This window comes from Calidris pugnax, unplaced genomic scaffold, assembly GCF_001431845.1.
Source record: "Calidris pugnax isolate Ruff unplaced genomic scaffold, ASM143184v1 scaffold219, whole genome shotgun sequence".
Lineage (NCBI taxonomy): Eukaryota > Metazoa > Chordata > Aves > Charadriiformes > Scolopacidae > Calidris > Calidris pugnax.
In genome coordinates, this window is record NW_015094507.1 from 9,084,005 (window position 1) to 9,152,627 (window position 68,623).

The 68,623-nt window shown below is 45.4% G+C and overlaps 1 protein-coding gene across 1 annotated transcript; it reads left to right on the plus strand.

Moving 5' to 3' along the window:
- The first annotated feature begins 246 nt into the window (after nt 1-246).
- SCML4 (sex comb on midleg-like 4 (Drosophila)) lies at nt 247-42,195 on the plus strand. The gene is made up of 7 exons (XM_014964508.1): nt 247-402; nt 7,074-7,203; nt 9,554-9,754; nt 13,173-13,367; nt 27,723-27,989; nt 36,795-36,940; nt 42,070-42,195. Exons 1-7 carry the CDS (start codon nt 247-249, stop codon nt 42,193-42,195), a joined length of 1,221 nt encoding a protein of 406 aa, XP_014819994.1.
- Nucleotides 42,196-68,623: the final 26,428 nt, after the last annotated feature.

A 68,623-nucleotide genomic window follows, 5' to 3' on the forward strand; every position in this document is an offset into this window, starting at 1 on the left:
TTTTCTCTCTCTCTTTTTCTCTCTCTCTTTTTCTCTCTCTCTTTTTCTCTCTCTCTTTTTCTTTTTCTCTTTCTCTTTTTCTCTTTCTCTTTTTCTTTTTTCCTTTTCCTTTTCCTTTTCCTTTCTCTTTTTTTCTTTTTTTCTTTTTTTTTCTTTTCTTTTTTTTCTCTCCCTTCTGGTTGATTGGCAGCCCCAGGAGAGATGAGCCACCAGCCGTGCCTGCCCGCCAGCCTGGCCCCCGGGGAGATGCAGACCCCCAGGATGGTGGGGAGGAAGCGAGGGCGGCCCCCGCTCCAGCCAGCACCCATCAAAGTGGCCGCTCACAACCTCTACTCTGCACCCTCCAGTGCCCTGCCGGTCATGAAGATCCCAAAGAAGAGAGGGAGAAAACCCGGGTACAAGGTAGATATGTCGGTTTTTTCATGCTCCTTCTCCACCTCCTGCTGGGTTTAATATGTTTTCTCCTAGAATTTCAGGTGAAATGCAGGAATGGAGGCAAAGTTGGGCAGAGCAATGCAAAAAATGTAAAAGAAGCCGGTTTCTCTTCTGCCTGAGCTAGTGAAAAATAGAGGGAATCTGGTTTTTTTTTGTTAAGTTTACGGTTATTTTAATTTTTGTTGTTTGAGAATAACTTGTCCCCCATAGCGTTGTGTGAGATGGCTGCGCACCTTCTGGGGAGTGTTTCTCATTTGTCACTTTTTTCTTCTCTCTCACTAACAGTCATTAGAAATGAGACAAAATGAAAGGAAAAGGAAAGGAATAGGGGGAATGAAAGCAGAAAAAACCCCCTAATTTCCAAAGGAATAAAAAAGGGATGTTTTAGAAAGTAATGCCATTTCACTTCCTGAGGGAAAGGCAGTTTTGATTATTTCTCTGCTCACTTTGTGGGAAAATCATGCCCAGCTCTCAATGTGACCCCAGTGGGGAGGCAGGACTAAAGAAAGAAAGAAACCCCGAGTACCTTAAGCCCTTCAGATGCTGCTGGAGGGCTGGGGCTCTCCCACTGGTACCCCCCAGTGGGCTCAGCTCCGGGCAGGAGCAGGGCCATTATGACTTAGTAGCAAATACTCTGGTGTTTTTTAAAATGTGGGATAGGGAAATACTTCTTATTTTTCACTTCAGTATTAGGTTAAAGCTCTAGGACAGAAACATCTGAATTGTTTTCTTTGAGGTACTTGTTATTACAAGTTTATTTTTCGTTTTTTTTTTTGCTTTATTTATTACAAGTAATACTTGAAATTATGATCAATAAAGCTGGGTCATTTGTAGGCTCCTTAGATCAAAAACATCCAAGTCTGGGATAGTAATACTTTGGAGATGTGGTGAAAATGAGTCCCTGAGATTATCAAGTAATTTGTCAAATACCACAATGACCTTTTCTGCAGAGTTTCGGCAGACCCCATCCCTTCTGCCCCTGCTTGTCTTGCTGATTTCCATTTCTTACTCCTGCATTTACAACTGATTTGTAATTTGACTTAAAAAAAAAAAAAAAAAATGCTGGGAAATGTGTTCTGTTCCACCCCAAATGCACCCATCCACCTGCGAAAAAGCCTTTCACCAACCACTGTGTATTTGTACGCAGGAAAAAGCCAAAAGGGAGACTTTAATTTCCTAAAATGCTGCAGTAGCACAGCAAACATCGAGTTTTGGAGCTAGGTGGCTGAGCAGCTCATTGCCATTGTCCCTTCCTCTCCCAAAGTGAAGCCTTTCCCCCTGGTGGGTGCCACACACCCCTCCTCTCCGTCCCCAGGGACTCTGTGGGGAAGCGATGGCATTCACAGTAAATCTGGGATGATGTGATTTCTTGGTGAATGATGGAGAGTAAAAAGCCATCCTTTTATAACCGATGGCTTAAGTTTCTGTCGCTCATGAGCTGTGGCATCCGTGGCATCTGGTCTGGCGCTGGTTATCTGCGCTCCAGGATTCGCACACCCAAGCGATGTTCTCCGTGAGGAGCCTTCGTACGCTCCAGGCTCAGCTGAAGTGAACCCCTCTCCACCAAAAACACTGCCCCAGCGTGAGTCAAAGATTACATTTTTTTTTGATGGGGAACTCTAGCTTGATTTAATTAGCTCGCTAATTGTATGACTTTCAGATACCATGAGACTTAAATGCATTTTAAAAAATGACTCCCTGCCCAAATGGCAGACGACCAAATTCTTTATAGCAACCAGATAGCTGAATTATTACAGAACAGATGGAAAAATACTTCTGAATTTTTAGCAAACTAGGAATTTACAGCTTAGATTTAAATTTATTTTGACCAAGATGTGAATAACAGACATTTTTAATCACATGCTCTTTATAGCCAGATGACCCATTGCCTGTTTTTATTGATATTAAAGCAAATATCTGTGTCTTCCTAAAACGACATTTCATCACGCTTCACCACCAAGCAAAGTCCTTTTCCTCACTACCCTGTTTATTTTTTCACAGCTTTGGTTATAAAATTTCATCAGCTGTTTTTCCAAAACCAGTTTTGTACCTGATGCGGAGCTATTTGCTGTAAAATGCTACATTTTCCCTTAAACGCAATATTCTTTCTGACTGCCTGAATCTCTAGGAAGAAGTCTGTTTCTGGCAGCTGGGGAGGAGCTGAGTAGATGGATCAGTTTTATTTCTGTGGCTGTGAGGGGCAGCCCCAGAGAGCTGCCTGGCGAGGCGGTACGAGGGAACGCTGTGTGAGCATCGGGGGGAAACTCTGGTGTTAGAGGACCAGACAAGCAGGGCAGCGCTGCAGCAAAGACCACCACATCCCTCCCAGAGGGCAACAAAGCAATGGCCCCATCTGAGCAGCCCAAGGGCAGTTTGTCCCCCCCTGTGCCACCGCAGCAGCTCCTGCTTCAGAGGTGGCCCCAGCCTGGGGTGAACAGAGTGACAATTCCCATTACGGGGCATAGGTTCCCCTGCTGCCCGAGGAGTCACTATTAATGATGACAAATAAGCAGTCAGGATTCAGACACACTGGGACTGAGATGGCACAGGCAACCTTCCAGCGTCCTGATTATTCACCTGTCCTGTGATACAGCCTTGGATTTCAAGGTTGCATGCTCTCCTCTTAAGGGCACCTGCCTCATTCACTGCGAAATGCTCCGGGGATGTAGGAGGCTGCGTGACGACTCCCCTGCATCATTTGCTGTGCGAAAGAAAGGTATTGAATAGCACAAGAAGAAAAGGTGGGAAAGACCTTGGACTGTGTTTTGCCTTTGCTAGCACAGCACCGACCCTTCTCTGCTCCAGTGACTGAGCTGAACCCTGACTTGCCTTGTGCTGAGGCCAAATGCACAAAGAGGTAATGCCAAAGTCCCCAAAATGTGTACTCCGAAGCTCCCTGGTGCAGGTTTAATGGCACCTTTCTGCCCAGCCATTGGAAACCCACACAGCAGGACCAGGCACTCTCTTTGGTGCACATCTGTGTGCACATCTGCAGGGGCTGGAGGGGGTTTTCTCTCTGACAGCAAAAGCTCTTATGGCCAGGAGGTGCCTCTGCCCCCTGGCTGAAAGAACACAGGGACAGTGTGAACCCCAGTGTTTCCTAGTAAATGTTTTGTCAGGACAAGGGACAACTGGTACAGGGGAACTAGGAGCCATAAAGACGAGGACCTGTGCTCTAAGTGGTTTAAGAAAAGTATAGGGGAAGTTTGCGTCTTTGTTCATCTTGTTTCTTCCCTGTGCATTTTATTGTACAAGCTGGCAGAGTGCTTATTCAGAAGGAAAAAAAAATTATCTGGGAAATGTTCTTCCCCCGTTTTCACCTTTTTGGTGTGGGATGACAGAAATACAAGCTAGATGATCCCTGACCGCTCCAGAGGGGTGTGCAGATTGTAACAGAAGCTCCAGGACTCAACAGAGTCCTCCGTGGCCACTGTGTGCTCACACAAGCCTGCAGCAGGCATCAGTGGCACGGAAGCCCACGTTCCCTCTGTGTCTAATGCACTGTGACTTTGGCAAAGAAGACATACTTATCTTTCCTAAACCTCTGATCAGCTTTCTCTGATCTCTTTTCCATGGTAGGAGGTCCATATGAGTGGGAGGTTGGTTGTACATCTTATTTTAAAGCAATTATTGCCCTTTATATCTCATGCTGTGCATATTAGAACTTATGCCATTTGATACTCGAAAGCTGATTTGAATGCCTTACCGTGAGGATTTCCCCAAGTGCTCTGACAGATTTGCTCCGTCTCCTTTTCTCTCTTTTCTCTTCTTCACCGCCTTTTTTTCACTTTTCTGCATATGTGCTCTCTACTGCCAAGCTCTGAGTCAGTCAGCTGGTTGGTTGGGTTGGTTTTTTGATAGAGAAGAATCAGTCCAAGAAAAGACATCCTTAAATTAAATACTTGGAGATCTATGCTTACTGATATTCAGGAGCTACTCAGGATTTCAGTGTCCAGGAGGTATTTAAGCCATGTTTGCTAGTGTATTGTCTCCTGTAATCAGGCATTGTTTTATTTTGATCTAATGAAGGCACATTTTTTGCTACCCCTAACAAAATGGCATTTATCTGTATCCAGAGGCTGGAGAGCACATACTGTTGCAATTAAGTTTGCAGTAAGCTGTTTGCTAAAACATCATATTGCCAAGAAGGGGCTTCCAAGCTAGAGAGTTTACGCAAGTCTTGCCCTCTGTTTATTTGCTCTTGAACATAAACCAGCCAGGGCCTCCAAGAGCCAGGGAGCAGGCAGAGAAAGAGGTTCTACTGGGCAGTGTCCCATCTCCACCATCTCTGTCCCTCACTGGGTGGTGCTGGTTGGGGCAGTGCACACTCAGATGGTGCAGAAGGCTCAAGGGACGGAGAGGGGAAATATGCACCTGTGTTTGGGACAACAGGGCTGTGAGCCAGTAAGGATGTTAAAGAGCCAATATGCAAGTGAAACAGAAGTTACTAGGCCTGCTGTCTCCTAAATAGTATCTATATGGGTATGTGCATATGTGAGTGCATATATGTATTTTTATATATATGTATATGTAAATATATACACAAGTATATATGTGTACATCTCTATATAATTGTACATACATTTATATCAATGTGTATATGCATTTATTATGTATGCATATGTGTGTATATTCAAAAGCAAGCCCAGAAGCCTAGCACAGGGGCTACCCAAAGTTTCACAGTGCCAGTGCACTTCACCATAGAAAAGTGAGTCATTGACATGTTGCTACAGAAAATAACAAATCACGTTCCTTCTCACCTTCTCATGTGGGATAAAGCCCAAACTGGATGGGGACCTTGATTTTTAAAACACCTTTTCCTCCCATTTATTTTAATTGCTTGGAAAACAAACCGACAGCACTTTGCTGCTTATCTTTCCTGATGCCAATCTGAAAGCAAGACAACCCTACAAAAGCAGTTCAACACAGGTAGCTGAGGACTGGCATTAGCCAGGGGCCAGCTCAAGGTCTCGAGTACCCTATGGCTGGCATACAGCAGGAGATAAATCCATAGTTTGTCTTAGATTCACTTATAGAACATTTTCTCCCTGTTCAGGGGAGGGGAGGTGGTGGCAGCATGTGGAGGTGGTGCCTGGCTCTTCTGAGACAGGTGGGATACAGCCTCTGCCCCAGGCACCAAACAGAACCCTGCAGGGGATGATGCCTGGATGAGGACCCAGCTCTTGTTTCCAGCCAGGGTTGTTGTGCCCATCTTTCCACAAAGGCTGCTCTGAGGGAAACGCTAGATTGTGTAAAAGAGCAAGTTCAGGTAGGGCTTGGTGGAGAGCTGGCAGGCAAAAATTACACCCATATCAACAAAGATGGCTTTTTTGTTTGTTTTGATGAGTACCATCTCAGCTCAGGCTACTGTGCTACCTAAAGCAATTCTCTCTTAATGAGCCCCTTGCTGGGATAAGCCAGTAACTAGGGAATGATCCAAACTCCCAGAGACTTAGTGGTTGAAAACTCACTTGGCACTAAATCCAACAGCTTTCCCTCTCCCTCCTCCAGCTTTCTGTTTCTAACTTTAACACTGAAACAGTGACCGTTATTTTAGACAGTTGTAGTCATAATCATGGACAACATGACTCTTTGTCCAAAATGACTTCTACTCTCCACCAGGACTTGCTCAAAGTTTGGTTTGTAGGTAGTGGTCTGGCTTCGTTTCTACCTGAAATATACTTTATACATTATTTTCAGCTTGGACATAAGCTCAGAGAGAAGCAATACTCTGCAAATTTAACAGGGCTAAAAATTCCTTTTTGTTTTTGTGCTTGTCACTTACAGCATTTTTACCTTTAGCCAGTGAAAAATCAGCTGCCAGAAGAACAGCTCAGTGTAGTATATGTAAATATACAAACCAGCCAGCTGTGTGCTTGGCTCTCTGCTTTCCCCTGCTTCCCTTCGTGGCAAAAGGAAAAGCAACAGTGGTACCTTCAGGTCACATCCATCACATCAACCCTTTGTAATTATGAGGACCTGATCATCACTTGACTGGTGAGAGGTTGCCAGGTACCGGTGGTGTAAAGATGTGGTGATATTGCACCGTAAATCCCCATCGTGTTTCACTGCTCCAAGCTGGGCTGCAGGTCACGAAGATCGCTGGGTGCAACAGTGCAGCAGTTGGTATTTACTGCCAGGTAATAACACACCACGGACCACAGTCTGAGCCTATTTACATGGGTGTCAGCCCAAAGTAGCCTCTAGGTGCCACTGGATTTAGACAAGATTTACACCCCTGTAACCAAGAGCAGAATTTGGCCCTAAATTACGATGTAGTTAAAGACCCCATGTTTCTGAGTTGCAGAGAATTGTTTACACCCACGCGAAATGTGTCGTAAAATGCCGTTGCGCTGATTTGTTGGAGTGTTAGGCCCAATTTGCTCAGGTGTAAATAACTACCCAGTGGGTGGCATAATATTTGCATCCCATAACTTAAGGCATTTCTGTCTGCAGCAAATCAGTCAGGCATCAGGCTCTAGTATCCCCCTGGGAGCAGAACGGATGCTTCTGGCCTGGAGAAAGTGGTGCAACAGCAGATTGCTAATGAGTGGGAGTTCATGGGGAGTGACATACATGGAAAAAAAATGGACCATCTTGTGTATACTTTCATTACCCAACCAGTTTATTTTTTGCAGCTGAAATCTCGTGTCCTGATGACTCCCTTAGCGATCTCTCCACCCAGAAGCACACCGGAGCCGGATATTAGTTCAATCCCCCAGGATGCAGCTACGATACCCAACTCGGCAACGCCACAGGCTCTCACAGGTACCCAGCCTCAGTTTAGTGGAGATGTCAGACCCATTCCTCTTGAAATGCGGACATCAGTATCCCACTAATGCTACCATTTTATATTTACCCTATCAAATGTGTTGCAATGACCAGACTAAGCCCCAGTGTGAACATGAAGCATCTGTTACAGCTGTGGGGAAAAGGACAGAGAAGCCGTGGTCTGACTGTACGCAGGGTTACCAGCACATGAACCCCTGTGCCTTATCACAGCAGCAGACCTGGTCATTTCTGACTGTCGTCAGGGAAAACACTGCCTTGTTCTTATATTTTTTTGCTTATATTACCAGAAGTAACACAGGTCAATGCTTTTAAACTGTTGCGAATGAGAAGAAAATCAACAAGACAGTTGATTTACCCAGAGGTTTCAGCAGAGAAATGGATTAGATAACATTAGAATCTAAACACAACACATAAATCCCATTATTTCTTAGCTGGGATGCACAGAGGAGAAGTTTTCCATCTGCTCTGGTAGCGGAATGATACTAAACGTAGTGATGATGGCGATAATAATATATTTTATTCTCATTTATCCCTTCACATGCGAAGACTGCAGAGCGCTGGGCAAACATCAGTTGAGTGGCATTTCGTAGTGCTGTTCTGAGACCTGTGCCTGCTGCTGGTTTCAGAGAGGGACGGGGAGGCAGAGTCCACCAGCCCCACCAGATCACTGGGGTGGCCGCGGAGGCTCCGTGGGTCATTTCGGGCTCTGTGTATGTGGCACCCCACACCTCCAGCTGCCCATCCCTGTGCTACCAACACCTGCTCTCCCAGCACCTTCCCAACGGTGTGTGGAGGCTCCCACCAGAGCAGGGTTTGCAGGAGGTGGAGGCAGGCTCAAGCCAACTTTTACCTCCCTGTTTGCACTAAAAAGGTCAGAGGGGCCCTAGCTCCCCAACAAGGGACCCAGCACGCTGCCTGAGGGCTGTGGAGTCCCTCCTGCAGCTGGGTCCCAGACAAGACCAGTGGCTTGTCACAGCAGAAGCCACCTCCTGCAGATTTGGAGGGGTTTGGCACGGTGGCACACGGGGAAAGCTGCACCCGGACAGCCCCCTGCAATTCATGCGTGCTGCTGCTGTCTTTCAGTGCCTTCTCCCTTTGTTTGTTCGGCACTTGGAAGGTGTAAAGTGCTCTGTAATGATAAGTATGATTGCTATTATCCTCCTGTTTACCCAGGATATACTGCCTGAGCCCCTTCTGCTGCTCAGTGAGAGATGGGGTAGCGGAGTGCGCTGTGACAGTCGCACTAGATTTTCATTACGGTGATGCAAACTGTAAATTATTTCCAACTTTACACAGCTGTCATCATGTCCTCCACTCCGCTTGATGGTGGTTTTTTTTTTTTGTCACATATCTGATTTCTGTCAGAGGATAATGTTATATTGTCTGAGAGATGACAGCTCGAGCACACTCAGCCAGCTATTATAATATGTCTCACTTTAGCCTGACTTTAGGCTCTGTCTTAGTCGCCTTTAGTTACCACCGCCTTATCTCCACTTCCTCCAAGACACGGTTAGTCTCAGCCAAGCTTAAAATAAATTCATGCTAGTGAGAGGAGCGCACTGATTTTTTGGCTATTGCCGGCAGGCCTGATGGCATGTGGAAAAACTGCTTTTTCAGGCAACAGCATATGAGAGGAGGAGGCATGGGGGGCCTGGCTGTGGAGGGGCTGGGTCTTCCCTCGCAGAGCCCCTGTGCAGCACAGTCACAGGGCTGTGGCACCACACGGGGATTTAGCACGGGGTGTGATATACAGTTTCCCTCAATGCGATGCAGTTTGCAGGGTGCTGGGTTGGACACACGGCAGGGTCAGGAAGCTCCCAAAGACCAGAGTCTCTGCCATGCCACTGTGCAGCCCAGTGCAGCATAACCCTCCTGGCATTAAGGGCAGAAGCAGCAAGGAGCCGAAGTCTCCCAAAACTCAGCTCAGAGCAGCGCTTCTCAAAGGGCTTCTCAATGAACCAATCTAAAACCACATAGAGAAAATAAATAAAACCACCTCAGGCTGGAGTGTACCCATTGCTGTAAGGTCACTCCTGCACTCCCTGGGCATTTCTTTTGGTCACCAGCTGCATGGACGAGGTAGTCTGCAAGAGAGCAGACCCCAGGCATACACAGAGGGGCTTCCATGAGCTTCTTCAGTTGCATGTAGCTTATCCTCACCTCTGACACTGGTGATCAGTGTTAAGAAAGCCTGGCCACGCCATGGCAAATGGCATGCAATTCACCAGTGGATGGAAGAAATAAATGGAAATGTATAAAGCTAGCGTTCACTAGGACACTCTCAGGGCCGTTTTTTAATAATCACATTGGGATTTTGTGTCTACAGTTTGCATTTATGTCAACAAACAAGCGAACCTGGGGCCATACCTCGACAGAAAAAAGGTGCAGCAGCTGCCAGAGCACTTTGGACCCGAGAGACCGTCAGCGGCCCTGCAGCAGGCTGTCCAGGCATGCATCGACTGCGCGCTCCAGCAGAAGGCCGTCTTCTCGCTCATCAAGCAGGGCTATGGAGGCGAGATGGTGTCAGGTAACACATTTTTGTTAGGGGTTTGTGGCCAACAGGGAAGTGCTTGAAATCTTCACCTGATCATATCGTCACAGGATGGTTAGAGTTGGAAGGAACCTTAAAGACCATCCAGTTCCAACCCCCCTGCCATGGGTAGGGACACCTCCCACCAGACCAGGTTGCTCAAAGCCAGCTTGGTTTTGAACACCTCCAGGGTTGGGGCATCCACAGCTTCTCTGGGCAACCTGTTCCAGTGCCTCACAACCCTCACAATAAATAATTTCTTCCTAACATCTAATCTAAATCTCCCCTCTTTCAGCTTAAAGCCGTTACACCTTGTCCTATCACTACACTCCTTGGCAAAGGGTCCCTCCCCATCTCTCCTGTAGGCCCCGTTCAGATACTGGAAGGCTGCTGTAAAGTCTCCCTGAAGCTGCCTCTTCTCCAGGCTGAACAACCCCAACTCTCTCAGCCTCTCTTCATAGGAGAGGTACTCCATCCCTCTGATCATCTTCGTGGCCCTCCTCTGGACTTGCTAATCCCCAATCCTAGGGGATCCTACCTGTCCTAGCTGTCCCCTTCACATCAGCAGGCTGGCAAACAGCTTTGAACATCACTTATGCCTTTGTACAATGAGCTGCTGCAGGAATTGCCTTGGTGTTGGATCAAAGTATATCGATTAAGGGCATTGCAGCAGGGATTCAGGGGAGGAACAGGGTTTGCTCCAGAGTCCTGCACTTACCACTCTTAGAAACAGTGCCGAGGCCAGCTCTGTCAGTGGAGTTTTTCATGCAGCCCTACAAGGATAAGCAGCCTGCTCCATGCTGCACGTTGCTGCCACACGCTGCTCTGAAGCTCTAAAGCTGCATGCTCTGCCTGCAGTTCATGAGCCAAACCTGCTCTCAGCTGTAGGAATTGCAGAAGTCCCGCGACAATTCCTCATACAGCAGGACTATGCAAATATATCAGAGAGAATCAGGGATCAGAGGGAATTTCTCAGGAGCTCCTCATCTTCCCACGGTGACACTTCTCGCTGTGTCCCCATGAGTCTCCCATGTCCCATGCTGAGCCCCCTGCCCTGGCTCTCAAGACCGAACATGAACTTTTCCTTTAAACACAGCAAGAGTTTTGTGTCACAACATGGTTTCGGCACACAGGGATGCAGTGGGAGTGAAACAAGGATGGGAGTATGGGAACAAAGCTCCCCAGTGAGCTGCTGCCGATGAGTCAGGCATGAACATGAAGCCAAAGACCGCAAGCCCAATCAGTTTTGCAGGGACCAAGCAGCTCAGCTGTGCCATTGGGACCCTCTTGTGTGGGAGCCCAGGCTCTGGCCTGAGGTACAGTGTATAAATCCTGCTTCCTCCCTTTCTCTTGTTCTCTCTAATGACAGGTGTGCCTTCCCTAAGGGACATCAGAAATACTCTAAGAATGATCCAGATTTATTCACAGAAACATGAGACTGAGGAAATTTAGTGCAAAGCTTAATTTTTGTCTGGTTCTGTGCTGCAAGTATGATTTTCATTACAAGCAGAAGAGTCACATCGTGCACCAAGCCTGCCAAACCCCTTGGTCTCAGTTCCTCTAAGCTGGCCTGGCTTCAGGTGCCTGAGGCACCTGGTCAACCTGGCCCCCAACTTGATGCCTTTTCTAGTCATCATGGAGGGGTTAATGGCCTCCTAGTCTTGGTGTGGCTCTGGGATTGCAGCTCACTCCCAGCCCAGCAGCAGTGCAGACAGATGTTTGTCAAGGGGTTTCCAGTCTTTCCATGGCTTGGCTCACCGATGCTCAACCAGCTGTGGAGCATGATCTCTTACAGCAGATCAGGCCAGCAGGATATCTCTGAAGTTATCCCAAAGATTATAAGCCTAAAATTGCAATTTATACTCGTTAGTAGTGACTGGAGGCTGTAGGACTGGAAAAAAACCTTCCAGGTGGTGGAGTTCAGGCAGCCATATCATATATTCCTTCCTGCAAGCCTGTTGACACCTGAATGTCTTCTGCTACAATAGATCCTGATGGGTCTGTTGTGACCCCTCCACCTCTCTCATGCCTGGGACCTATGCCCTTTTTGATTCTTGGCTAAATATATTCCCTGACAGCTTCTCCCAGGAATTTTAATTGCTCTGCTCTCACCCTCGAGTTCAATCTAGAGATGTATGTCTAGGGACCAGTTCTCACCCTGCGAGGCTGAAATATAGTTTCTTTCAGGTCCTCTCTGCGTTGTGAGGAAGGTCACTGGATTAGTGAATGTAGTGCAAGTATCTTCCTTCAGCCTCACACAGCAGAAATGGTGATGGCTGCAGTGCCACAGGGAAACTTTCTGTTCCCGAACATTCCTGTGGTCTGCCTGTGCAACTTGTCAAGGCTGAATGCATGCCACTTGAGCCTGGATGACCAGAATGATGCCCATCAGTCCAGCTCAGGTTTAATCGGGACTTTATATAGTAGAATTGACACTCCCTTGTCTCTCCTGGAAATGCCTTGTTCAATACCTCTTTGAAATATATCTGACTTTTTCATTGCTGTGTCACCTTGGTGGCTCATGGGCATCTGGTGAGCCTATCCCATCATTTCTCCTCCCATCAGATCATGTTGAGCCTCCTTAAAAAATTATGGATTGCCGTGTACTTTCTAGTATTTTTTTCCACCCATTTTTATTATTGCAGAGCTCAAAATCAGCCAATCCTTTCTGTCCAATCTCCCAGTTCTCTTCTTCATTGATAGTGCCTTCTAACTTACACTGTCAATAAAATCTGTTTGTGTCAGCACAAACCACTGCTGATTCCTCTCCAGTGCTTGGGGTCTCCTGCCAGCAGAGCCTGTTATCATCTCCTGACCCACCTTTCATATGCAATCATTTCCAGCTTAATGGAAGATTTCTCATACTTTACTAATTTCTGGATAGACCACAACTGCCAACCTTCTGTTGCCTATAAATGCAATGAAATCAGTAAATAAAGATCCATGGTGAAGTTGGTAACCCTCTCTTCAGTACATTCCTAGTACCTTTTATCCATTCACAACCATGTCTTTCATTCTTCTCTCCCCATTATCTTTTAAAACCTTGGGTATTGCTGAAGTCAGCCTAATAGCCCATCACTGGCAGATCACTTTCTTTCCCCTTCCTTAGACCAGGGTATCATAATTGCCTCCTTCCAATCATACAGTAGTTTTCAGTTGGATGCATAAATTACAAATCCTTGCACTGCTGGCCATGCTAGTCGGCATCTTTCAGTGCTCCAGGGAGAAGGTGATCTGGGTCACACAAACCCAGCTCCTCAAGCTCCTCCAGTTTGTTTTGCACTTCAGGTGGGGAAATTATGCAAAATATTTTAAAACATACAAAAAAATACTTGTGTGAAGTCTTTTTCCCTGCTCTTATTCTTCCTCCTGCCATGCATCCCCAGGTATTGAATTGCTCTTGCTTGCTTTCCAGTTACAGCTTCTTTTGAGGGGAAGCAGCATCTCCTGAGCCTGCTGGTAGTGAACAGCATCGGGTACGTCCTGCGCTTCCTGAAGAAACTCTGTCGCAGCCTCCTGTGTGACAATCTCTTCAGCAACCAGCCTTTCCAGCAGTACAACGCTGTGTCAGAAAGCCCAGAGGTATATGAAAACAGACAGATGGAGGCAGGTAGGCTGCTTGATTGGTTTGGGTTCCAGATTTATTAGGGTTGAAGAAATAACTGTCTTTTTTTGGTCCTGTACTGTATATGCTAGAGAACTGCAGGTCCCCATGGGACCTTTCCAAAGGCAGGGAGAGGGCTGATTTGCATTGTTTTTTCCAGCGGCTATAGAGGAGGTTTTCAGGTGAAAACCAATGTGTTGAGGAGCCACAGCAGTGATGGGCATAGTTTTTTGTTATTTTCTATCTCTGTTCCTTTTATCTCTTTTCCTAAGGAAACAAAGCTTGTGCAATCCTATTGTCCCTGTTTCTATCAATTTTTTTCTATAACTTTCAGTCTCCTCAGCCATACTTGGACTTGGGGTAGAAGCATCAAAGGGATTAAGTTCCTCCAAGTTTCAGGCAGGAGGGAAGGTAGTGGGGAAATTGCTCCCTTCATCCAACTCAACCACCATATTAGGCACTGAAGGGTCCCCACCAACTACCAAGACTCCTCTGCTTGCAGACCTGCCACAGAGTGGTCTTGGGGACCCCGACAAGGTCTTGCCTGTCCCTGTTCCCCAGGCCCCTCTGTTCCTGCACTGCCTTGGCTCATTGGCTGCAGCAAGAGGTGGGAGGCTGGGTGACAGCACGAACCCCAGCCCAGGATTTGGGGTCATCTTGGCATGAATAGGAAATCACCACTTTCACTGGTATGCTCTGACCTGGCACTGCCCCAGCACTTCATTACCCATCTGCTTCACCTCTTCATGCTGCTCGTTTTAATGACCACCTGCAAAGCAGAATGGGCTGCCTTAACCCCAGGGGACCTCTTAACAGGTGAGGGGAGAGAGCCACTTGCAGCAAAGCAGTTTTGGGTCAGTGCTGCTAACAAAAGTCCAAGGAAATATTATTAGCTGTAGCGCACTCAGCCTCTGGATCCCAATTTGTCATCTCCACCTCTGAGTATAAACCTAAATGAGAGTTGTGATTGCAAAAGGGATTGCTTTGCTGCTTGCAGGTGTGTTTCTGCTGGTTTAAAATACCTACGGCCACCAGTAAGCTCCCTGCCTTAGTGCTTGACTGTGTGGGGCAAAGTCTGGAGGGGCTGTGGTGTGGGGCAGATGCACGCAAGGACGATGGTGGTCCAGAGAGGCACCAGGCTCCCAGGTGGGCAGCTTGCCTGGGCTTCCTTCTCGCCCACACCCCAGTGTGATGGGAAGGGGTGTGGGACCCGTGCAGTCCCCGTGGAGCTGTGACATGTTTGCAGACCCCATCTGCAATCAGTGGCTGGAAACTTCCCTGGGGCCCTGCTATGGACATCGTAAAAGTTAGTTTAGAAAAAAAGAAAGATGTGATGTTATGGTCCTGAACCTCCACTTCACTTGCAGGCTTCCTCCTGATTTAAATTATTTTTCCTCCTCTTTTATCAGCAACACTGTGGGTGTTTGGGGAGCACACTGTCTCTCATGCATTCAGTTTAATGGTAGCTACATGCTGGCAGCTGAGAGAAAGGTATTTTAGTGTCCACAATTGTGATCCACAAACCGCTTGTTTGCCAGGAAGACCCTAAGTGTGTGCTTGTCACACCAAAGCTGGGAGTGGGCTGAGCACACAGTACAAAAATTGCTTTTTTATGCAAAGAAATCCACCTGCCACTCTTACAGGGAGCAAAGGCAAGAACCCAGACTGAAAGGCAAGTTTTTTTTCCTCTGGACTAGGACATTTGCAGTAACCTGAATGTTTCTGAGAGGTCAAGGGATTTCTGTAGCACTTGACTGAGCGCAGCCCAGGAGGCTTGGCATTTGTGTTTGCATTTGCATTTTAATTTGCATGTACATTTGCATTTACTTTTGCATGGCAAGGCTGTATGTGATGGAAGGCAACTCCACAACAGCAGTTTTTGCAGTGGCTGTTACGCTCTGAGCATCTCCCTCCCTACAAAATTTCAATGCAGATGCCCCTGACAACATTCCCACCAGCTCTGCCCAGGCACTGGGGAAGTGTTAAAACATTATTTTTGCCACAGACCAGGCAGGAGACATGGATGAAGGAAAGGTTTCCCTTCCCTGGTTCTCCCATGGCTGGGGGACAATTAATAGTCCCCCCCTGGAGGCAGCATGGGCTGGGCAGCCTGAGCTAGTAAGGGTGGGTGCTGGCTCTCCATCCCTCTGACTGGGAGTGGGATGGGGGAAGAGACAGAAGCTCTTGGGGCTTTTGTATCTCCAGCAGCAGCAGCACTGTGGTTCAGTGGGGAACGTGAGCTGTGGAATAGTTGAAGGCAGCGATTATACACGGAGTTAAAACTACCCCACCAGTCTCTAGCTTGCTTACCCCAGGATCTGATAGCCACTGGCATGCTGGGCAGAGCCACAATGTGGGTCAAGATGACCTGCAGAGATTTGGGTGCTCCTGTGGGGACATGGGAGAGGTGATCAAGGAGCCATCACAGTGAAGGGGGCTGTGATAAGCAGTGCCGTTTCCAGAGCAGACGAGTGCTCAGGTGGCTCTCTGAGCTGGCAGCCCCAAAAGGGGACTCTCCCTCCACCAGAGATTAGCAGAAATGTGGAGAGACAGGATTTGAGGACACTTTCAGCACTCTGCTGGCCACTGACCTGGTGTACTAAATTTTGTGAACCCCAGGTTGGTCTGCCAAAGGGGAAAAGCTGCCTCTTTCCCAGGACGACTCAAGCCCAGCTCAGGAGCTGTGTGTCCATGGCTGTGCGGCAGAGGAATCAGAATGAGCCACTGATATGTTTAATGCTGCATTGCCTAAATCTCCTTCCACTTCCCCGGGAGCCAGCATCTCTCTGCAGCAAGGTCAGCACAGGGGGGACCTCTGTGACACAGAGCAGAGACGGAGTTTCCCTGTGGTGGCCATAATAAGGAGAACAGTAGGAGCTCTTCTTGCAGGCAGGTCAGCCAGGGTGCCTGTGGGAATAGAGCTCGCATGGAAGGAGCAGGGCCATAATAAAGCACCACAGGAAGCCATGCAAAGCAGCCACATTTTTCTTTATTTCTGTTCTCCAGCTTGTAATCGAGATGTTCTTTCTTTTAAAATCATGTGCTTTCCAGCCCCTGTGTATTGACTTTGCTGCAGTTACTCTTGATTTACACTGGCAGAAGCGAGAGGAGAAGCCGGCGTCGTGTCCACTCATATTAATCCACTTACACCATACAGGACTCACCTTTTAACCTTGCTCCAAAGCGTGTGCCCCTAAGCCATTATTCACCTGTGCTCACAGCAAACTGCCAGATGCTAATGGCTGTGTACAGGCCAGGTGGGATTTGTTGATATATGCATATATCACTTACGATGATGTTTTACATGTCTAAGAAGCACGCACTCACCGGGCTGTACCCAGCACTGGCCTCTGCAATGAGCTTTGTTGGCCGTGCATTACCCTCCCTGCACCTGAGCCCCCACGCTCTGCCAAAGCCTCTCGCACCACACATGGGGTAAGGATCCCTCTCCAGCCCTCTCCCAACATCAGTGGCTTCATTGCCTTATCTTGGCACATCTGGGGACATACCCCATGGCTCCTTCTCATCTGTGAGGAGACTTTCTGGCTCATGAGAGCAATTTTTGGGGAGCAGCTGTGGGGTGACTCACAGGACTTCATCTGGCTTCAGGTCTGCTTTACAGCAAATAGTGAGATGTTTCCTGGCTCTGCAACATCTAGGTTCAAAGCACCACTGGAGCTGCACCCAAAAATTTTCCATGAGACTGATAGTGTAGTTTGAACCAAAATGATAGCGAGATTTGGGTGAACTCTGCAGAAAATGCTGTGAAGTGTGCCAGGGGCTACATGGATGGGAAGCCAACAGAGATCTTGTGAAGTGTCTCCATCCACACTCTCAGTGTTCACCTTTCATTAGTCCTCCCATGCTGAGCTAATGGAGACTTGGATGTGGGCATGGCAAAAGGACATTTCTGGAACACCTACATACTGTTGACATTCACCTGGGCAGTGTTAGACTGTTATTTTTCAGAGAAAAGCAAGTTTGCTATGAAAGTTCTTGCCAAACTGATGGTGGGCACAGAAAAGGAATTAGTTTCTTTTATTTGGGAAGCATCAAACTTGATAAGCGTCTTCTTCTTTCCCCTTCCAGTCAATTCTTTCCTTGCTTTTTCTGTCCTGAACCTTGGGTTTTGGTTATTTTGTGCTGTTAGACAATGGTTGTGCTCCATGCAGATCATGGCTGCATGTAGCTGCAGCAAATCTCTCTTTGTGCGAGGACTCCTGTGGCCACCCTATACCCTTGTCCTTATCAGGGGGGATGGCAGCAAGGGCTGTGATAAGGTCCCCAGCCTTGCTCCTCTCCCCGTGGCCAAGTCAACTTTGTATGAGTAGATACCATATGGTGTCTCATACCACTGCCCATAGAACAGCACTTCTTGTGGCAGTGGTGAAGGCCAGGCCCAATATGAAGCAGATGCACAGCAGGAGGTAGAGGTACCCTATGGCACATCAGGGCCTCTATATGTAGGAAGGTGGGCTCTTCCAAGCTGTAGCAATGCACTATAGGAGTGTGACTAGAAGGCAAGACACTGGGCTGGGAGGTGGATTTTGTCAGAGACTTTCCCATTGATTGTGTGGGCAAGGCACCCTTCCCTGCTGTGCCTTTATTTGAGCATCTGTCCAAGGAGGGCAATAATTCTTGCCACCATGTGCAAAGCTCTTCTAAAACAGCTAAGGAAAAAAGAGTAACATGATAGAAAACCACATATTATTACAATCAATATTTTCTGTTCCAAGCACCAAATAAACAGCAGCTCAGAAATTTCAAGCCCTGAGAGGGCAAGAAAAATGTTGTCTTTCCTTTTTCTAGTACCGTGGCTTGTTTAATCTTGTCTTGTTGCCTGCTATGAGGAACAGTGCTCCTGGCTTCTCAGTGCACTCAGAATAAATGGCTTTTATGGCTGTCAATAGCTTCGGCTCTCTTCAGCATTTAATTACCTGCAAAGGCCATTTATTGCCTCATATATTCCTCTACTATGAACATTATCCTTTAAACAATAAATAAAATATTAAGGTCACTCTTAAAGAGGGAGCAGAGGAACTGCACAAGCCATCCAACCACAGCAAAGTCTAATATAAAAAGCTTGCCTGGTCTTTGGGGCATTTGAATTGATGCCAGAGCCTGTAGTAGAGCAAAGAAAGGGTGGGATGGCTGCTGGCATTCTTTCCATCCTTCCTTTCTGCCTTCTTTCCTTCCTTCCCTCCTAGTCTGTGCATCCATCAGCAGGCAGGCACCTCCTCCCTCTCCAGACCTGACACAGGCCAGGGCAGGACATCCCACCGAGGAACCCCCTGCTGAGGTTCTGCCTGCAGCTGGAGCACCATCCAGCTGGAGCACCATCCCCAGGACTGGCTTCCTGAAACGAAGTATGCAGGCTGGTAACTCTGTGGCACAGCAGAAAGAGAGGAAGTTGCAGCTGGAGCTGCATGTTGTCACTCAGAAACCTGGGGAGGGACAGGAACAGTTTAGGATGGTACAAGAGATAGGAAGTAAAAGCAGGAGGGTGAAAGAAAAGAGACAGTCGGGCGATGCTCCCATGGAGAAGTTTCGCGAGAGTGGTAGTAGAAGCTTCAGTATTTAGGCCCTTTAAACCCAGACCGGAAGAAACTGATGAAATGTACACTAATGGGTAAATCCTGGCAGGAAGAAAAGTAAGAGATGGATGGGAGAGATGAAGTTCACTTGCGATATAATTTGCTTGCACTCTGTAGAATTGGCAGAATTGGATAAGTTGAGTCTTCTGACCCTTATACTGGGTGATTACTGTTTGCTAACCCCCAAATGAAGAAAGAATCCCTTTCTGTTCCTTTAAGTTTATGAAATTTTTTCTCCTTGTGGATGCGAAGCAATGAAGCTATAAGTAGACACCCCTCCAGCAGACAGCCCAAGGGAAATTCTCCTTCGCCTTCTGCCAGGCTGTTTTACCTCCACAGTCTTGAGGGGGTGCAAGAAAACCCATCCCTTTTGAAAAGCTACCCCTCAGGGTGGTAGGCGTTCTGCTCCCAGCAGTGGAAGAGGAGAAACCCAAAGGGCCTTCTGTCCTTCAGCCAAAGATGTGCTCAGGGCCATGGCACAGGCACTGGCACTGCTGGAGATTGCCTGGGCTGCAGCCATGGAGATTAGAAGAGAGAGCTAGGCTATGAAACCGAGTTTAAAGAAGGGAAAAAAGATGCTCTTATTTTTTTTTTTTCCATATCAAAGGGTATGCATAAGGAAAGTAGATGAAATGGTGGGCGTAAATGCATGAAGCATGATGGATGAGATCATATCCACTACAGAAGAAAATACCCCTGGGTATAAACATTTTATTCAAGCTTTACATGCGCAGTCATGTGGAGGAAGCACGGACACTCTTTTAGAGCCTTGGTCAGGTAAATCATGCGATTGTAACTTTGTTTTAGCTTCAGTTTTGGCTTTAACTTTGTTTTAGTTGGTTAAGACTTTTCCATAGAGCTACATGATTCCTTTAGGAGATGTCTGAAATTAGGAGTCTGGGCTTTGATTTTAAACAGCTTGAATTAAAGTTGAAAGAGGAATTTCCATTCCTAAACTTTTTAAATATTGATACAAACACCCGTGATCCAATATACCCATACTTCAGGTAGTCAGATCAGCAGGCCACGGGCCACAACTGCTGATAAAAAATCTACCCCCCCATCCAAGTGCTACATGCATAAGCCAGCATGACCCACCAGATTTTTCATAGATGCGAGGGGGGAAAAGGATGATCCTCAGGATCCTTACCTTGTGCCACTTCAAGCCACATTAGATAACATCACTTGGGAACCACATGGGATGCATCAGTGTAGGCTTTGATAGCCCATGAAAGCCATGGGCAATTAGATGTGTAGCTCCTTGCTGCTGGGTTGCTGTCACAGCCAGGGTAATAGAAAGGCTGGCTAAGGCAGTGGAGGGTGGATAGGAGAGCTAGCCAAGCCACCACTTACCAAGCAGAAGACTGAACAAGAAATGTTTTGGAAGAAAGATGAACCTTTGCTCATGTTTTGTGAACGTGAACAAGAGGGCCCTGGCTTCTGGGACTATCTATGTGATGCCTGTGGCAGGGCCTGGGCTTGCACCTCTGTGGGAGGATGCAGAGACAGCTGAAAGGGGGGAAAAGGGAGTCTTGTCTTTGAGCTATTTCCATTTAACAGGTTTCAAAGCAGATTCAGAATTTTTTTCAGGGGACGTTATTGATTTTTGCGTGGATGTTCTTCAGTTTTTCAGCTCAGTTTTTCTCCTCCCCCATGTTGCTCTCTATTTTAGCCTTTTAGATTAAAAGATTAAAAGGCTCTTCCTCCCTTATCTCTCTTTATCCACCTTGTGTTTCTCTCTATCTTTTTCCAGTTCACTACAAAAGAAGTGGAAACCCACACACAATGGCATTTCTAGCTCCATAGAAATAGAACACCCATTATTTTTCTGGAAAAGTTTTGGCCCCTGTTTAACCAACAGTGCTCCCCAGCTCCTTAGGATTTATTTGTTTGTGGTAATTATACAGAGTACATCAGAGTGCCTTTCAGATAGCAGTAATACACAGCATCTGCCTGAAGATCATTCGTCTGTTGGCAAAATGAGTGCAGAGCAGGAGATTAAAGCAATTAAGAGAGTAACGGAAGCAAACTGTTGGCGGTGATATGCAGTTTGGTTTGCTAGACTTCAGCAGAAAGCCAAAATTAAGGAAATGTAGTGAGGCTGGGGGTGAGTCCTGGGATGGGGTCCCAGAGCAAGCCCAGCTTCCCTTCACTGGTGTGAAACTGGCTCTGTGGAATCATGGGGAGAGGTGGGGATAAAATTATCCTGAGAAAGGGTAATTGGTGATTTCTTGGCTGTTGGGACTGAGATTGGCCAGGGACATGAGAAGCAGCAGCAGAGAAGGCAGGAAAAGACAGGATTTGTGAAGGGGAACTAATGCTCTAGGGCCCAGCTATGTTGTGTTTATATGGCAGAAGAATCCACACAAGAAATATCAGAAAGTATATATAAATCTGAGCTGCAGCACTGGGCAGGGAGAAATGAAGCAAGGACTTTATAAAAGGTCTTATACCTACATAAAAATACATGCACAGGCTTATGCTTTGTATGGGCTCTACCTAATTTCTGGAGGATATTACTAGTTATTAATGGGCAAACACGGCTTATTTTGCAGTTACTGCACTTTGCTCTAGACATCTCACTCCTTGTGTCTCAAAATATTTGTTTTTCACACAAAAAATTGCTGTTAAATATTTTAAGCCAGTAGTAAACCAACATAATTCAGGGAGATTCATCATGGTGGTAACAGAACAGAAATGCACAGAAACAGAAGTACTTCAGCTGCAGAGAATCCCAGTATATAATACCTTGGAATTTTCAGGTAAAACAGTCATTTTCATCTAGTCTATTTTATATACAGCTCTTTGTGACTTTTATCAATGCTGATTTATAAGCATGCAGAGTACCTTATAAACTACCTGGATAGAAAAGCCCCTCTAGGTACTGCTAGAAGCTGGAGACAGAAAAGATCGATCGCAGCCTCTCCCATCTCCCTCTGCCAGTGCGGAACTATTGCTGTGCTAAGGCACAAAACTATACAACCCTGATAAATCTCCTTTTCATGATGTACACTTTGGTGTAACATAAAGGCAAGGGAGAAGGGAAGAGAATGGAGGAGCAGGTCTGAAATCAGGGAGAAAAGATCGAAGGAAGACTTTTTCTAAAGGCCGGATCCCTGTAATTGAAATCCCTTTGCTTTCATTCGAGGGTAAGCAGTGCCTGAACAATTTACCTGTGCTGTAAGACAGGATTAAAACCTCTTACTTGCAACACAAGATATTTACTCAATCATCCCCAAGCACTTAAAAAAAAATTCCTCGATGGGTAATTTATACACATGAGCACCTTTTATTATTAAATCTAATAAATTTGTCAGCAGCTAGCTTGTGAATTTACTCTACCTTTTTACTCACTTTGGACAATAAAACCGTGTTGATCTGTTCCCAGCCAGTTTCATTCCCTGGTTCTACTGCATTAAACACAATGTGGCTGTTGTCTGGACTGCAAACACTCAAGGGAAATTGTTTAAATAATGAAAAAAAAATTGCCTATGCTGAAGTCCTTGTAATCAGGACAACACTGGATTTTGGAAAATTCTCTAAAAAATGTAGATTCTTGATGTTAACTGACTGGCAGCTTCTCCTTGGGGGATTCGGTATTTCAGTTACCACAAAATATTTTTTAACAGCTAGGACAGAGCGAGATGATACATGGTGCAGTAAAGCCTCAGACTAACCCCTGGAGAATTCACTGCAGGTTTTATCTCCACAGTGTGGCCGTGATTTCAGTGTTCATAATATCTGCATTCACAGGTGGATGAGGCTTATTTACATTTTCCTATTCTGAGTGACTAGTACCCCTGCTTTTACTCCCCCGTGGATGCAGTTGTGTGTTCCTATAACCGCGCAGAAGTGAACCCGTAGACAGAAAACCGCAGGGGTGACAGCCCTGAACTGCTGTCAGCGGATGCCCTGGGCTGCCTGCTCACTCGCTGCCTCTCTGCAGCAGCCTCGGGGATGCTGTGGCTCCTCGGGGACACGTCTCCGTGCCACTCTGCCTTGGCGAGCGGCTCGTCTCCGCTGCCACGAAGCAGATGTCTCTCCCCGTAACGCTTTCCTCGTCCAGCCAAACCGTGGCAGCCACGGGCTGGTGTGGGAAAGGTCCGGTTCCTTGCCCATCCGTGCGGGGTGCAGATGCACGCACCAGAGAGCGGTGCTGGCACGGTGTAGAAACGCCTGCTAAGGGGTGTCATCATATTTTCATTGTGCTGCATGTCTGGACGGGCGCTGGGACTCAAAAGGAATGGGCTGGTGCTGTAATCCCAGAGTAAATCACAGCAGGCAGAGCTGGAAAGTCTTAATCCATCATAGGAAGCTCTTATCTTCAGATAGATGCATGCAGGCTCAAGCTACAAGGGAGATAAGGTGCATGGTCCATTTCTGACTGGACAGAAATGTATGAGACTGTTTGGCAGACACAGAAAAAGTTATTTTTTAATCTTTTAAGAGCTAATGTTAAAAGAGAAGATAGCAGTTCAGAACCAAGGCATATCTTTTGCACTCTTAAATAATGTTTAGATCTCTCTGCCCTCTCCCCTCCAGCTTACACTAGATTGTACTGATGCTTAAACTCACCTAAGTATTTCCTTCTGCATTGCTGCATCTGCTTTTTGTGTTTCCCCACTTTTATTTGCTGAGATGCAGGGTTTCTAACCTCCACAGCTGCTTCAAACTGTCCCCTCTTACTCCCTGCCACCGCCTCCCAGACAGGGCAAATGCCATCCTTGTGTGGGGAGCTGGAGCCAAGCTCAGGAACTATGAAATACGGGTGAAGATAAAACCCTACAAGGAGAGTCTCGATAGGATTTTGACACTGTGGCTGGCTCCTCTCAAAACCACTGGGAGATGAGAAAAGGTTGGCCTTGGCTGGGGGAGAGGAGAAGTCTGAGGAAGCTATGATATCATGCCACTTAAAATATGGAGTTCGCATCTGGTCAACCCATTATAGAAAATATATGGTAGCACTTAAAAAGGTACAGGGAAGGATCAGAGGGCAAAGCCCATCACTAAACGATACGAGGAATAGGAGACAACACAAAAAAAGAAGGGGGTGGGGGCAGAGAAAAGAAAGGAAGAAATCTATATTGACTGTGAGGAAAAGAAGTTAATGGGGAATTTAATTAGAGCAAATACATATCATCGAGCATTGCAGGTGGTGGAATGAAAGGTTATGAAATGATGTGAAAGTATTGGCCTAGAAGGAAGGGCAGTTGTCCCAGAAAGCTACCAGTGTGTAAAAGAGGACCTCCTTGTTTTGGGGATCAGTGTCCATCCGTGCTCCACGCAATTTCATAGAGCATGTCTCTGGAGTGCAGAAAGAGCTTCTAACTGTAGGAGAGATTTCAGCAGAATAAAACTTTGTTTGAGTTTTTTAATTATAAAGAATAAGTGAGAGATTAGATCTGCTCAGGAAAATGTCAGCTAAGGATCACATTCCCTGGGTTTACACTCTTCTTCATTTCCTGCTTGAAACTGATTTTCATTTGCTTCCCTAATGCACAATGGGAAGCATAATTTTTTTGTCTTTCTGGAGAGTCTCTATTCCCAGATACTACCAAAGGTCCACTGTGTGTGTTGTGTATTCACACATGCAGTATAGATCCATGTGGCACGCTGTAGTGGCATACAGATGCTGCCGAGGCAAAGGACTTCACGTGTTACACAGATGAGAGACAAAACAAGTATTTTTCTTCATCTTCATGGAGAACTGGTGTCCAGAGATGATGGATAACCTGACCAAGGTCACTCCAGAGAGCTGGCATGTGAGCTTCAGGTTCTCGTGCTGTTTTAACTCTCAGCTGACCCGTCTTCAGAGGTTTGGCTAGGAACCATACAGGCTGCTACTTTAAAGATGCTCAGCTAAAGAAACGTGCATTTTTAAATTTGAAAAGCAGTTGGGTTTTTTTCTCTCCTCCTTTGCTGCATTTTTAAGGTGTGCTGGGTGTAACAGCCTTGGGCTTTTCAGTCCATTTGCCTGTGGACCATTCATGGAAAGGAAAACTATGCCAAAATGGCTTGAGCATCTCAGGGTGGTGAGTAGTTGTACTGGAGACTGCTGTGCTCAAAGCAGCTTTCTCATAAATCCTGCTTTAAAACATTGTCTACTAATTTCTTGCTAGTGTGTGCCCTTCTGCTGACTACCTAGAAAATAAAATACAGAAGTGTGACAGAACAGAGAAGGGCTAAGCTACAGATTTATGAAACTGTTGCATTTTAAACCTCTACTGAGGTTATTGAGAGTTATGTTTTATTCTATTGTCTTAGAAAACATGTTTTCCCCTAATTGGCCAAAGTGGGACTAGTAGCTGTGCAAACCATACACTTTACAAGGCCTTCTGGGAGCTTACAAAATGCAGGTATTTTCATACGTATCATCGGTGCAGCCCCAACTCATGGGGCTTCTCTGTGGTACAAACTAACAAGGGGCTGGAGAACTATGAACACAAAGAGCTCCCACAGTCTTTTGTAGTTTTTGGACAGTGGAGCCTGACTTTTCACAGAGCTCCTTCCACTGGGGCATGTTTCAAACAGTAATGAATGGAGGGTCCTGCTTGGTCTGTAGCAATAGGGATCATTACTCCCATTTTGGAACCCAAGGCAGAGACCTGTGGGATAACATGATCTAGACCAAGAAAAAGTCTTATCAGGGTCAAGAGCAGAACTGACGGCGTGTGCCTCCTCATCACAGTCTCATACACAACCCATGGGTGTCCTTCCATGGGGAGATTTCACCCGCACATGCCTTACTTCATGCAGACTACTGAGAGAGTCTGACATCAGTCAAAAAATCCCCAGTGTCTGCTCACAAATTTTGGAGTCATTTATATCCATAGTAATAAAAGCTGTATGCCGTTTATTTAGCAGGGTTCTTTTAATGTGCTGTTTGTTGTTTTGATAGTCTGTGTCTTCTTCATATTGTAATCATATTAAAAGAACATTCTTTTCCTGGAATAAAGAGGTAATGATTCACAAGAGGCATAATTATTCCATGCAGTGCAGGCAGGATGCTGCAGAAAGAGCTGTCTTCTTTATGCGTAAGAGGCTTTTATTGCAAGTGTTCTACACAGTAATTAAATTCCTTTGAATGGGGAGGCTTGATTGGATTTTCATTGGTTTATTGGGAGGAGTCTGAAAAGCAAGGTATTTAGCTCAATTGCTATACAATTTTGGCATCTGTTGGAGGTTAGGGAGAAAGGTTCAGAGTGTCTGATTCCCATTTCGCTTATGTTAGTGTTACATTAGTTGAACTCCGTTGAATTCAATTGAATTACACCCTATCTGTATTTGTGAGAGAATCAAGCTCAGAAATCCCTGGCAGGAAGCAGCAGGGTACCTGAATGCATGCTGTAAGGAACCAAATTATCTAAGGGAAAAAAGCCTTGCTAAAGGAAAGTTACTTGCAGTTGCAAAGGCAAGTGCCCAAAAGCAAGGAAACTTCACATTTACAGCTGTTCTTCAGATTTGATGTTTGCCTTATGGCGAGTCCAGCCTTGGCACAGAACAGGGCAAAGTCTTAAAAGATAGCAACAAGAAAATGAAAAGTCAGGCTATCATGTAACAAAAATCTGTGCTATGGCTTGACACACGAGCCAGGATGCTGGCATGGCACAACTCTTGAGTATTTGAGTTGTCAAACTAAATCATGTTTGTTTAACATCAACTACTGTATGCAGCTGCCAAGGTTTTTTGATTTGTTTTATTTTTTTTTATCAAAGGGAAACAGTGAAAATGCAGATTAAAAGGAAAACTCTATTATATACAGCCTCAACATTGAGGCCTGTTGGGAGGAGACCGGGGCTGGCCAGAGGAGGACAATGACACAGACACGGAGGTCTCAGTCCAGCGAAGCAAGAGGCACCTGGACCTTGTTCTGAGGGGAACGGGCAAAAAAAAGTCTGTGTATGGCAAAACCTGGGGCTAGACCTGCCTCATGCATTAGACCCCCAAGCAAAGGGGAATATAATTCTCTAAAATAGGTCTGCAAGTGCAAAATTTGGTTTATTGGGAAGAGTCTGAAAAGCAAGGTATTTAACTTCTACATGGTATGCAAAGTGCAACAGAGAGGAGAGGAATCAGAGAATGGTTTGCAGTGGTCTGTGGCACGCATGCCTGACCCTGAGCTGGGCCTGAGTGACTCACACATCTCTGCCTGGGATAAACCTTGGGCGTGCTTATCAGCCACCAAGCCTCTTCTCCTTGTGGGCCTGATGGATGTTCTGCAGCTGAGGATATTTGCCGATTAATTTTGTTAATTGCAGCCAAAACAATTTGGTTTATTACCCTCACTCCCTCCTACTGGCTGCTAGGCTTTACAAACCCAACAAACTGCCTGTCCTGTTGTCCTCCTCTGCCTTCCTCCATTCAACCTCCATGCTTTTGAAAGAAAGACAGAGCAAACAACAGCGGCACAATCCCCCAGTCTCGGTGGTATTTGGGGAGCACTGTGAGGCAAATGGGACCCACCAGTCAGTGGCCCAGGACGTTACAGAGAATATTGCCATAAACTGAGATGGATGAGACACATCAAGCCATAGTTTTCCTGCTGTGACTCTACTGACTTCCGAGTGGTTGTACTTCCCTTCATTATTTATTAATTCTCAGCAAGGATCCCTCCTGCAGCCAGCTGTCTGTACAGAAAGTTGGAAATGGAGTTAAAATTTTTGCCAAAAAAAAGGGAATTTTGGAAAAAGTGGTTTTTTTCAAGGGCTGAATTAAAAATTGGTTCTGTTTTACTGATGTTTCTTTTGTGTCTTGGCTTCCTGAGCAGAAACGGTCCTACCTGAGGACTACCTGGTTGATGCTGCAAACGTGGAACGGTACAGCGTGGATCCTGCTGATTCTGCCTTGGGTTGCATGGGCTCCGTGTATGCCATGCGGCAGAGTCCTGCAGATGGACGTCCTGCTGGAGGCTCCTCTTCCTCCTGTAGCCATCGTCCTGCCCAGATATCTTCAGGGGGGTCCTCGTCTACTGGCCTGTGGCATCAGACCTCCAGCCCAACAAGGAACGGGACCTATCTTGACGGAAACAGAAGTGGTAATATAACATCTTCCATTTAGCAATGTGTGTTGCTATGCTGGTGCCATGCTGGAGTCTTAACTCACTCCCAAATTCCCAGGAAGATTAGTGAGGTGGGTCTGGGTTGATATCCGTCCAGACCACTCAAGCTTCCATTTAGAAGGAGAAATAATAACCTATGTAAACACATAATCAATCTGTTCATCATTAAGTTAAAGGGTGAATGTTTTCTAATGCTGTTATTAATTATGTAAACATATGTATTATGTATAATCGTGTGGCAATCACAACTGTTATTATTGACTTACAGATATAAATATTAATATATAAGACATTCCTCCCAAAGATTGATACTGTCTGCAGGCAGGTACCTGTTATTTGTGTGACACCAGCTGTGTAGAAGATACGATGCAGAGCAAACCCAAATATTAGTGCCTGCCCCAAAGCATTTTAGCAAAAGGTTTTGCTTCCAAGCTGCGTGGCCCTTCCTGCCCCTTTAATCATGAACCAACCCAGATTTTGCCTGAACAAGACTGCCCAGCAAAACACATATTTTTAAAAATCATGCAGTTCACTGCTCGAGGCTCTTTTATCCTTCAGGAAGCAAAGCCACACAAAGTTTATCTGCAAATTCAAGGGATGCCATGGGAACCACTGCATTCAGCAACCCTTCTTCTCCCCTTTCTTTGTATTCTTGTCCAGTTACCCTGCTAGGATTTAGGTTTTCTGGGTCAGTCTCTCTGCCCATTATCTATGTTCCCTATTAGCTGTCATATTTTTTTCTCTAGAAATTACCTGGGTTCATCAAACGGGTTAGCTAATTCCCTGAACTTCTGTTAACTTTGTCTTTGTTTGCATTTTCCAAGTTCTTCATTAACAGGTCTTTATCAGTCATGATTCAAACAGTGTCTTCGCCCCTTACTAATTATTCAGACTTCATTTATGCATTTTTCATTTTGAAGATAGATCTAACAAAGGAGTTGAGTGTCTCAGCCATTTTTAAGTCATTAATTTCTTTCCCTTACTCATTTATTAATGGAATCTACTGTCACTCTAATATTATTTTTTAAAAAATCTTCATATATTTGCAGGAGACTTGCTGGTTCCCCTAGCCCCTTTGTCTACCATTGCACTGTCTTTCTGCCCTTGCATTTCCCTTGGAAACTGCAAACAATTCTGCATATTCTTGCTTGGTAGCCACTCCAGAGCTTCTTTCCAGTAACTGCAGATCTTCGCATAATTCCTTCATATCCCTTACCTCCCCAACATCTGTGTTTATTATTTCTGAACTTTCACTATTTAATATTTTAGAACATTATTCTTGCAAAATATGTATAATGGGTATTTATCCTTGTATTTATTTGTTTATCTAATTTTGCCTTCCTAAATGTTCAGTACCTGCTCAAAACCATCACTCACTTTGCCATTATTTTTGCACACTTGTTTCCCTGGCTTATCCCCATGTTACTCTATTATACAGAGCACAGATAAGCATTCAATTCTCATCATTATTTTTTCTTTACTGAAAGAGTCAACTTTACTCAAGGCAAAGTGGATAGTATAGAAATGCACTACTGCAAACAACTTGTAAAAGGTTGTCACTAAGAACTGGGGGCTTCGGTTATAAAGAAAAGGAAATGAAAAGCCCTTTCTTTCAGATCTTGTTCAGTGCCTCTCAGGCTGGCATAATCAGGTGCTGGGAGGACAAGAGGCTCACTGTGCACAGGATTCATTTTCCCCTCTCCCACTGCTTCCCTAGAGCCTCCTAGCAGAACTGGGACCCTTTCGTCAAGCTTTTTAGCTGGCAGTGGCGAGGAGCCAAGATTTAACAATGTTGCTACAGGCTTGCTTTGAAAATCTTTACCATTCTGCTTGGGATCAGTTGTTATCTCTTTGTAGCACATAGGGAGGGTCAGGGCAGTTCAGAGCAAAGGTCTGTCTAGCTGCGCATCCTGTCTCCAGCACAAGACAGCAGCACACTCCCAGGAAAGAGATAAGTGCAGAGATGGTGATGCTTCCCCACTACCCTCTCGTCCTTCAGACATTTTTGGCTTAAAGACTTCCTGAACCAGAAGTGGTGGATTCATATTTAGCAACCCTTCATAGATTTTTTTCTTTCTGGAACCCCCCGGTGGCTTATTGAATACTTGGTGCATTTTCAGCATCCACAAAATACTGTGTTAGAGTTCCAGTGCTTAAAAATGTGTCGTGTGGAGAAAAGCCATGGTATCAGGGATTTGAATCTACATTCAAGGGACTGAAGCTTAAAATCAGAGGTCCTTAATCTTGTTCAACTCCATTACTTTCCATCTTGTTTCTGACTGTGAACGTCACTGTTTCCCAGTCTCAGCCAATGTGTTGTGAAAACTCAGCACGGTCCTGAGGTGGGAAGCTAAGCTTCAGGAGACAGCTTCATCTCTCTTACGACTTCCCACAAAACTTGTAGTCTTGACAAAATGAAAGCCTAGAAGATGGCACGTCATTTTTTCAGAGCTGAACCAAGAGAAAAGTCATGGAATGGCCATGAAGTAAATAGGCTTTGCAGGTTCCTGTGTCACTCTAGCTTGAAATATATTAAAGCACTTTGAGGAGCAAAGAGAAAGAGATTGCTTTAGGACTAGGCACCCGTGACATTTGGGTGTCTTTGAAGGAGTTACAAGTGACTTTGAGCTGCTACATATGATACTTTGGGGTAACAGGACTCATCCCAAAACCGCTTAGTATTTTTTACATGACAAGCATTTGACATTTGTGAAGACTAGCTCCTCTGGGACCTCTGGGTCATCAGGCCAGCTCAACAGTAAAGGCTCCCTAAAGCTGGTAGTTATGCAGTGAACAACATGAAAATGGTTATTGATTTGTCAATATCACTTATTTACAATTATTAACAATTTATTAGTCCTGGTATCATCCATTGTAGATTAGAGTCTACCATAAAGGTACATGCAAACCCATATGGAGATTGACTTGCTGTCGAGGTCTCCATAAGGAGGAATAGCAAACCCCTGTACTCCACCACGTACAGCAGCGCAAATGGCTAGTGCATGTTTGTGCCACGACCATCCATCATATTTACTGTGATCCACTCAGCTGCCTTCTGGAGACTCCAGCAGTCCACAGCAGGACCTGTGTCCTCTGAGGCAGAGGAGAGCTTTTGCTCTCAGGCATGTTTTCAGTCGCTGTGATGGGCAACACAGACATCCACGAAGTCAAGGTGCCCACAGAATCATTATGATATCACTTCTAGCATTAAAGAAACTGTGCTGTTTTCAGTCACAGCCTGGTTTCATCTCCTACTCTGTTTGCGATAGCATCAGCTCTGTAATGCTGGAATTCCCACTACAGAGTTCTACAAAGCATTGCCTGCTCCTTCTTAAAATTAAAGACTGTATTCTCACAGCTATTATACATTCACCTACCATGCTGCTTCCACTTTTACTGCCAATCCCAGACTTTAAAAATGCACATTTTCCTGCAATTGACTTAGTGCACCACACTAGAGTTTGATTATTGTCTTTGCAGACTCTCTGTTGCAACGGTCTTTGGAATCTACGCTCTTACTACAATGCTTCTCTGTGTATTTTTCCTCTTTCTAGGGATAATTTATATGCTGCTGAATCATAAGTAAGCAAAGATGAGTAAGTGGTGCATGCCAGTCTCTCTTCTTATCCTTCTCAGTTTGCATACTTACAAGGCAGAGATGGGCAAGACTCATTAAAAAGAGGAAGAATTTCTCTCTGAAACCTCAAACCAATCCTCTTTATTTATGGATATTTTTGAAAAATAGCTTGCCTTATTTATCATGGTGGGCAAATATCATGGAAAAAACCATAACCATAAAACATATCTCCGTGCATAGCAGAACATGTCTTTCAAGCGGAATGGATGAGATTAAACCTCAAAGCTCTCATTAATGTGATCAGAAGCTCAATGTCTAATTCTCCATGATTATGCTAAAAAATTCAAAGAAACAAACAAAAAAAATCTCATTTCAGAAAGCCAGTTGGGGCTGCTAACAGATAAACATGCACTTTCCTGTCATCATTTGCCAAATTGAAGCTCTTAAATCAGGGAAGGAATAGTCAAGGACATCATAAACCTTTCCAAGCCTGCTTACATAACAAACAAAGCCTTTATTCCAAGTATGAAGAATTGTGTGTTCAACCACAACATAATAACCTTAACCCTGCCCTGTAGCTTGTTATTTTTATGTAGATTTTATTATCCAATATTAGCAGTTAATTATTATCACCTGAGGGCCTTTGTTAAAGAGGCAATCCTGCTTGCTAATACATTTATTTCCAGAAAACATCTGGGGGCGCAGGGTTTGAAGTTTCTCTTTTCCAGAATAATGCTGCAAGCACCCTGCAGGGGCCACATCCAGCTCCTCCCCCAGGCAGTGGCCAAGGAGCTGCTGATGGCATCACGGGGCTCAGAGCTGGGTACCAATTCTTTGGCAAACACAGACTGCAGATTAGTTTTTGGAGCCTGAAGGGTTCCATGATTTCAGAGAGCTCCTATTTTCTCCCCACCCATCCTGCAAAAGAGCAGCAATCAAGAGAAGCCCAAATGCATCTTTAACGCCACAGCTCATGGCTGCATCTCACACAGCTGGATGCTGGGGTGCCCTTGCAGTGGGCAGAGGAACAACCACGATGTCACATCCCCATGCGATGTGAGCCGTGTTGGGAGCAGGAGCAGCTGCCACGCTGGTGGGACGAGGACTCTGCCCTGCCATGCTGTGGGGCCAAAGCCACCAGCCAGGTGGTGCATGACATCTCCTGCAAGTGCCTGTCAGGGCAAATTGACATGCTATGCCCAATTTTCTCTCCAGAGCTCTCTGCTGACTATGGCTCATCAACCCCCCCCCCACACCCCGCACCCCTATATATCCTGCAATTGTGTTCTCCCACAGGCCTGATTTTCTGATGCTTCTGCTCTTCTCCTGCTTGGTGTGCCTTAGACTTTTGGAAAAGTGTCTTCTACAAAGCCTTTCTCCTGTCCTTGTTTATAGTGGGAGGTTGCTTGTTTTTTAAAATGTTTCCCATTCCTCTGCGCCTTTGAGGGCCTGCTACTTCTGCTTAGTTTCAGTAGATCTGCTGCTCCTTATTATCTGCTCCAGTGCAATCAGAGAGAACCTTTTAAAATTTCATTCCCACCCCCTTCCCCTGAGGCAAGGAAATCATTTAGGCCCGCAGCAGTATTAAAGTTCATCTGTCACTCCCTTTCCACTCTTATCTATCAATGACCGTGCTCCCTCTGGGCTCTGTTTGTTTGCCAAGAACATATTTAGGGAGTCTGTTATTTATCTTTCCTTCTTTCGCAGGTTTAACTCCATTTTAGCAGTGGGTTTCCTTGTCATGCCTCTGCAGCTGTTCGGCTGTTGGCTTTCTCTCTCTCCATACTCCTTTTCAGGAAGGTCCCAAGGCCAGAGGTGTGGGGCGGAGAAAATCCCGTGTGAGGTGAGAACTCAGACCAAGCCAGGCCACGTCTTTCCATTGCTTTGCCATGCTTTGGCCACTGACCTGATATCTCCATCCATCTCTGCGCAGGCAATGGTCTCAACTGGGATGCCCTGAGATCTTCCCCTGTAGAGGAACCTCTTCAACTCTCCTTCCCCGACACTGCTTCAGGCAGGAGGGGGAAGTGCTTCCCTCTGATTACCTAAATTTCCATATCCCATTCCATTAATTTGACAAATTTTTGCCACCTGTCAAAAACAGGAAATTGGATTTGACCTAGATTACGATCTCTAAAAATAATTATTGGTCGCGAGCACTCCCATCTCTTTGTAATCTGAGTATTCATTATCATCTTGATTAATTCTGATGACAGGATGGCATAGGATACCCGGGAGACATGAGACTTCCTCATTTATCTAATTCTTAGGTTAAGTGTGAATACCTTCAGATAAGAAAAAATGTATAGTACTTGCCCTGCCGCCATCAAACACTTTTGTGCTTAATATAATATTTCAGTAAAGTGAGGCTATTGAAACAAACCCCATGCCTTTTTGTAGACATGAAATGATTTATTTTCTGTTGTAAATAGAGAGATTACACTTAAATGTGTAAACTACAATGTTAAAAAGTCAGAGTAAACTAAACAACAAAATACATTTTAAAAGATATGGAAAAACAGATTGTTTCCAGACTTACCAGCTACAAACTGTGTTCAAGACATTTGTCTGCAAGCTGGTGGCATCCCAGTTTTACTAACAACGTTTAAAGGTAGCCCCTTACACACAAATAAGATAGCACATCTTAATTAATGAAAAAGCAGCCAAGTGTCCAGGACTTGACTGTAGGTAGGTAAAGAAAGATGAAACCATCTTTGAAGAGTTAGTATCTACAGATAATTCTTGGTTTTATATTATTATATTGTACCTCAGGTAGGGGTCTGAAAGGGTTATCTTCACCTGCTGGGACCTGGAACAGTTCTAGCCATGCAGTCTTTTTAGAAAGGTCATTTATATATTTGTCTTTAAAAAATCAGATTTATGTTATTGATTGCTAGATTCCAAAGGATTGAATAGAATTCCTCTGTCATTTCAACCTTTTCTTCTCATCCTCCTTCCTTTCATTACAGATATTTCCAATACCTGTGAAGGCTCCTGACCTCTCTGGGGGCTCTCTGTTCCCCTTTGCCCTTTCCTGGCATTTCTGGAAGCAGTGGGTTGTGGGCAGGAGTCACTGGGCCGGGGGCTGCTCTCTCTGTGCCCAGTGTGAATCCCAAGCTCAGCCCCGTGGGCTTTCCTTACATTCATACAAATTTAAGGGAAAAAACGTGATCCTAGGTAGTGGCATATCTCCTCCAACTGCATTATGGCAGTAGCATAAACTTCTGCAATCCTTTGGGTGCAACCAAACCTTTCTCTCCCTGCCCTTTATTTCCCAGTTGGTTTGTGAAAGTCTGGTTTTCTTCCTGCCTTTAGTTTGAGGAGCTGAGGTGCACAGTATCTCCACACATCAGCTGGCACCCAGTCCATCGGCAGATCAGGCAGGGGAGAAATACTCCCCCTTCTGCCTCCCAGACAAGTCTTAGTTCTCCCACGTGTACCTGACAAAGTTACTCAATGTTACTGATGATCCAGGGGTTGGCCAAGATTATCCCGCTCATTTTGCACTCTTTGTCTTCGTCGCTTCATGCCAGAGGCTCCAGATGGTGTCTGTACCGTTGTGTATTGCATTTATTCTGTGAGCGGAGCCCAGGGTCGCCTGAGTCCATACGAACACCAATCCTCGCTGTCTAATTAAGAGGACCTGCGGCTATTCCTTGTCCTTTATATCCAGAACAGTGACTTAGCAAATGAGAGTGTAATTATCATGATATTTACATCACATCCCATTATGAAGCCCATCGACCAGATTTGCACATTCATAGCACTGCTGCTTTCCGGAGCTCATCCTTCGTAACTGCAAAATATGCCTCATTACATTATACTGTGGAATGAGCATGGTGGCAAAAAATAAAAAGGACCAATATGCATATAAAGCCATTATTGGGCATATATGGGCAGATCCTCAGCTAATATAAATCAGCATAGCTCTATTGAAGTCAATAGAATCACAACGTACATAATCCACAAACCCAGCCCACGACATTTGCTCACATGCGTTAGGATAGTGTTTTGAGTCATGCATGGGGATTCACATACATTTAATCCATCTCTATAAGCTTAGTATTTCTCTGGAGAGCTCAGCCCATCTCTCCTCAGCAGCTCAGCCCTCTTGGCTACTTGGGACTTCTCCAGGTGCCAGTTTAGGTATCTATAGTCTCCCTCTACTTGCATTCCTCTGTTTCCTTTTCTGTCTTCTGCAGTGCCTGCTTGCTCACCATTTGCACTTCTCTCATTAGAAACTGGGCCTTAACGTAAAGAGATGAGCAGGTCTGGGCAAGTGACATTTTATACATCTGTGTGCTGCCGCCTGCTAATGCAAAGTTTCCTTGGTGTGGATATAAGCAAATTTAAACAGCTTTCCTGTAACCTAGCATAATATAGTTATTGTAATAGTGAAGCAGCATAAGTGGGGGTGCAAATTATATTCACTTGGAGGCTGAGATTTATAATTCTGCAGAGACTAAGAATAAAAACATAAATGCACTTTCATTCTAATGTGCATTTATTCACTTGATTTAAAGCTACAGCAAGCCGAAGTGACCTTAAATCATCCAGGGCTTATACCATTAAAAAGTCACATGTGCAATGTTCATCTTCGCATGTTTTAGTAGCTTTCCAAATAGGCATTCATTGGGGACCATCACCTTTGTGAGAGCCTAACATTAGGAGGGTATTGATTAGAGACCTTCCTTTAAGCTCTAAGATAAGTCTGAATGTGAAGAAATGTGACTATCTGAATGTGAAGAAAAAACCCAGCTATTTGCTAAATCCTGATCTTATCCTCTAGCCTCCGCATTCAATGTCAAATTCCTTTGTTTGGTGCTGAAGTGCTTTCTCTCCAGGTGGGAGGGTGGTGTCTTCTTGAGCCAAGATCCCCACTGCTTGCAGATCAGACAGCAGGGGCAGCTTGGTTTAAGAGCCTGGCAGCTGGCACATTTTCCCCTCCCCAGCAGGAACTTGAGGATTTCATGTTTTTTAACGCAATTTGCCAGCTGGGATTGCGTCTCCTGATAAGTAGTCAGATTGGAAACTGCTCCGAGTCCCCTTCTTTCACCCACCCCATCACCTCAGGCTGATGCTTGCACACACAGATCCAACCTCCAGTGCTGCAGTGAGGCTGCTGTACCACTGCATGCTCACAAACTGAGGAAACCCCTGCGTGCCGTTGTAATGTGCTGTTGTGGGCTTTTTTATACCAATAGCCTCAAGTCCTTCACCAGAACGACAAGACGCAGCTCGGCCATCAAGCAAGAATCCTTTGACCTGGACAGTGGATGACGTGGTTTGGTTTGTGAAGGATGCAGACCCTCACGCTTTAGGTCCCCACGTGGAGCTCTTCAGAAAACACGTATGTAGAAGGCTGCTCTTGCCACTTCTGGGTAACTGAAGCTAAGTGCATGGGCAGTCCCAAAAGATAGCCAGTACACATCATGCACACCCCCTCAGCTGCCTTTGGCTGCTATAGGCAGCGTTTGCACTCAGCCAGGTCGATTGCAGGACCCTGCAAGGTGTTCAGTACCACTGGAGGGGTTGGGCTGAAGGAAGGTTGACATCACCCGAGAGAGTGGTCAAACACTCAAACATGTGGTCGATGTCTCAAGCCTATCAGTGCTGAAGAAGCATTTGGGCAATGCCCTTAATAGCATGCTTTAACTTTTGGTCAGCCCTGAACTGGTCAGGCAGTTGGCCTAGATGATTGTTGTAGGCCCCTTCCAACTTCTATTCTATTCTATTCTATTCTATTCTATTCTGTTCTGTTCTGTTCTGTTCTAATGCTATGCTACCCTATCCTAATTCTATTCTGTTTATCCTTCAATGGGGAGACCCTAACAACAACTCGAGAAAACCCTCACTACTTGTTCCCAACTACGTCATTGTAAATTGTTTCTATGCCAAGCCTAAGAGAAAGCACAGAGGATCTGGTGCTCATTTTTCATTGTAAAATTGTCAAAAAAGAGCCTCATCTCAATCACAACTTTTTTTCCCAGGGTACCTGTGATTCTTGTCTAAAGAGGATTTTTTATGTTTCTCTAGACACTTAGCAGAAGAAACCCAAAACAGTCAAGCTTTTAATCCTTTTTCCCTCGATATTATGTGACTACGTAACCAAATTTAACAGACCTGCTGACTCACTGGAGAATATGATAGTTGCTTTTTCTAGGCAATCTCCAGTGGTGGAAATGATACTATCTTTAATTGTAAAGGGGAAGGCTGTAAACACACATCTGATCTTGAATTTCTTGGTCTGCTGTTGTATATGGAGTCGGTACCAATGCATCTAATAGCATCTTCATCCCCCTTCTCCTCCTCCTCCTCCATCTCTCCTTGATCAATTCAGTCTGGCTATGAAAATGGATCTTACCCTAAAAGTCACTTGCTTGTGAGGCGCTGGAGGTCATAGCTTTGGATGCTAGTGCCTGGACCTAGGTCTAAACTCCGGCTCAGCACACCAGGTTGCAAAGCAAGGGAGAGGGCTTGATCACCAGGGTCCTGCTCCTTGCCCGTGGGCCAGTGGGGACAGGTGTGACTGTGGGGCTGCAGACAACAGCCGAGGGAGACAACTGATGGACTTTCAGCTACACCCTGGATGCAGGGTTTCCAGGCACTGAGGAGAGGAGGTGGCTGAGGAGCAGATGAAAACAATACCCGCCTAGGGTGAGCAGACATCAAGGCCTGTGTTTGAAGCCATCTGCCATTCTGCAGACAGGCCGGCGGGATGAGGACAACAGAGCAGGCACAGTGGTGCTAGGACCAAATCTGCAGTTACAGGTCAGGTGCCAGCCTAATTTCCTTGCCGTCTGCAGAGAAGTCAGATCTGCCTGATAAGCTGATAATGAAAACATGTCCTACATTGGCCGTGTGGGTAGCCAAGCAGATAAATAAGCCATTTTTAGATTTAAAGGAACTTGCTTTAGCATGAATTTTTGAGACTATCAGAAGGGGCTGTGCATCAAGAGAAAACTCTTCATGCAAAGGAGAGAGAATTGCCATGGTCTGAGGCATACAGCTACATCCAGAAGGAGAGAAACATTTAAAGTTCATCTTGTAAATATGGACAGTGCAAAAGTACAGGTTTTGTCTCGTTTCCACTTGGAGCAGCGTGCTTTTATTTAGCAACCAGGTAGTGACACGCTCCAGGCACTTGTGGGCCAGCTGGAGCATGCCATGATACTACAGCAGCTCTGTGACCAAAGAGACCAAGCTAAATTGCCACTAAAGACTGTCCCTGTCATCCTTTGTTGAACACTCTGCACCCATGGGCTCTACTTATCATTGGTTTCCTTGCAAAATATGCTGCAGGTGTGAGAACCTGGGTAAGATTGCCACACAACTCAATTCAATTACGCCATCGAGTTATATATGTCCCTGCAATTTTTCAGCCTTCAAATCTCATCTGGATTAGCACACAGACCCCAGGGGTGAAAGACAAGTGATTAGTCCATTAACCTTAGCCATATCTTCCTGTATGTTCAATCTTTCTATGAAGCAGGTGCATAATTTACTTAGAAGCACTTACTGTCATTGACCGGGCCCAGCTATCACCTGGAATCGTTGCTTTGGCAATCAACTCATCTGAGCTATGACACAGGGAGGGAGAGGATGGTGGGACCACCAGGAAGGAAAGGCTGGGGCAGTTATTCTGTGGGTGGGCAGTGCTCTTTCCCACCTCTCTATTAAGACATTTGGGTGCTGCCTGCAGTCCCTAGAGCCGGCTCTCCCGGGGTGCAGCAAGGAGGTGTAGCCCACATCCTCCACAGTTGCCATCTGTGTTGAAGGATGACGGTGGCTCTGCTCTTCCCAGCAGGAGCAGAAGCTTTTCTTCTTGCTGAGGCACCCACAGAGCTCTGTCACAGGCAGCTCCTGAGGTTGTCCACCAAACCGCCTACTACCTGCCCTCTGCTGTCCCCTGCTCCCTCAGCAGGGACGTGTGCTGACAAACACCTAGCTCATAACAGGTCTCTTGGCCTCGTGCGAAGGAGCCATCGGTCTGGCAGGGACCTTGGAGCAGCGCTGCATGAAAGCCCCATGCAGTGCTTCCCTCTCAGCAAGAAAGACTTGGTTGAAAGACCGAGGGAGGGGAAATGGAGGAGGGGAAAGAGTTACAGAGGGAATTAGCAGGTAGAAAACGCAAGCTGGAAGGGACTGAAGCAACATTACGGTCTGACAGTTTAATTATGGCCAGCGATTGGCAAGTGCATGTATGAAAGAGACAAAAATCTTTGAGTTTAACATAATTAATCCAATTTATTCAGACAGAAACCTGTCTCTGCCTGTGCTAGACACCAGACTTGCAAGCATGCAGCTTTCCCTAGACCTTCTTCATCTGGAGTGTTTGAGCACTGACCACTGAGCTGCCACTCACTGCACTCCTGTTGCAGGTGGTGGCCTTACCAGGGTTGGAGTCTGTTCCCAAGATCGCAGAATACAAAAGTAGGGATTTATATATGTCTATCTGTCTCCCAGGCAGGATATAGATCCTGAAGTCTTTAATTTCACTCTGAAATAAGTGCTTAAACACCCATGAAGATGGGGACTTTCACTTTTCTTATTAAAAGCCTCATCCTGGGGGACATCCATCACCAGGTGCAATACCTGTTTGCATGGCACAGGACTTGTTTAGGGGCTGCTCTGCTTTTTGAACAGTAGCCTCAGAACAAATGCTACAAGAAGCTGGCACAACCATAGCAATACTCCTTCTTGCAGGTGAAAGGTGTATGTTTGTACCCACTGTATCATGACCTCGCAGCTCACACGTTTGCTGTGTCCATCCCCTTGCAGGAACATGGTAATGATCTGCAATATTCTAACTTGCAGTGGGCCAGATCTCAACTCGTGTGAAACAAGATAATTGCACGGAATTTTACCAGCTCCAGATCTCGTTCAAGATCTTCTGGTGGGGCTATTGCAGATTTGAGGACTGTGCTATAGAATTTTTCTTTTTTAAATTATTTTTTAAAAGGGCTGACACAGTAATACTGTAGAGAAGTCAAGCCAACAGTCTGCACAGGGACGTGGCTAATATGAGATATTTAATTGGATATGAATGCTCCCTCTGGCATACTATTGTCATGGAGTTTAATTTTGACCCCTACACAGTAATAATAAAGGAAATAATAAAATGCTGAACTCAACATTTAGAAACAGCTGCCCCCGCACCAAACCCTTGACAGTGTTTTTACCCTATGGCACCACAGTTCCAGGAATTTGTTTTTCTTTCTTATGCAAATATTAATTACATGTAGCGCTTATTCTTACTTTCCCTTAGCTTCCTTAAAATAATGGGAAGGAGAGAGGGAAGGTGAAGAGAGTTTCCATTATGGATAGAGTGGGGGTTGCAAAATGAAGAGCATTAATTGATTGAGTTAATCAGAAAGTGACCTTAACTGCTCATCAGCTAAATCACCTTCTGAATGGAATAATAATGATCGGGGAAAATTAAGATCCATAGTATTGCTTAATTAGTAGGTAATGGATCACAGAGGAAAGATCTGACCATCAAAACCGGAATACAATATATACAGCATTAATACGTGTATATATGCCTGTATCTTTGTACACACATAGCACTAGTTATGTTTTAGCTCCAATGGTCCGAGTATGTAAGTGTGATGGAGACTATGGGGAGGGGTGGTGTTTTTTAGTAGATCCACTAATATAGTCAGGAAAAAACATACAAGCTCAGGATCCAAGGAAGCACAGTATAGCTGAAAGCTTCTGTTTTTTACAGCCGTAGTAAAACAGAGCCCTTTTCTCTGTGCACCCAAGCTACTTTGTGCTCACTTTGTGATTTCAAAAGGTTTTCAAGCCAACAGGTCTGTGATAAAAAACTCAACTCGGTCGCAATTTCCAGCACTTATGTGATGGTTAAATGAAATTTGAATATATGATAATATTAATAAAATAAAAATATCAGTAATAGAAATTAATATTATTAAAATAAGCAAGTTACTATGACATTCAATTTAAGAAAAAGAAACATAAATATATATATCTATCTCACCAGATATAAATGCACTGAGGCTATGTGAAATTCTATGCAGGTAGCCAGGGACAAAGCTGGAACTGAGATTCAGCGGTGTGCCATTAGCAGTTCACAAGGCCACATCCCTCTCCTTCTCTCCATCACTCAGTCCTTTCTCTCAAGGTTGACGGGTTTCTCCCAGAATTAGGCTTATAGCAAACCTGATTTTTAAAAAAAAATCCTCATGTTTTAATTGCAAAATAATTGAAAACCTAGACAAATCTTACAGTTCCTTGAAGGATAAAAAGTACTATATGATTAACCCCTCCTTTAGAGTTTCCTTCTATCATAGCACAGATTTTAATTTTTTAAATGGCATTTTAAAATGCATGACATTTTAGCTAGCTGTACTCCAAAAGTCATGCTGTTTCTGATTCACCTTGTTTAATGTGTCGGGACACAGCACAGGAAGGGGATTAACACATTTTGATGCTCTTTCTCTCTTTTGAAACCAGGAGATTGATGGCAATGCTTTGCTGCTGCTGAAAAGTGACATGATCATGAAATACCTGGGGCTGAAACTGGGACCTGCGCTGAAACTGTGTTACCACATTGATAAGCTCAAGCAAGCCAAGTTCTAACAATTTCTTGAACAACAGAACCTGACCTAAATCTAGATGGAAAACTAAAGGTAACATGTTGCCTTACAGAAATGCATTAATTTGCAGATTGTTTTCCCCTCTTTTTTAACAAAGACTTTGTCTTTTTTAACATTTGTGCATCGTCACCTTTTTTTAATCCAATGGGGTCTCTTGGGATGCTTTGTGTTAATAATTTGCCAAAAAGTATATAATTACAGTAATTATTTTCTATCATTAATATTATTATGATTATAGTAAGTCCTATTTTTGTAATCAGAAGCGGGAAATCAAAAACAAACACAGCTATGGCATATGCTGAGGACTGCTGGAAGATTAACCAAGAGTCTTGCCATGGGTCTGTCTCGGAGGAATAACCGCTGACCTGCAGGGACTGGGCTCCAGCTCCAGCACCGATGCTCAAGGGCTGGAAAATCACGGCGTTTGGTCACCTAGTGTCTGATGGGAACTGCCCCATGTCTTGCACTATCTGGAAAACTTGATTCTACACTTTAAAAAAAAAAAAAAAAAAAAAAAAAACCTAGTGTCTGATGGGAACTGCCCCATGTCTTGCACTATCTGGAAAACTTGATTCTACACTTTAAAAAAAAAAAAAAAAAAGAAAAAGAAAAAAAAAAGTTTAAAAAAATGGGAAAAAAAAAAGAGGGGGATTTGCAGCTAAAGTACTTTTTCCCACTAGAGGGAGCAGCCCTAATAGACTTGAGGCTGGAGCTCTGATGCCATGGTACTTTCTATCTGATGAGCTTTGACCATCACAACTCTCCTATCCAGCACATCTATAAACACCGACAAGGAATCACAGGCTCCCAGCAGGACAAACCCGTCACCGTTTACAGATAATTAATTCAAGAAAAGCCCAAATGCAGAGAGTGTTTCTGACAGGATGTTTCTCGTTACGCCGAAGAGGGGGTGGATGGCTCCCACGGTGTCTGGTGTGCTCAGCTGTCGGCTGCCTTCCCTGAGCCGTTGCTGTCTGGCATGCAGTTTGTGGCACTCTGAGAAAAAGAAGAAATTCTGGTTTGGGTTTTGTTTGCATTTTTAAAAAGCGAGGGAACCGGGCGGGAGCGTTCCCTGGGTGGGACTGGCTAGGAAGGGCACATCTCTGCACTGGGCAGCGATGGTCAGGTCCGGGGAGGATGCGGTAGGGATGGTTCCTGATTGTGCTGGAGCTTTCAGCACATATGCAGGTGTGCTGGGATTTCTGTCTTAAGTGGATTACAAATAATGCTCTTCTGCCTCTCATAAAAATCCCAAAAGTGCTCACTGCTATTTCACGTAGCCAGGCGGGAGAGGACAGGTCTCAGGCTGAGGAGGTAACCTGTGGCGTGGGTATGCCCTCATTTTCATCCTTCACAAAGGAGGATGACGAAGGGATACATCCATACAGTTTACACCCCTAGTCTGTGACAAGGTAACAAATGTTTGTAAGTCATGCAGGTTATCGTAGAGCTAGCCTCCACTGAATTGAGAAACGGGGTCCTGATAATATTCAAGATGTCATACTGTCTGACCCTGTTTATGCAGAACAGAATATTACCAAAAATACCTCATGGAATAAGATTCAACTTGATGCATGTTGCTAGACTAGAACTCCTACAAAGATACTGGTTCAAGACCTAATCCTGAAAATCCTTAACAAGATAAGAAACCAGATCCCACAAGACTTTCAGTAAACTCTTGGGGACTACTCCTCCAAATTAAAAACATTGTCTGCATACGTTTGCAGGATTGGATCTTTACACAAATGACCAGCTTTCAGCAAATCCTGTCTGCATGCTGAAACACCTTTAATAGGAATAGCTGAACAAGTGTGTTAAATGAAAAGTCATATACTATCCAGTGATGTAATATACTGAACCCTAACAGTGCCAATGCTTGGGAGGTAACACTCACCTGCAGCACTTTGTGTCCATGGTGTAGAGAATGGAAATCTGCTCAGCCAGCTGTCTGCTTGAGGCAGAGGTGACTTCAGATCAACACCAAACATGTATAGTTCATTTCCCACTCTTATATCTTTTAAAAAATTAACCTTTTCCCTGCAAAGATCCCCAAAATATGTAAAAATCTTGCTGTATTAGTAATGTCACCTTCAGAGAGTCCTCAAACAATCTTCTTTCTTTTTTTTTTTTCCACCCCATAATTTTGAACTTAGTTAATCTCTGTTTTTTTCAAAAGGTGATTTTAATTCCTCCCCTTAGAAACCCACCTGACTGTAGTATATCAGTAGTCAGAGCTGGTGAGAATTTATCAGATGGCTTCAATGCTGGAAAATCCCACTTTGTCAAAATCAAAACTCTTCATAAAAGCATGTCACTTTCTAATGTAAAATTCTATTTAACTGAAACTACAGCTTTTGGTAATGTCAAAACATCATTTTGACATTTTGGAAGTGGAACATTTTTGTTCCAAGAAGATTTTTTCATTTTATTGTATTTTCCTGGAGAATCTGTAACTTCACATTTTATTCTGAGAGTGGGGGAAAAAACAACCTCACAACTACAGACTTTCTGGAGCGAGACTCCTTCCCATTCAGCTCCGTGTCTTACCCCTTCCATCCACCTGCCCTGCTCTGGACATTACGCCTCAGAGGGCCGATAGAACCAACACAGTTTTTATAGAATCCTTAGTGGCAATAACGTTTCTATGTTTAATATGCTAAAATAGTTTTCATGTATGCATCTGATGTAAACATTCAGTGGTGCTATCTCCTTTGATATGACACTGGTAGGTACATGGACTGTCCAGGCACTTAGTGGATTCATTTTACAAAAATTCCTCACTGCATGTGGGTTTGGGTTTTTTTTTCACTGAAAGGCAATTAGGAGGCAAACATTACTGCAATAATATTGCAATTATAACTAATTTTTCTCTTCCAAGTCTTGTCGGCGAGGGTAGCTAAGCAGTTTGGCTGTGCTGAGGGTGTCAGGCCATTTCCTCAGAACAAGCACCAAAGAACCAGAACATGCATGTCAGCCCCTTCTCCGTTAGCTGCTGCTGGAGACGTCGCTTGTGCAAATCACTTCACTTGCTATTCCGTCCGTGGCTCTGGCTTCAGGCTGCAGCCAACCCAGCTGTATTTTTGAACTGCTCCCCAAAGGTGGGTGGACGTGCATCCCCTTAAAAGCAACTACACGTGCCTCTTTTCTGCTTCTAAGCACTCACGGCTGCATCAAAAGGCTCTCTGGTTGCTTCAGGCGGTTGCGATACTTTGTGAGCATCCGCTTTGTAAAAACAAAAGGAAGCAGGCAAAGTCTGAGGATTCGGGGAGAGTCCTTCCCTTGCCCAAGTGCCAGGCACTCGGAGGACCGAGCCGGTGGTCCCAGGCAGACCGGCTTCTTGCACCTGACATGGCCAACCAGCTCATGGTTGGCCATGCTGGTCATGGCCAGCTGTCCTGCTGCAGGACAGGTCAGCCCCGCCACCTTCCCACTGTCACGGCCTCTTCTCTCGCACCGGCAAACGCCTCCTTCCCTGGCCAGACCTTGACTGAGTTCCAAGGAATGCCTGGGGGAACGCCTCCGTCTCCCCCAGCCCACTCTCTCGGCAGGGCTGGGGAGCAGGGCAGCCTTTGCTGCGTTGGCAGCTTCGCTCAACGTGATTAATGCAGGCAGGCACCCGTGGGACTGGCATGTAAAGCATCACTCTGGGCTGTTACTGCCCTTAAACTGATGGCTGAATTTCCACAGGTTGTCAGCAGTCTTCACGAGTTCTGCTTCTTTCCTTCTTAAAGAAAGGGTGGCTGCAAGAGATTAAGCAGAACGTTATTGACAAAACCTGCAATAATCAGCAAAACAATAAGACGGCTAATGCAGTGTTGGTGTGGAAAGGTGCCTCTGTTGGATCAGCAGCAGGAGGACAAACCATCCTGTGGTTCACACAGTGTCACTCAGGCAAGGCAGGGTGAAAGGACAGTGTGGGTGCAGGTGTATGGCTCTGGGGAGGCAGCAGCTCTGAAGCCTGGCCCTGACTCCAGCAGCCATGGATGGCCTTTCTTCTCACCCCGGTGCAGCCACTCCGTGGCCCCTTCCTGACATGGCTGCAGTGCCCTGCCCTTCCCACCTGCACCTTTTGGGGGCTGAGCAAGCTCAGGAAGGAATTTGGCAGCTCTTACCCCCTGAAAACATACTCCAAAACCTTCAGTTAATTATTTAGTGCCTTCTTTTTTTTTCCTCCTCCTCTCTCTCTCTCTTTCTCTTTTCCTTTGAATGGCTTCTATTTGGAAAAAGGCATCAGGCAGGGCATTCCCCAAGTCTTTCCAGGAACCCATGGGAGATCCCCACAGCTCACTCTGTGGAGGAGCATCTCTGGGGTCAGACATCCACCAGTCCTGCCTTGGCACCAGGGAGGGAGGCAAGAATTAAATGCCCCCTTTTTATTAATTAAAATCAAATGATTTTTTTGGGCACTCCTCCTCTCTGAACCGCAGCATCCTTCCCCAGGGCCAGTTGCTTGGGTCTCCCCCAGGCAGCAAGGAGGGAGGCAGAGGAGGTGCCCGAACGGGTGGCCCCAGCCAGGCAGCAGGTATGGCAGGACCAAAACCAGCTGCTGCCCTGGATTGAAACGGGTTTGGCTGGAGAGAGGTGTCATGCCCAGGGTTTTGGTGGGGGGGATTTTGCTGTCAGTTGTTTGCGAGTCACAGCCCAGCATTTCAGTCTGCACGTTCAGTCTGTTGCTGTGTGGATTTTGTCTCCAAATCCCCCCTCTTGAGCTCGCGTTAGGGGATTGTGCTGCTGGCACGGGCCGATTCCACATCAACAAGCTTGGGGTTGCTAGGGAAATAAGTCATAATAAGTACTTTGGGGGCAAAAATTCAGGGAAATGGCAGGTCAGCAAGAGATCCCTCCCTTTCCAAGCACTCCTGTGCACAGAACCTTACTGTGGCTGCTCCAGAATGGGGCCCACACACCATCACTCCCCGTGGCTGGTAATTGGGTCATACGGAGCTGTACGGATTTTCCTTCTCTCACCAAGAAATATGGTCCCAAATTCGCACACCTTCGCCAGAGAAAGCAGGCAAGCTGCTGCACACGTTGCCTCTGATGCCTTGCAATAGCTGCACGCTGCTCTCTAATCCATACTCCCTTCATGGACAATTGGAAACCAATTCCCTTGGAAATCTAAAATTTTGCTTGAAAAAGAATCACTTTTATTCACTGCCATGAGTTAAATATTATGGAAACATGTCTGCTAACAATTTGCTTTGTGTAATTTGTCCTAATGCTAATAAGCAACAGCTGCAGCACTTCCTGTTGTAAATTCTTTTGTGGTTGCAGCGGTATTATCACATCTGTACTTCACAAATCTGATAGACTCTAGCACGGCTCGCTCATTCTGGCCCCAGCTCCAGCAAATCCCCGCGCCTCAGGAGCACGGCTGGGCAAACGTGGATTTCCAGTCCCTGCCTCCCTTCGCTCCCCCAGCCTCCGCTCCCCACCAGGTGCCTGGAGCTGGAGGGGTGAGTGGGGATGCGGCAGCCGGTGCAGGCACAGTGGGGTTGGAGGGGATTGCCTTCAGCAGAGACATGGCCAACCGGCCAGGTTTACTCCAGTTCGAGCAGACAGGTTTTGGTCAGAGGCTAAGTGTAGGAGAGAGGTGATTTACTAAAGAAAAAGAAAGAAATATGGGTGTGCGATACACCACCACCATAAGACTTAAGCTGAAACCCAAGAATCTTTCAACCGTAATCTAAAGTAAAATGTTTCCCTCACTCAAGACGCGAAATAAAGCATGTTAGGCCAAACCCAGGTCCCACTGAGGTCCGTGTAAGTTTTTCTATTGAATTCATAAGACCGGGGCTTGGCTCATAAACCAGGTCAAGCTTCAGCCACGTCCCATAGTAACCAGAGCCTAACAAGCTATTTCATCCTCCCTTACAAAGAGCGGAGACGGCCGCCGCTGGCCAGCCCCCTCTCCCCCGCTCCCCGGAGAGCTGCTAGCTTCCTGGTACAGAGCTCTTCCAGCTGCACCTCTACCTGACCCCCACACCTTCTCCAGTTAGCTTTGCGTTTTAGCTACGAGCTTTCGTGGAGGGTGGTTTGGGTTTTCCACCTCTCAGCAAACCAAAGCCCGTGTGCTGAGGATTTCAGCCGTGCCACTAAGCAGAAACTCGCCCCTGATCTGAACATGACTTCACTGGGAGATTTCCACACATCCTTGAGGCGAAGCCCTTGGTGGAATTTAAAAATAAAACTTTTCAAAATCAGTCCCAGTGACCCACAAGTTTTGGCTCCTTCAGCGTCCACGGCACTTCATCATACTTCAAACGTTTGAGTCTCTTGGTAGTGCCATAATCGGACAGGAATAGCTCACAGGACTTCAGAAGAGGCTCCATCTCTGACTACAGAGTCTTGCTCCTTTTGGTCTATGGGCAGCTGCCAAAAAGCAGCATTGGAGGCTGGACAGGAGTGTGTGAGAGCGTGCGTGTTGCTCAGAGAGGCTCGCCTGGCTGCACAGACAGCCTAGAAAGCCTGTGAAATAAGAGCAAGGCAGAGCAAGTTAGGAAGGATGGGCTTGAAAAATGGGCAAGTCCCAGGCTTCACTGTGGTTCCTGCAGAGTTTGTGCCCTGTCTCCAGGTTTGTATTGAACTTTCTCTGCATAGAGCAGTATGTCTTTATTACCCAAAGTTTTCCCTTGGTGTTATATAAAACTGGGATCATGCTGCCTTTTTCTTTTTGAACATGAAATACGGGCAACTAATTTCCTATTTTCAGAGATCTCTAAAAGACTGGGGCATGGGAAAAACCTGAAGTCCAAGTGGTAGAGGAATGAGGACATTTCAGAGTGGAGTAGGTTCACAGCTTACGGTGCCTTTCAGCTGAAACACAGGAGAATTGGAGAAATTGCAGTGAATCCAAGCTAGTGAAAGACTAGTGATTGATTTTATCCCTCACTTTGATGGTTTCCTGGTCTGTAATATGTTTCCTGGCCCTGGGCATTGCTGCAGTGGCAGTATTGTGAATTGATCCATGTGTCCAGGTTCCACTGGAACCAAATGTCTGTCTCTACAACCTTGTCTTCTTCATGGCTTTTCTAATGTGCTGTACCATCTAGAAGGCTTCTGATCCGTTTGGTAAGAGTCAGTATTTAAAGAAAAACATCTTTTTTTTTTCTTCTTTTTTCTTGTGCTTTTCAGAAAGCAGCTGTAGCCATAGCCATGTAGCAGGCTTTTCAACATATATCAGCTTTTCATTTTACGCCTCTCAGAAACCTAGTAGTAAAAGAAAGTGTCTTGCTTACTTAGTCTATACACTTACAAGAAGCCAACCTACAGTCTTCCATTGACCCTACTGTAAATTTAGCAGAGTTATTCCTTGTTTTTACCAGTGTGAGATCAGTATCTGACCTACTCTCTGACAATACTAACAGTTCAAATATGAGCATGTTCGGCTGCTGTTATCAAAACTCAGTCAGTATTTGTGTCTCAAAGGAATGTAGGAATCACGTCTGGTGCTGTGCAAACATATTATGAGACACACAGCCTGCCCTAGAGATTTGACAGCTTCATGCAGCAAAAGGGACAACCTAAGGAGAAGGATTTCCTCGAGGCAGTTTTCCTTCCATGTTGCAGATAAATGCTGAAACCAGATAGAAGTCAATGGCAGATGAGGGAAAAATAGCAGAATACAGAGAAAAATTAAGCAAAACTTCCATGAAGGTGAACTGTATTGCCTCCATCCAAGCATTGTTAAACCTGACCTTTGGTGAAGCCAGAAGTTTGAAGCCAGATCTGTTCTGAATCTAGTGCCTTACCCACAAGACCATCCACTCTCACCGTATTCCACCCTTTCTCCCCATGCTGTCCACACCTGACTTACTCCTCACACAGCCCTTGTTTACACCTTCCTTACACACCTGAAAGATTTCACACAAACAGACCTTTAATGGTCACTTAGTCCCTCCCCCTGCCATCATTCTTCTCCCTCTTAGTCTTCCTCTGGTCTCTAGTCTTTTCCCCTGAAACTTCCCACCCCTTTCCATTCCTAGTGCCTCACTATAGTTGCTTTCATTCTCTTCTCCTCAGTTCCTTTCTTGCAGCATCTCTTCTTCTTTTCTTTCCTTTCCGTCTTTCAGTGACCATGTATGTGTCTCCTTCACCCCTGCTGCAACTCCTTCTCTACCTTTTGGCTTTTCCCTGATCTTTCATTTTTCTTTGTTTCCCCTCTCTCTTTCTCTGTGGTTTTCTGCAACCCTTTCTTTCCCTTCAATCAAGTGCCCTTCACGGGAGAGTCTAGTACCAGCTCTGCTGCAACAAAGACTACCATGTTCTGACATCTTTGAATTAGGTTGTCTGTATTTCTTTTGACATACTCTTTATCTTGCAAAAACCCTTCCACTGCTTTCATTCAACAGCATGAAAGGCGCTTTTTGAGGATGGTTTTTAACTAGCTGGCTGATGACTATTTGCAATAAATACCTCATTAAAGGCTCAGCACTTTTATGCAGGGTGACTGCAGTTTTCCCCACTACCTTCCATCTTTTCCTGTGCTGCCTCTTGATATTCAAGCTGCTTAAATGCTTATTGGTTTGAACAGTCCCAGTTACCTTGCTCACTGGGACGAATCCTTGGCTCCTACCCTGTTGCTGATGGCCATGTGGACCAGGCTTGGCCCTGTGAATGGCACACCATTAGGCAGGTGTGAGCATCGATGTGTGCTGAGCACAGAGCCACCAACATCGCTCCCCCAGACCTGGAGAAGGTCCAGCTTGCTTTCAGCCGGCATCAGAGAGTTGGTTGGAAAGAAGAGGTGCCCATTGCCAATGGTAAGGACAACAGAAGGTAGGAAAAAGCCACCCGGCTGGAGGGAGAAGAGAAGCGATGTTGGCCAGCTTGGAGGGGGTGATGGGACTGACAAAATCATCAGCGAGGGAAGGGCACGCTTGTAAGCCTACATTAAGAGTAGTGAGAAAATTCACATGGCAACTGGCATTGCAATATTTGCAGCATCATCCCTCATACTGAAATACGTGCAATAACGCAGGGCAGATTCACACATGGATGCACAAGTGTGAGTTTAGAGTAATGACTGTAGCTTCTGTGGGGCTACTGCATACTTCTACCAGTGGGAATGAGATCAGGTTTTGGCTCTGGGTCTCTGTTTCCAAACAGTGTGAAGCATGAGAGCAGAACAGTTTCTATCCAGCTGGAAAGTGGCAGCTTTAAATCAGGCCACAAAATAGCGCAACTCCTGCTCACACTTTTCTTTTTTTTGAAAACACTGCTCTGAGCTCCCTTCCAGCTCCTCAGCTTTAGCTTCCAAGGCTAGTGAAGCATGTACAAGGCTTTTCTGATGTATGTGCAGCTATCAGTTTTTGTATAGCTAATTGGGCTCAAAGTGTGTTAACTTTGATTTTTAATGTTCTGTAATTTGCTAGATAAGCCTCAGTTTCTGCAGTGGCTGGATAAGCAGGGCTGCTTTCATCACATCTTGCAGGTATTTCACAATCTTGGACTTTTTTACATATCTACTATTATTAATCTCACCCTCTTTGAATGGTGAAGGACATCTCTTTCCCAGCACTGTACAACCTTAGGAGTAGAGATTTTCTAAGGGATATCAGATATCAAGTGAATATATATTCAAGCATATACAAAATCTGTCAGAGAGAAAAAAAAAACCTGCAATCAGGTTGCAATCAGGAGTTCAAACTCACACTGTCTTGCATTCAGCCACTCCCAAATTTATCACAGCCTATACCACTTACTACTGATAGACGCAACATCTCCAAATCTCACATCGTTAGGAAAATGCATTTGTGACTGCTCTCGTCCAAATCCCACAGGCGCTAACAGGAGCCTGTCCAGCGTGTGGCACAGCCTTCTCCTCTGTGGCTGCTCTCAAAACTGAGAAATCAGCTTGCGTACCCTAGCTCGCCAGGCTTTCTTCACCTGCCAGCGTGCATATTAAAAATAGAATGTAAATAATGAGATTTCCTTTTTAATAAAAACATGCTGTCGTGATGAGATTATGGGCTTGAATGATGGTGACTTCAGTCTTAGGTCTCGTGACTCGAGGTGAGGTGTATATATGGCCGATATATTTTGAAGGTCCTTGGCTCAGACTGTCCCATTTGTTTTCATCGTTCTGCCTTGTCTTACTCCACCCAGTGCTGCCACACTGGTGTTACCAGGCTCCTTCTCTTTTCCTGATGGCAAAAGGCAGCTGGGTTTATTTCTCTGGCAGTATAACATCATTCACAGGAGCTCTGTGGGCTGTGACGGGAGCGATGCTGCCTGGCTGTCCCCTTGGAAAGAACAGACTGTGTCAGCTCCCCTCACTGTACCCACCATTGCTCTCTGATGGTGCCTCTGGCCCCATCCCCAGCGCACAGCACCACTCAGCTTTCCAGGGTGTTTCAATCGTGTCCTGCTGTGTAAACCTTCCTGGGCTGCTCTTTTTCTGATGCTGATATGAATCTAGACCATCCCCACCAGCGTCAGTGAGAGGGTACCCATGTCACCCTCACTGGTGAGAGAACAGTCAGGATCTCTGTATTCATCTTTTACACACCTTTGCCTTAGCGCTGCTTTGTTTTGCTTTCTTTCAATGAGAGAGGAAAAAAACCACCATCTTATCCTGTGATGACCTCAAGGTCCCAGTGCAGTTCTGTGCCATTTGATGCCCAGCCTGCACCTTTGTATCACTGCCCTCAGTCCTGAGCTTTGTTTCAAGTTAAACGTTCAACATGCTTTTCTGAATCTAGGTAATTTCTAATCCTGTGAAGCCTGAGGAATTCTTTCACTTAATGTTCATTCTGCTGTCCATTCATTTTACTTAGCACCGTATTTTAGCATTATTTTATTTTTCTATTATTGTCATGAGGTGATAAACAATTTGAGTTGCTTCTATGGCTAGGTAGACTTAGATGCCTATAACTTAATGCAAGCCTTCTCCATTTTCAACCAAGAATTCTTAATAAAGATGACATATAGGATATATTATTAATTATGTCAGGATTACCCTATGATGCTAACAATAATCGGGGAAAAGACATCTGCCCCTTAATTCCACTCATTGGAAAAGCAATGCAAACCCTTTATTACTTTGCAGTTTCTCAGCTATCAAACCCTCCCCTAATAAATCTTCTCTACAGTGAACACTGCATTATATTGAGTAGCTTTGTATTCACTTTGCAAATATGCAAACAAGGGAGAGCTGAGGTAAAACAAATGTGCAACTTATGGGTGAGAATAACATGTGAATAAAATGCCTGGAGACCTCAGAGCAGCACAATTATGAAAACAGTATTGCTCTCACCCTGCCTCAAAGGCTTTTATTGAAGTGATTTGTCTTCAGCTGGGGAGGTGTGTGCCTTTCTATGTGTATGTACACCCAGGTCTGATGTACGCACGCAGATATGCACCTGCCCACCATATGTACACCTCATACATATTCACGCATCCAAACGAAATAATAACTGTCGATTTAGCATGTTCTGTATGGATGGGTCCAATATATTCATTCTTAATATGTACAGTGTTTCAGTACATATGCAACCATTTAACAAATATAGTGTCCAACTGTGATTCCTTTTTTGTTTCTTCAGACATTGTTTTTTATTATTTTGTAATTTATTCCTTGCAGTGGATTCTCTGTCACTATTTAGAGGCATGTTTTAATGTATAGCTGTATATTGACTGTTCCGTGTGCTGTATGGTACTGTATGCATCTAAACTAAAATGAGTATTACTGGTCTTAATGTTTTTAATTTTGTACAACAGACTTTTGCTTGCGTTTCACAATTTGATGCCGTGTGTTTATGAATGTAGTATAGAGGGGGACCGGCTGTGATAAAGCAAATATGTCCCAAACCTTCAGATTTATGTTTCATAGAAAAAGCCAGTACTTTCTTTTACTATTGCAAAATTATTTCTGTATTTTTAATAAAGAATTGGATTTACTTGGTTCTATGTACGTTTTATCTAATAAACTGTATTTTTTAAATAAGAGTCTGGTCTTGGTCTTTACACACCTGCCGCATTCATGGACACACAAAGCATTTTTACCTACCAAATTCCCTGTGGCTGAGCCTGCAGCTTTGCTAATGCCAGAATTACCTCCTATCCTGACCAGTGCAGAGCTAATTTCACATTTTTATTCACATTTCTCTGCTATGCAAATAAGAGATGGGTACTGAGGTGTCAGCCTATTGATAAATCTCCACTGCAAGACATTAGCATCAATGCTTATTTGCAGGGCAAGCAGTTTTTTTGGTTCTCCACTGAATTAAGGCCAGGGTATCAATTTGAAGCAAGGGTACAACGCACAGACAGGCTCCTAATCCCTCGGGCTGCATCTGCATGGGCTGACCCTGCTCTCATTTATGCTGATGTAAATCTGAAGTGGCTCAGCTGAAGTCATTACTGTTATTCTGGATTTACACTGGGGAGAAAACAAGAGCAAAATTTGTCCCAAGACCATAATATTTCAAGGTTGATCTGCCCACTTTACATGCTGGCAGCTAGTGGAATACTGTAGCAATGTCTCAATAAAAAGCCTGAAAAAGAGCCAAAAAAATCTCAGCTCAACTACCATTAAAAAACTTCCCCTAGAAAATAAGAAATGCTTTCCCTGTTATGTAGAGTCGGTTCTAGCTATCCAAGAAATACATTGCATTGAATGATTCCCCTCTTTTTTGCCCTTTAATTACACTTTCCTCTATGATGCTATCAACACTACAGCATGATGAAGTTTCCCTTGAAGTCAATTTGCCATCCACGTCAGTGAAAGTGAGAACAGGCCCCTGGATAATAGTGTTTGGGTCCTATCTTCTTATTGCTCTCTGTAATCGGATAGAAATCAGCTGCAAAACTTAATGTTACAGAAAGGGTAGATGAATGTATCCAAGGGGCTCTACTAAAGAAAAGTGATTTCAGGCCACCCCTCGATTGCATTGACTATGGGCCCTCTTTATGAATCTTGAATTTAGGTAGACTTTAAATAATGTTGTAAAGTTGTTTTTTCCTTATGCCATTCCCCCCCATTTTAGGACTGAAAATGAAGGCTTGTGAGACACACAGCAACCCAGCTGCTGTTCATCCCCAGCTGTGACTTATCCCTTGCGCCTTCATTCAAGGGACAGGAGAAAGAGCAGGAAAGCACACGTCCCAGTGCTGAGTGGCCAAAGGCTTTGGCAGAGTCGGCAGCAAGCCCTGGGCCAATTCCTGTGATGACCACAGGGTCCTCTCCCCTGACATGGGTGCTCACATTCCCAGTGGGTCACTGCATTAAGACCCAGTTCATACATCAAGCCTAACCTTAGCCATATACCTCCCTTGTGCCCCTAAACAATAGACTGCAGCATTTTGGCTCTTCTGGCTAGGAGAAATTTGCCTTTTTTTTCACCAGACAGTTCTTTTATCTCCAGACTTTAAAACCAGAAGGAAGTTTTCCTTCAGACTGAATATATTCAGAAGCTGTCTGAAGTCATTTAGAGCCCGGTTTCTGAGGTGAAGCAATTTAACTTCATCGTTGGTTTATGTGTCTGGAAAGTGCTCTGTCGCCTTGGTTTGAAGCTCAGAGACTGTCTGCAATAAATACTGGGGGGAGGGAGAAAGCTCCTTCCTTTGATTATGAGAAGTCTATACAGTAGACTGGACTTCAGGAAGCCAGCATTGATCTTGAAGATCACTGAATAACATGGGCCATGTGGCAATTTCATTTACTATTCTGTCTAAAGATCCCAGTTGGGGCTCACATCCCAGCTCCAGGAGGAATCACACAAGGAAATAAGACATCAGCATTCCTGCCTTGCACAGCTCACAGGCCGGGATTTAGATCTCAGGCAACGGATGAATATATATATCTATATAAATATATATCAAAAATATAAACACCATTTGCAAAACCTGCTAGTGCAAAGCAAACAAAAGATTGGATGTACTTTATAATTGTCATGTAAACATAGCAGGCTCTTTTCTTCCCCTGACTATTTGGTGTGATGGCAGCAGTGGCCTGATTGTCCCTCCCCATATAATAACCTGTCCCATATAAGATCAGTCAGTCACTTGTTCATACAGCTGCCCACCTCCTGCACATCTGCCAGGAACCTGTGGTTCAAGAGCCAGGATGCAGCAGGAGATGACATTTTATGCAGCCCCTAGCACAGACAGTTTATCTGGTATTACTGGAGAAAAGGGGTGTGTAATATGCCAGGCATGTTTCAGCCTGTTCAGATCTCTGCCAGGATCTCTGCCCACCTTCACCATGGTCATTTACACTGCATGCGCCTGGGAAGGACTTTCATTTGCCCATAAACTTCTGGTTAAAAATTGTGTCCAGGCAAGAAGAGTTATTAAGCTGGACGAAGCTGTTAGGAGACAGGAGTCACTTCTCATGCCCTTGACTTCCTCTGCACATCCAGGAGAAGCATCAGATAGCTCCAGTTTAGCAGAGATTTACTCTGGAGGCAACAATGTGCACTTTTCCAGCCCCGTAAATAATTTCAAGACCTGACCGCGCAAGAGCTCTTGTGGAAAATCACCCAAACCACCACAATCTCCATCCATGCCCTGACAATGAGACTCGTTCTAATGAACACATCTATCTGCCAATGCCATCTTGATTGCACACATGCCACCGACGGCTGAGCAGGATTCTCCTTCCCAGCTGTGTGTAGGCCACTCTGACATCTGGCACAGAAGCTAAGAGGAAGAACATACATATCCCTTGTAAATTTGTCCAGTCCCCTGTTAGGGCCTAGAGAACATGAAGGAGAAAGACACATCCTGAGCTGGGGTGGAGAGCTGGGTCTGAGGGACAGGTTGGGAGGAGAATGGATGAAAGCCTGGAGAGAAATGAGAGACTGGGAAGTGGTGGAAGGCTAACAGTGTTGCTTGACACTGGCAGAAAATAGGAAAGGCGGGAATTGTAAGCAAAAAAGGAAAATGGTGGAACAAAAAACCAACCAAACAAAAAAACCAAAAAAACAAAACCAAAAAAAAAGAGGAGAAAAGTGGGACAAGCTGGTGAAGGAACTATGGATAAGAGGAGACTGATGGTTTGTAAGAGGATAAGATACCAGAGCTAGGACCCAGGGTGAAGCACGTGCTCTGAACCCGGCAATGCCTGTGCAGAGACTGGGGTTCACTGGGGGGACCTGGAGCATGGGTGCAGAGCTGTGGGGAGCAGGGACCCCAGTGGTGTGGGCTCCCTCCCCCAGCACCTCAGGGGCAGCAGCAGCCGGGAGCGAAGCCCTGCCATGCTGCAGACAGACACGTGTGCCCACGAGGGTGGGCAACCCCCAGGCACTGTGCTGTGCCTCCTGACCCCCCTGCTCCCCCTGGCACCCCTCTCCCAGCCCTCCTCAGACCCCAGGCCTTGCCTCCCCGCTCCTGATCTCTCCATTTCTCTCCCACATTCATTTTTATCCCTCTGGCTTTTCAAACTCTTTGTTCAAAAATAAGGCACCTTTTGAAATAGTGTTACTTCTCTCCTTGAACTTTTCCCTGTGAATGACTTGACATTAAGCTGATAGTTGCTCTTAACTAATTGTTAACCTATTAGTTGAGACCATAAAAATTATTGAAAGGCCAAGGCTAAAGCTGTTTAAATGAGAAATATTTCTACAGAACTCCCCCGAGATGAAATAAAAAAGCTCCTGCCGACAGAGCGGCTGCCAGTTTCAGACTAACGGGTTTGAAGATGATGTTTTGCTAACAGCAGTTAATCAGTAAATTCCCATTACTAATAAGGCCATTACTCTTGGCTGAAGCTGCAAATTACATGTTATGTTTCTCAGTGCTGAAGATAAAGTGTTCTTTAAATTTTGCATCTGCAAATGTAATGTTTAGCACAAAACACCATCAGGAAAAACAAGAGGAAAATTGAAAAAGTGTCACATACATTCAGCATCAATTTACTTCTCTGTCACCAAAATTACATATCTTTTTTGTTCCGGTATTTATTACCACCTTGAAATTTATAGTTAGGAGGGGAATGGAAACCTACAGGGCTGAGTTTTGATGTCAGGCACACTGCTGCTGCATGAGAGGCAGCCTGAAGTCAGACATAGCCTGATGTAAGTGAAATAAGAACGTGGCCCAGGCATTTAGGGCAAAATTAAAAAAGAAACTACCCAAAAAGTTTCATTATAATGGTGCATCTTGATTGTCAGCCAGATCTTTTGCTTGCTCACAGCGTTGCAAATCTGGCTTCCTTCCACTAACGTAATCGTCATTCCATATTTCAACTCTCTTACTAGAGAGTAGGATTTTTGCCATCAGTGTCCAAAGAAGAGGACAAGAATGTGTTTGATTATGGTTCGAAATCTGGAGGTGCTCCTTGATTATCAGTCCCTTTTGTGCTGCTTTCCTTGTCCCAGACACAGCCAACTCAGAATCTGGCCAGTTGCTTGGAGATGGAAGATGAAAAGTGCCAATAGCTAACTCGACAGCAGGGCTTTTTTCCAGTATGAAATGTTCTTTATCTACATTTCCAGAGATAGCTATACAAAACTCAGCTGCTTTAGGCAAAGCTCCTCCCTCCAGTACCAAATGTTCTTTGCAGGGACGCGGCTGCCTCACTTCTGCTGACCACTTGAGATGAAAATGCCCACGCTCATGACACCCCCACCATGACCTTCAGCAGCATCTCCAGACTCATCCAGCTATTGGTGAGACCGGGATTTTGCACTGCTCTCTTAATTCTGCATAGAAAGGAGTGTGCACACCCAGCAGACACATGACAGCCCCACAGCAGTGACTGTGGCCCCCACTTAATATTGATGGATGTTGGTTTGACTGTGGAGCACATTGTTCAGCCTCCGTGCTGGGGTGGTGGCAGGCAGGTGGCCCTTGGTGTTGGTGCTGCTGGGGGTGTTTCCCTGCTCCCCTCTTGATGCTACTAACATTGTGCCTGGGACTGAAATGCCTGGTTTTTTTTCCAAGGCTGCAAGGCAGCCCCTTTTCTGGAGCATACACAGAGCCCTGGGCCCCTGGGGAAGGAGAGATGGTGTAATGGTGTGCAGGCAGCAGGTAGGAAATCTTGTGCTTTGGTCCAAGGGAAGCTTATTCCCTCACGGGGAAAAAGCTGAAAGACACCAGTTGTTTTGATGGAGAAGCATATGTGGCCCAGGAGAATACAAAATATGCCGTGCGTGCCATGGTATCCTCGCTGCAGGGAGCGGTGGCTGTTAGAAGCTGAGAAGGGCTCAGGACCAGAGGGTCAGAGCCTGATACCAAAGTGCCTTTTGGATCCCCGGCGCTGTGTTTTCTTGGCACTGGAAAACTCTCCTGTGAATTTCTCAGTCAAGATGATGCCGGCTGGTGATGTCTGGTGTTTTCTTCTTCACTTTCCTTTCTGTTAACACATCTTATGCTTTCTCTGGTATGTCTTAGAGCTATGTACAGCTTCCTGTTGGGTGAAATTCTGTATTTTTTGGCCATGCTCTTCTTTCTACATTTTCTGCACATATTTTCCCACTTTTGCTTGCACCTCTGTAACCCTCCTTCATTTAGCTGCTAACCCTGTTCTAATCATTACTTCCCTTTCCCTCCTTTCCCCAGTTAGAGCAGCTTGGTTCTTCTCTTACGACTTTGTATTTTCCACCAGAAAAATCCACTTCCAGGTGGATCCTCCTTTCAGGATCTCTGTAGATAGCAATCAGCATGCCAGCTGGGAGATTTCTGCCTCAACCTGGGAAATGTTGACAGGCATGAAATTCGAGTTCCAGGGAGCAGGTCGAGGAAGATGGTAACTCATTATCTGTCACAGCTGTACAACATGAAAGGCTGTATGTGGCCTCGGAGCAGGCCAGTGACCTCCAGTGCAGTTTGTAGTTTTCTGTTCCTTTTGCCAAAAATATTCCCTCAGTCACGCTACTTCAGCTTTGCCTCAGTCTCCCTACCTGCAAAGGGGAGTTAATAACAATTCTTCTCTTGATGGGTAATTTTAAACATTATTTCTCACATGCTGGCACCCACCTGAAATCTCAGCTGCTGTAAGCTTAAAACAAGGCACAGTAGTGCCACCTCCACCAAAAGCTGATGTAAGGACCTCAGCTTTCACCAGGGAAGTTCCCTGGACACCCTAACAGTTTTTTGGGCATGGGCAGCAATTCCTAAGCCCTCATGTAGGTGAGACTCTGCACCTTACTCATACTTGCAAGATAAACAGGATAAGCATCCTTCTGGATTATCTCACCCACAGGGCCTTGTGTGGCAGGGTTTTTTTAAGCTTTTTCCTGGGAGGTGTAGATTTTAATCACCTCACTGGGGCTGAAAATTTATTCTGTCTTATTTCACACCTCAGCAAGTCATCTAGCTACCTACCTGCCAAATAAAAGACCTGCCACCATGTCACTAGGTTGTCTTTCGGGAGGACTGAGCTCCTCTAAGCTTTGGTCTTTAGTTCCAGCAGGTTTAGAGCTGTGCATCCTGATTGAAACAAAGTACCTCTTTGGGCATACAGAGCTCATCCACCCTGGGGAAGTTGAGGGGGAGCATAAAATTTAAGATGAGCCCTTGGCTGTTATGGTTTCTATCAGGAAGCTTCAGGTGATCTCTGCCTTCACACACCCACAACTGAAGGGCCATCAGGGTCTCATGCAGTGACCAGGAACATAAAGTCAGGTCTTACAGTTTTGAGTATTGTTATGAAATGGACGGTTTACAAATCTCCTCCTGGGTAGTCAACAGTGTCAGCTAAACCCAGTGTGAGCTGGGAGAAAGCCCTCATCCAAAAACAGTGACAGTGGACTGTGGGGATGGTAGAGGCAGGAAGGGGATAGTTTTTTCTCTCCTAAATTTCCATCTCTCGATTTTCCATTTCCACACATGAAGCTGTCTGTCTCCTGTGTTTTAATTATCCAGTTCAAAGTATTTCGACTTGGTCTTGATTTTATTGAGTTGGGTATTTTTGTTGGCTCCACCATCAGTCATGAGCAGGGCCTGAGAATGGGTCCTTCACAGCCAAACCCATGTCCTGTTACTGCCTGTGTGCAAGAAGCATCACCAACAGCCATGGGCAGCACTGGGTTTCTATCTTCTCCAGAGAAAAAATACCCAAAAGAGGATGCAAACACCCAAGCCAATGTGTTACATAAGAAGGAAAAAACAACCTCCATTAAAGCAAATGAATTACTCTGGGTTTCCTTTAGCGGTTACTGGAAATGTTAATGAGATGAGCGGTTGTTTCTTTTGCAGAGAGCTGTGAAGCGTGGGTTTTCAAATGTGAACTGGTTCACTTTAAGCCAGCTGTATAGCTCTGTACACCAGCTGCAGAGACCTAGAACTGCAACCCTTGTTTAGCTCAGAAACAATTTCAGATGAGCAATGTGGAGAAGAGACTCTCCAGTTTGAGAAGTAAACTGAATTAAAAAGCATGATTAATTGCTACAGCTTATTTAGCTTCAGATTTCTCTACTTTGCACGCTTACCAGAGAAATCACAGCACCTACATTTGGTGCTAATAAAAACTCTATTAATGCTAATTGATTTTTACATTGTAAATTTATTACCTAGAGTTTCATGCTATGTGGTCATGTGGTTTAACAGCCTACTGTCTGCAGCCCACCTCTGGTTCAGAACAGACACTTGCATTAAAGCACTGCATTGAAGATATTGAAACTTCCAGACCCACCCCAACACAGAGTCCAGCACAGCAAAGGTTTCCTAATTTCACCAGATCCATGCTCAGGCCATGAAAGCAATAGTCACCAGGCTGACAGAAGGCACCAGGCAGGCAGCACTGCCTGAGGAAGATGCCCTGCGCTGAAGGGAAGGATGCAGCAAAAAGGCCAAATAGAAATTTGGATCTCTTTAACATAAAAAAAATTATATGGAAAGTCATCCAAAATTCAAAGTGTCAGTCATTTCTGAGATTGCAATAGCAGCATTTGCTTTTATTAAATTTTGTTTTCTTAAATTATCACCTCTCCTTGGATGCTGCCATTTCTAAAAGAGCAGAACCGGGTTTTTTCCTCTCTCTTTTTTTTTTTCTTCCAACTTTCCAAAAAACCCTTCACCTCCAGCTAGTGAGGAGGCCTGGAAAATTTCAGCCTTCTAGGTGAAACTTTTGGATAGTCACAAGCAAGTGAAAACAGGGAGATATAACATAATGGAAACACTTTGGCAGCCTTAGCCGTAGCTGTCACCAGCGCTCCAGCCCTAATGAAAACTTTCCTGAAGTAAGGCTGGGGCAGATGCATTAACCCAAAGAGGGCCTTTCCTGACCTCATCATGGTTTGCTGAGCCCCCCGGAGAAGGAGAGGGGTGCGTGGGCAGCAGCGGGGGCACCCTGGTGACTCTCACATCTCTGGCTCCAGGATGGCAGGAGGCAGCGCCCGTCTTCTCCTTGCAGCCACCTGATGGGGGCTTCACGGACAGAGGGTTAATCTGCACCAGTCAGGCTTTCTCTTGTATTGGAAAGGGCTTACGTGTGTAAATCAGAAGGCTATTTCTGCCCAGGGTTTCATCCACTGGCCTAGAGGTGAGATGCCATGGCAACTTGCCCCAGACAAGAGTTTTCTGCACTCCTGGTTTGCAGAAAATCCTCTTTGGTGTTCCCCAAGCACCGGCAGTGCTGCTCTGGAGAGCTTCCCTGGACCTGCCGTCCCGCTGCCCGCCAAGTTTCCACGGAAAGGACACTCATCCTTGCCTGACAGGAGACAGATCGGTTGTGTGCTAAACTCCTGGCCTCCCAGCAGGGCTGGAGACGTCAACAAACAGCCCTTGGCTCCTGGTTCACCCTCCCTCGCGGGGCAGCCCTGCACCCTGCAAGGTGAAGAGCATGGGCCTCAGTGCAGAACACAGCCAAGTGAGAAAGGGTGCACCAAGGCTTCCTCCACCACAGCTCTGCCCACAACAGCCCCAGCCAAGGGGATGTCCACGTCCCCACTCCCAGAGCAGGGGACACTCCCAAAGGAAGAGTGTGAGTGTCCCCGGGAAGCTCACCGTTTCCTTAAGATGTCCAGCTGACATTTCTGAGAAAGGTTCATGGTGTAGTAGCTGTGTAGTCAGATGGTTTGCAACAGTTAAGAGGCAAAATGTGCTTTGATTATACCCCACTGTCAACCCACACCAACTGTACCATCTTGAAACTCCACAGCACTACCCCAGTGGCTTCCAGTCACTTGTGACTCTTACCCAAGAATCTCATTCAGATAAAACCAAGATGTTGGATTACTATTTGTCACTTAGAATCATTAATGTTGGGTCCAGACTTTTGACGCATTTTGGTGCTGCTCACCCTCGTGGTTTCAAATAAAAGGGCTTTCCTCCTTCCTTTCTTAGGCATCTAAATGCCTTATAATGTGCCTAACCTCAAGAAAGGCCTGAGGGCTGATTCTGAAGAGAAACAGCACACTTCCCTGCTGCTGAAGTGCCCGAGAGGTGAAAGACCCCTGTCACCAACAAACTCAAGTATGAGTATGGATCTATATTTATATACATAGGTTTTTCGGTGTCTATCAATCAGGAGTCAGACTTGTGGTGACAGCTGCTAATTTTGCTCTGTAAACGCAATTGATCATTAATTTGGAAGAACGGAGTAACAGACAATGATCATTTGTGTGTTGTTCCTCCTCTCCCCTTAAACAAGGGAGGTTTCTGGCCCCACAGCTAGAGATTTACCAGACTAACAGTCGATTTTGCATCCAACATAACTAAGGCATGGAAAAGAAGGGGTAAAGGATCCTCTAATGGCAAATCTACCACTGGCAGAGAAATTTTCTGTTGTGTCAGAAGCTGCCTGACACAAGGCTGCTGCCTTCCCCTGCTTCACTGCTCGTTTCTGCCTCCCATCCTCCTCCAAATTCCCTCCTCCCCCAGGCTGAACCAAATATTAACAGCAAATTTTGCAGAGCTAGTCCAAGTCAGGGCTAAAAGCTTCCAGGAGGGGCTAGGAACAAGCAGCTGTGGCTGCTGGCAGAGATTAGAGGGAAATTTAACATAATGATAAAAAGCAGTTATGATTTGTAAAAGGTTGACTGGCTACTGTTTAACAACCCTACTCGTGTGACTAGGATGATACTAATTTTAAAACCAGGAATATAAGTGATGGCATGTGCCTGGCAAACATTAGATTTAGGCACAAAGGCTAAAGGATCAGTTCCCAACATGTCTCTGACACACAGCTATCAGGCTACTCCGAGTACCGAGATATATGAAGCAATTGAAAGGACACATACTGTAATTACAGGGATATACAGATATGCACATGTTTCAACCTTAGCTTCAGAGCAATAAATCTTTGGGAGGTAGATAAATCTTTGGTTGGTAAGAGAAGAGTCTTGCAGCTGGTTCCTGTAAAGTAAACGTGCTCTTACATTAATAAGCTTTAATAGTGAATAGTTCCATTGATTTTGGTGGGGTTCCTTGCAACAGTGCAGATTGTAAGGTTTCTTTGGAAGAAATCTGACCAAGGCACATTTTTTTTTCAGTGTATCTCAGGCACATTCACAGTAAAGCTTATTAACTTTTCCAAATTGAGGGTTCAGTGTTGTGCTTTTTCATTATTAAACCAGTGATCTATAGCAGACAGCATTTTTCTTTGGAGTAGTCCTTGATACATTTACTCCCAGCAGGTAAGATATGATGGTTTTACTGTTACACAAGGGAATAATTATGCCATTACCGCTCTTTCTTGTATCTTGCATTTACTGCACTGATGGGTTAAAAATAAGTGCACAAGACTCACAAAATGCCAAAAAACAAGTGTATGTTCAGAGTTCACCGCTGTACAAAGGACTGAATTGATCCGAACCCCTTACACCTGGAAGGGGTTGTCTTATCCGTGGCAGAACTGCCTAGAAGCTCCAAGCCCATTTCGGACTGTAACATCTCTCTGACCAGCACACAATGGGAGTAGCAGAAGAAGATGCAAAGACCATGAATACATCCAGATGTTTTGCCAGTCACTATCAGCTAACAGCTGGCTTGTGCTCTGGAAAACATAACTCTGAATGTTCTTCCCTCTGTAAACATATGTCATCCTTTTAAAAATTCCTCTGCCTCCAAAGTCCTGTCACAATGGTATCCTCAGGTTTATACGTAATGCTAAAAAATCCTTACACCAATTTTTTAATTTATTTCCATACCATGAGCAATATTTCTACTTACCCCTCCTGTGCCATTATTCTGTGCTTCTTTCTTTCTTTCTGAAGGATATTTGCATCCTCTCTCTTTGCATGGAAGCCTGTTCGTGCTTCCAATCAATTTTGTTACTTTATTCCTCCCAGAGTTACGTTCAGGTAAGCAGGTCTAGCTCAACAACAGCACGGACTTGTTCCCTGCTGGTATTCCCTTACCAGTCTATATGTAGGGGACACCATTCATCTTATAGCTGTGCCAGTGAACTCTTCAGATTCCTTTGGATTGCCTATTTCTACTCTTTAGAGAGTATGTGACCCCCAGGGGCTAAGTCATCAGTAGGGGCTATTTAGGCAACACAAACAATTAACAGTTAACCAGCTGAATCCACCAAGTCTAATCAAACTCATCAGGGCTTAAGTTAAGCTCAGTGAGGTTTGGGAAGCTCGGTGGCTTGAAGGATTGACTCTTGTTGCTCTGAAGCACTTTCCCAATTAAGCAGTAGTTCAGAAGAGGCTGTGGGATTCGGATCATTATAGGTGACAGTCCTTGGGAGCACTGAAGAAAGGGCCGGAGGGAATAATCCCCTCTTTCACTTGAGCAATGAGGTGACTCCCCTGGAAACCACTCCTTTTAGTGCCCTATTAGTATTCTGACACACCGTTCATCCTATTAAAAATTACCTTGTCACCGGTGCCTTTACTAACTGTCATAAGCATGGATGGGGCATTAACAGGCAATTCATTAGCTCTGCTCTGTCCTGGTGCTCTGAAGCTGTTCACAGCTGCTGAGGAAGGGTTTCTTCTCTACGGGACAGAGCCTGCCCTAGAAATGTCCTTAAAGATACCAACACCTTTATGTACATGGCCAGTGGGTCACAGTGTTATTTTCCCCACTGTCGCCCCCTGAGCAGGATCGGACGCGTTCCTCCCCTTACTCAGAAAAAGGTGGGGAAAGCCAGGAAGCCAACAGGGACTGCCAAGGACCCAGGCAGGAGACCAGGAAGAGGTTTAGGAGAGAGAAGTGTTTCGAAGAAACATCGTCACTGCTCTCCATCCCACATCTTCCTTGTCCTTTTTTTGGAAAGGATTCCTGGAGAAAATGAGGTGCAGAAAAGTGTTCCGTTTGACCTATTGGGAATCCCATTTTCTGATCTTTTTCTCTCAAACATAATGGTTGTTGGTATTTAGTTAATTCATTTCAATTAAGTGAATTAACAGGAAAATTAATTAGTTGTAATAAAGTCAATTTCATAGATATTTAAAGCAGGCGTGCAGCTAAAGATACGGAAGCTTTACAGCAATTTTTAAAGATAAAGTCCAAATAAATACGTAGGACCTACTGTTTGAAGATCTACGCTGCCTTTGTGATTTTATTAGAGCTGCGGAAATAACTGTTTTTCTCCGTTCACATTAAAAGTAATAATCGATTGGACATGAAGAAATACTTTTATTGAGCTCATCTTTCAGAATGTTTTCTACATCCAGTTTAGGTTAATTCTGATCCTAAAGTGAAATGTGTTCTATTTTTTTATCTCTTTAAGTTGCAGTGTCTTGCACACCCCACCTGACTCAGGCCATGCTGGCCTGAGGAAGGCATATTTATACATCATCTTTGCTTTTGTTTTTGTTTCTATGGAATATAATCTGTAGGAACTCTGCATATGCCTTTTTATTTGAGAAAAGGAAACTTCTTCAGCGAGGCATTTTTTATGCATAAATACTTTCAAGAACAGAGTATTAAAGCAGTTACACAGACGTGTGATCCAGAGTCAATTGAACCTCCTGGAAATCTTATTGTTAACTGCAGCGAGGCCTCCTCTGCCAAAAGCACCATCTCAGCTCTCTAGCTGTAACATACCATACACAAGGAAGCAGCCTTCAGCCTTTGCTCTACAAGTATAAGACAGAAGGAGAACCATGGAGAGATAATCTTGACATTATGTGCCATTAACTGATCTAATCCAAGAAATCCTCACATGAAAAGGATTCTTTGGATCAGATACAATCTCTCAGATTTGGTCAGTTTCCTTTAAAACATACTTTCCTTTCCAGGGTCTGCACTTCTAGGTTCAGACAAAGCATTTTCTGAGGCATCAGTTTCACAGTCCTGTAAAGGGGCAGCCACAGGTTTACTCACAGCAGAGGTAAATGTCAATCTACAATGAACTCCAGTTCATAATGAAGAACAGTTGAGAAATCAGTTTCCTGCTCTTTACCTAGGGAATGAGGAACACTGCTTTGAGACCTGGCTCCTCACTAGACATCATAAATAACTGCACACAGCAGAAGAAAAAAAAAGCTTCTTAATTTATTTCCATGAGTTAAGCACATACTTTAGGAATAAGTGAATCACTCTGTTGTTTCCTGTCTCCTACCAATAAAACGGGACTTATTTTAAGTATGATGCACACTGGTCTACAACAGAGACGCTCAAGTTTTACAAAGAATTGTAGGTAAATGTTAGCAAAGTCCACCAGTGCATCGATTCCAGCTTTGCTAGAGCTTCCAGACCCTGTGTGCTGTCTTCCCAGCAGGAAATCATAGCCTGGCGAGCAGAAGCCTGCAGGGTTGCCCACAGGGCCAAGAGCTATCACATGGCTGGGACCTCGCTGAAATCATTCATCTGGAGCTCAAGTGTGCCATTAGAGCCACCCTGTAAGAGATTCACCTGCTTGCTGTGGGTGTAAAACCCTCTGGCCCTCAGAAGTTAGTGTACCTGTACTGAACGGGGCCACGAGGCCCAGCAAACCCGTGCCGCCATTTTCACACCGACACGGCTGCACAGGTCCCCAGGAGTTTCCAGTGGCACTTCTGCCCCTAAATCACAGTCTCGGCTAGCATCGAGGTCTCTAATTGCTACTGGAGTGCTTAGCTCTGCTGAAGCCTATGAAAGTTCTCAGCATAAGTCAGGAGCCTCAATGCCTGTGGTGGGAGCAGCTCCTTGAGCACCTTTGATAGAGCTGCCCTGAGTCCAGAGACACCCACAGACCGCTGCAGAGGCCAGAACATCACCCACGGCAAACGCTTGAGAAGGCTTACAGCCCCCCCCCGGGAGAGGGGCTGCTCCCCATCCCTCGCTCCGCGGGAAGAAGCGGCCGTGGGGAGCCGGTGGGCCCTGACCCCGGCCTGGCCCGTCCCCATCCAGGCCGCAGCCCCGCAGCGGCCATTTTCTACCGCCCCGGGGGGGGCACGGCGCAGCTGCGACCCGTCCCGCGGGCAGCATGGGGGCCCGGGGTCCGTCTCCCCGGGACGGCCGGTAGCCTCCGCGCCCCGCCGCAGGGAGCCCAGCCCAGCCCGGCGCGGCCATGAGGTGCCCGGCTGCCCACCCCGCGGAGCCGCCGGCGGCCACCTGCCCGGCCCGCGGCTGACACCTTGTGGCTG

Bases quoted from the DNA above. Each gene is read 5' to 3' on its own strand.
- SCML4 (XM_014964508.1), top strand. From the start codon at position 247: ATGCAGACCCCCAGGATGGTGGGGAGGAAGCGAGGGCGGCCCCCGCTC. The intron at 7,204-9,553 runs GTACCCAGCCTC...TTGTGTCTACAG, and splicing joins AACGCCACAGGCTCTCACAG to TTTGCATTTATGTCAACAAA. The intron at 36,941-42,069 runs GTATGTAGAAGG...TTTTGAAACCAG, and splicing joins TGGAGCTCTTCAGAAAACAC to GAGATTGATGGCAATGCTTT.